Here is a 72,089-nt window from a genome sequence, read left to right as displayed (position 1 = left end):
GATGATTCAATCAACATATATTCTTAAACTTGCTCCTTTTACTTTCAGCAAGTCTAATCCTTTACAGTTTGACTTGCTGTCTTTCGAAAGTGACCCCACAAGAGTATGCATGGGCACTTTCATCTCCTTTTCCAAAGTGATATTCAGAGAGTCATTTTAGCCCAGAGATTTCTTGAAATTACTTCTTCATTTTAGATTTGTACAAATCCCAGGCAAGGGTGGGAAAGGGCATGCCATAAAGACCTAGTACCTCATCATGTAATTTCCACTGATGATATTTCTCCACTGATCTCTGTTCCCTGTGATAGGTCTCAGGGTTTCATCTTGTCACATGAGTCTAATAGCATGATGTTTTATTATGAGATTGTTGGCTTGGGAATTTCCACCCCCATTATTGCATGATTTTGTAAAGTCTGGAATTAGAATCTGTGGGCCTGATTCACCATTATTACACCAGCTTTAGACAGGTGTCAGCCCATTGGTTTCAGGAGTAACACCATTGACACAGGCTCTGCCTCATTATTTACGTCCATACAAAGTGGGCACAGAGTGGTCCTACCAAATCAGACTTCTTCCCCCATTAATAATTGGTGATAGAGCTTTACACTCACTTTACACCAGAACAAAGGACTGGACAAGGTCCAAGAAAGAGGTGAATCAGGCTGTGTTAATCCAGGTCCCTGCAGTCATAGAATCATAGAACCATAGGCTTAGAAGGGACCGCAAGGGTCATCTAATCTAACCTCCTGCCAAGATGCAGGATTTGTTGTGCCTAAACCATCCAAGACAGATGGCTATCCAGCCTCTGCTTGAAACTTCCAGTGAAGGAGCTGCCACAACTTTCCTAGGAAGTTATTGTGGGGACAAAATGTCTCCAAATAGAGAGTTATAAGGAAGATGTGATGTGATGTCACACCAAAATGTTGGCAAAACAGATGTATTGACCCCTTTCTTCAAAATCATATGAGGATTGAGAAGATATTCAACACAGCATGTCTACATCACATTATTCACACAACTCTGATCTCATATATTCAAGGCCCTTATTCTCATCTCTTTTACACTGGTAAATCCACTAACTGCAGTGGATTTATGCCACTGTGTGTGACAAGAGAATCATGCCCTTAGTCCTGTAATCAAGAGAGTAAAGAAAATATCATGTTGATTCTCTCTGATTTACACCAGTACAAGCGAGAGGAGCATCATGCCCAATGTATTTATTTATATACTTATCGAGTCTAGCTATTCAGTCCTGCAGTGGACGTATGTGAATTTCTTAAAAGACTTAGCAGTGCTGTGTTAATGTTATTTGAATACTTTATTAGAGATTATTTTTAATGGATCAGATAATGTATAACTTCAGGATCCCTTGGACAAATTAAATATAGCCCCTTAGAAACTGTCTCCATTAGAGAAATTTGCACTGGCATGGCTGCATCTGTGGAGCTATACCCAGGTGAACTCCTAATGTGGACATGCAACACAGGTGAGATTTACTGTGGTAAATTAATTAAATCAGTGCAAATTTCCCTAATGGAGGTGGGTCCAATATCCCAGGATTATAATTGCTAACTGTGGAGTTGCTATTCTGGGGGTGAGAAAGGTTATTTCTAGACATGCTTTTACTTATTAGCAATCATCTAGATGTCACCATTATCTAGTAGAGACAAGGTGGATGAGGTAATATCTTTTATTGGACGAACATCTTTTGGCGAAAGAAGAGATCTGTGGAGCTCAAAGATTTGTCTCTTTCACCAACAGAAAGTGATCCAATAAAAGATATTGCCTCACTCACCTTGTGTCTTTCACAGCCTGGGACCAACACAGCTACAATACTGCAAACATTATCTGGTAGGCAGAAAACTTTTGCCCAGCCAGTGGCAAAGCAAGTTCAACAAGAGGGAAGAGCCCAACATCAGGGGCTCTTCCTGGTGGGAGGAGAGGGTCTGAGGTAGGCCAGACAGAAAATTGGGGGCAGGGGGGAGGCTGTGCCCCTCCTTGCCATGAGGCTCCACCCTCTCCATGCCCCCGCCCCCTGGCCAGGTCAGAGGCCAGAAGCTGGAACCAGGCACTGCGGGGCTCTGGCTGATCACAGCCAGTAAGAGCTGCCCGGGTCTGGCTGTGATGCCAGCAGAACCATCGGGAAGCAGTATCCATGGGGGACAGGGCCTAGGAGCCTGGGTCAGAGTGGGTCAGTCCAGGCCACTGTGGAGAGCCCTTGACCCTCCACCTGCTCTGGGCGGTGCTTTGGCTTACATTTCTGCTGCTGCTGGAGCCGGGCGTTGGGCCAGCAGCCGCCGCTCTCTCCACTCTGCCTTCAGAGCTGGGTGGCTGGAGAGCGGCAGCTGCTACGGGGTGGCTAAGCAGGGCCGGCTCCAGGCACCAGCTTCTCAAGCAGGTGCTTGGGGCGGCCGCTCCGGAAAGGGGCAGCAGGTCCAGGTATTCGGCGGCAATTCGGCGGACGGTCCCTCACTCCGCCTGGGAATGAAGGACCTCCCGCCGAATTGCCCCTGCAGATCGCGATCGCGGCTTTTTTTAGATTGCGATCGCGGCTTTTTTGTTTGTTTGTTTGTTTTTGTTTTGTTTTGGCTGCTTGGGGCGGCCAAAACCCTGGAGCTGGCCCTATGGCTAAGGCAAATTTTGGGGTGGCTATAGCCCCTGCAAGCCCATCCTAGTGCTGCCCTGCCCAACGTGTGGTTCTAAACTAAGGATATGTCTACATCACAAAAGAATGTATAATTGTAGCATGGGTAGACATTCTTATGCTAGCTTTAATCTAGCTAGCACTGGTAACAACAGTAGTGAAGATGTGGCGGTACAGACCTCAGGCATGAGCCAGCAACCCAAATATATACCCAGAGTCCCTGGTGGATTGGTACTGGGGCAACTAGCCCACACTGAAACCCACACGACAATGTCCTCACTACCGCTGCTACCCGCACCAGCTAGACTAAAGCTAGAGTGGGTATATTTACTCGCACTGCAGTCACACTTCCATTTGTAGTGTAGACATGCTCTGGGTCGACAAGGGGTGGGGAACCGGTACAAATTACTGGGGCCCGGCTTCCCCTCCTCTCATCGGCCCTGTTTAGCTGGTCCACCCTTGCTGGGGGGCCCGAAAAAATTCCGTGCCCGGCTTACCCCCCTCTTGTCGGCCCTGTTTAGCCGGTCTGCCCTTGCTGGGGGGCCCGAAAAATTTTTTTTCACCGGGGCCCGAACCTGTTCTCGGTGGCCCTGGACATGCTCTAAGAGAGGGTATGATGAATAGAAGACAACAAGGCTTCCTGCAATGAGTGAGAAGTGTCACTGGAAGTGTTTCTGCTCTCACTAACACTGGCTTTTCACCAGTAGGACTCCACTGACTTTAGTAGAGCTACTCTTGATTTATACTGACGTGAATCAGAATCAGAGAGTCTTCAGAGAAATGTGAGAGAGGCAGCCCTTCACCTACACAATTGTGTGGGCAAAGGAGAGCCCAGAGTTGGAGTAGGGCAGATGTATACCGGACTATATGTGTGTGTATATATGAGTATAGAATGCATATCCTATACAGATTTTGCTGTCACCTCTTTTAGTAGTGGTAAAATAAAATTCCAGCACTGAGTCTCTGATAAAATGTCCGCAGTTCAGCTGAGCACATTTTGCAGCTGAGCTCTACTAGAAACATATTTAGGGCCTTACCATTAGACCTGGGCTGCTAAATTCATTATTTTGGACATTAACAGAATTCAAAAGGTATCTTAAAATAACATCTTAATTTATACTGTGCATTATATTGTTAACATCTTGGCAGCTATGATTTTTTTTCTGATTAGCTCCATTATTGCTTGCTGTCTGCTGTTGTGTGACATTGCCCTAATACCTTGATGAGAAGCCCTCTAAATCCTGATTCTTTCTTCCAAATGGGCAGGCACTGAATTTAATACCATTTCCTTGGGCAGAAACACCCCTCTGTCACACTGCTACCTCTACTGATGTTACACTGGTATTAGGTTTTTAATAACAGCTCTATCTAACATGCTACACTTAACATTTTTTTTAATCAGCCTCTGTATAAACTGCTAAATGTTTCCAGATAGGGAAAATTCAATTTTTTCCCCTATGACGACAATATTTCATGCTTATGAGGGCATACACATAGCAAAATAATCAGGTGTAAAGTCACAACATTATTTTAGTGCATCTTTAATATATTAAAGTTTTGCTTAAAGAAAATCCTACAATGAGGAAAAATTATTTGTTTTGAGAAAAAAGTAAGAATAATATATTCTGATCCTTCATCCAATATATTACTACACCACTCAAAAATGCGTAGCTCATGATTTATACAAACAAAATTTTGCTATGTTGCAGGTTTTTTGAAAAATGTATGTCTGACTTTAGACCTCAGATATAATCACCATATAGCAAGCTTTCAATCTTTCAAGGCATAATGAAAACATATGGGATAATGCCTAGCCTACTCTATAAGCAACAGGTTAATCTGGGACTTGTTTCTTATTTTCTAATGTAAAATCTATTAAAGTGGTTCAAACCCCCCTTTTTTTTAAATGGAAAGCCTGCAAATACATATTTTTAATGAGTCAAGCTGAGCAGAGTCTAAATATTCCTTTAGAATTTGTGAGTTGTCTCTCTCTTCCTTCATGTTCTTAAATGTAACAGGAGCTGCCAGCCTTGACTATTTCCTGTCTTATTTGTGACCTTCATTAGGATTCACTCCCAAGTCTCCAGAAAGGTAAAAATGAACCATCTTCACACAATTCCATATTTTACATTGTTAAAGCTACAAACACATTCTCCATAACTATCCAATTCTGTACTCAGGCAGCTCATAGTTCTACTGGTAAACTTACATTAAACACTACACTGCCTAAATCTGCAATGGAAAAAGAGAGTTCTCTTTAGCAGCATAGGAGTTTTTATAGCAAAGCAGACCAATGGCCCATATACTCTAATATCCTATTTCTGGTAGCAGCTAATACCCGATACTTTGTGGAAAGGTATACAAATGATGACCGCAAATTAGCAAAACACTTATACATGTGATTAACTTTAAACCGGTGCTTAAGGCTTTACTTCAGCCTTCACGACAAAGAAATTCATGACTTCCATGAAATTTACGCATTTGCTTAAGGTCCCAGTTCAGGATAGCACTTAAGCATGTGCTGCACTTTAGGTACGAGTTTAAGTCTCTCAGTAGGAAATAAGCTCATTAAAGCTAAACATGGACTTACATGTGTTCCCAAATTAGCCCCTAAGTAATTTGCTGAATAGGAACAGACTTGAGTGCACAATTAGGTGCTGTGATGACTTGGGGCCTAAGGACCTGATTCTTATCTCATCAGACCTATTTTACACTTTGTAACTCCCCAGAATTTTTCTCCTGCCTGCATCAGTGGGTGATCAGAAGAAGGTTCCAATAATACACTCATCTGCAGTTCTAAACCACAGGGAGAAATTTCATTTTTGCCCAATCTGTTTTTGCCCTGAAGCATCAAAACTCATATCCCTTGCAATATAGTGCTCCCTTATGTAACTGCAGGTGCTGTACATACCCATACACATCCTTTTTTGACTTGCATTAAGCTATTTGCTTCAATAATACCCACCAGCAGTGAGTTCCACAGTTACTTATGCACTGCACTGTTTCATGTTAGAGAATGTCAATTGTTATTTGATTTGCCATCAGACAGTGAAAACAAAGGTATGTACATACAGTTGCAAAAGGTTTTCTGTGGAATTGGCATGAACCTATAATTGGACCCTCATAAAAATGTGATATTTTAGAAGCTTGCAGTTAGCTCCTGGATTTTACCTACCTAATTTGCTTCAGGAGCAATCACCATCTCAAGTCATAGTCTCAGAGTATATTCTCCCCTATCTCTTCAAGTGGTTCTTCCATTCATAGATTCCAGGGCCAGAAGAGACCATTATGATCATTCAGTCTGACCTCCTCTCTAACACAGGCCACAGAATTTCCAGAAAATAATTCCTAGAGCAGATCTTTTAGTAAAACATCCAATCTTGATTTAAAAATTGTCAGTGATGGAGAATCCACCAAAACCCTTGGTAAATTGTTCCAGTGGTTAATTATCCTATTAAAAATGTACACGTTATTTCCAGTCTGAATTTGTCTAGCTTCAACGTCCAGCCATTGGATCATGTTATATCTTTCTCTTCTATGTTGAAGAGCCCGTTATCAAATATTTATTTCCCACATAGGTACTGATTGACTATGATCAAATAACCCCATAACTTTCTGTTTGTTGAACTAAATAGATTGAGTCTATCACTATAAAGAATGTTTTCTAATCTTTTATCACTCTCCTGGTTCTTCTCTGAACCCTCTTCCCACTTATCAGCATCCTTATTGAATTGTAGACTTCAGAACTGGACACAGTGTTCCAGCTGCAGTCGTAACAATGACAAACACAGAGGTGACATAACCTCTCTACTCCTACTGGAGACACACCTGTTTACGCATCCCAGGATCACATTGGCTTTTTTGGCCACAACATCACATTGGGATCTCATATTCAGGTGATAATCTACTATGATCCCCAAATCTTTTTCAGAATCACTGCTTTAAAATAAATGAATTTACTTACTGTTTGGAGAGAAGAGACTTTTTATAAGTGTGTTCCTGAATTTTGAATTCTCTCTTAAACGACCTTTGAAAAATTCCCCTTTTAGTAACATTTTTTGATTCCATGAGGTCTAGTCTAGAGCTAAATGATGTGTGTGTGAGAGAGAGAGATTCAGAAATATTCATTACATTTGAAACTGAATTTTAGTTTGACTGTGTCTGTGACCATGTCTGTGACCTTTGTGTTCACTTTCCAAGAACCTGTGAGGAGTCAAGCTTTACAAGCATGAAGCGTCAAAAAAAAAGTGAACTAAAAGCGCAAATGAAATGATTCAATGTGCTGATCTGCCATTCCCAGGACCCTGTGGACGCTCCTCTGCAAGGCTGGGGATCGACCACTTGCAAAAGTGCCAGCCAGTGAACGAAGGGAGATTTGGGAAACATGCCTTGTTCTTCTCCCAGTCCTCACACAGAAATCCTGTGGAGAACTGATGCAGTCTGATGCTAGATTCTCTCTTCCACAGCCCCTTCCTCACTGAGTGAGCTGAAGAAGGCATTCGCGGGAATCTTTTACATACCAGGACCCCAGCACCAGCACTTAATTTTACTTCTTCTGTAGAATACAGTGAAGATAAAACAGAGCTAGCAGATAAAGGATGATTTACAACCAATCAGCTAAAATGTATGTGTGTGAAAGAAAGAGAACAGGGAGCATGGCAGAGAGAAGAATTAATTCCATATTACTTGTTTCAGAGGCATTGTGATCCCATACGGCTTAATAGTTCTCCACTACTCTGTAGGGCCATTATTTTTACACCCAAATTTATTTCCATCAGACATAAACCTGCTGTTATTCCTCTGTCTATTTTAAATGACTGCATCAAAAATGCTGATTCTTAAACATGAGATAATAGAAAATATTAAGCTTATTAAAGAAATGATCCCCCACATATTTGGAGATCCATTTTTTTGCTGTTCCACTCCATGGGCTGTACCTGCCCGTATCCTACCCCCAGTCCTTCCTCTGGATCTTTATCATTGTTATACTCTTTTTCAGACACCAAGAACAACCTTCACTTCTTATCTGAGTGACTTGTATTTTAAATTAAGGAAAACAAATAAACTGGAAAGGACAAATATGAAGTTTCCACATCCCACGTAGTAATGGAGGATTCAATTGTCCCCAGTGTAGACACAGCGATGCAGCTAGAAGAGGTCTTTTGTCAGTATAGCTAATGTCATTCGGGGAAGTGGATGTAACTACACTGGCAGAACTCCTTCTGTCGGGGGGCTCTGCCAGCATAGTTATGCTGGCCAAAGCTCTGTCACAGACCAGCCCAGAGACAGGGAGACTCCTTAGAAATGTCAAGCTACATAGAAAACAGAGTCATAACAATTCCATAGCAGTAATAGACTGGAAGGAAGAGAAGCCAGCATTTAGTTTGTGAAGGGTTGAAAACTACTGCTCTGCGGTCATAAGAACATAAGAACGGTCGTACTGGGTCAGACCAAAGGTCCATCTAGACCAGTATCCTGTCTACCAACAGTGGCCAATGCCAGGTGCACCAGAGGGAGTGAACCTAACAGGTAATGATCAAGTAATCTCTCTCCTGCCATCTATCTCCACCCTCTGACAAACAGAGTCTAGGGACACCATTCCTTACCCATCGTGGCTAATAGCCATTAATGGACTTCACCTCCATGAATTTATCCAGTTCTCTTTTAAACACTGTTATAGTCCTAGCCTTCACAACCTCCTCAGATAAGGAGTTCCACAAGTTGACTGTGTGCTGTGTGAAGAAGAACTTCTTTTTATTTGTTTTAAACCTGCTGCCTATTAAGTTCATTTGGTGACCCCTAGTTCTTGTATTATGGGAATAAGTAAATAACTTTTCCTTATCCACTTTCTCCACATCACTCATGATTTTACATACCTCTATCATATCCCCCCCTTAGTCTCCTCTTTTCCAAGCTGAAAAGTCGTAGCCTCTTTAATCTCTCCTCATATGGGACCTTCTCCAAACCCCTAATCATTTTAGTTGCCCTTGGTCCTCACACACGAATTTTACAGTATCAGTTCCACACAGCCCAACCGCCCACTTTTCTACTGAACTCGCACAATTCCCATTTGCCCATTTCTCTCTGGCAATCAGCTATCTCCTACTTTGGAGCAGATTCTCACGAGTGCCTCTCTATCTTTAGACTAGTGCAGTGAACCTTAAGCGGTGAGGCATAGAGACTTGGTGGTCACATTATAGTGGTTTCACCAACTAACTAGGCCTTTTAATTTTACTTTTCCCCTTAAGCAAATGCTGTAGTTGCCACAGGGATGTTACATAGTCAAGAAAGAAAGGGGAGATGGTTCATGTGATTGCAAATGAGAGGGGAATTGGTTCACAAGGAAAACTTTGCATTATCCTCTCTTTACTTCCTCTCACATGGACAGACTATGAAAAAGTTTTAAAGCCCCTGGACGAGTGCCTATTCTCTGGCTGCAAAAGACAATCTCACATTTGGTAGACATTCCCTAGGAACTACACAGTAAATTGTGCAAGCACAGTGGATAATTACTGCCTTAAATCTAGCACTTTGGCTGGAATATAGGTAGAATATTTCGTACTTTTAACAAAATAGGGAGGTATATCGGAAAATGCTACTTTCCATAGTCAGGGCACGGTGTGTTCTGTTTGGCAATCTTAATATACCTTTCCCCAGCAGATCAGATTTCATCCTTTAAAGCTCTTTAGAATAAAACAGGAATACCTATTATAATATTGTAAGTAGTATTATTACTGTGCCCTGTTTTCTGTAGTGGGGGTGGGGAACTAACCTTGTAAAAGTGATTTCTTGATGTTGCATTTCCTTTGTGTCTATCCACTCATTATAGTTACCCTTAAATTCAAAAATGTATTCTACCTTGTAAAATCAATTAGGCTTTTAAGCAATCAAATCCTTTCCTGCTTGCTTTATATGTCCTCTTTTTAGTATTAAAACTTGTTTCTGGGCTACCTGCTTTGGCTGGTCAGCCCAAATGCAACCACCTGCTCCAGACTCCAGCAACTGAGCTGGGAGCTGCAAAGATTCACAGGGGAATAGGAGGATGTGGAGGGATGGGAAATGCTCCCCCTAAGGCTTTGGAGTAGCTGCGGAGCTGGTTCAGTGGCTGCTGTTTCTCCACGGAGGCTGCAGTAGCTCCAGCAGTCCTAATATGACCCTTCACAAGAGACAAGAAGGGGGATGGGTATGCCTGAGTAGCAACAGAACTTCCAGCCCAGACTCTGACTCACTCCCCCCGTGATCTCTGTGCATTGTATGGCAGAGACACACAATAAACTAGAGAACCCCAATGAAGACATCCATCCTTGGTGCAGCCTCCTGAAATATGCCCCACCTCGGCTCTGCCCTCTCAGACAGTGGAACTACACATGCTCTGCTATCAGCAGGTCTTCGGCAGACCCAGAAGCTGCCCTCTGGTTAGGAGAAATGCAAAGTTTTCAAAACAGTTTTATTCTTCTGCTTCTATCCTACTTAATTTGACCTCAACTTTAAATGGGATTTGAGGAGGGGGGGAATTCCTGCACTTTTCAACAATATATTGGCAATTGACTTTCATACCCTATGATTTCCCTGATCATTTTCCTATTTCATGCAACCACTTCCTCCCTGGGGGCAGCTTCACCCAATTTGCTGATTTTAGGTTCATCCACAGGTTCATCAACTGTGTCCCGCTGAATGGAGCCGTACGCCACGGAAATTGGGACAAGAGATGCAGGAAGTACGGCTATGATGACGAGATGCTAACCCACATCTTGTGTAGCTGCAAGCCCCATTCCATAACCTGGAACCTGACCCATGATGCCATCCAAGATAGCCTAGTCAGAGCCATCCCACCACCTGTAAGGAAGGTGGCCGTGAACTCTGCGATTCCTGGAACAGACAGCCAACTCCAACCGGACATCATCATCACCAATGAGGAACAGAAGATTGTCATGGTGAATGTCACATTTCCCTTTGAACACAGGCCCCCGGTCTTCCGTGATGCCCGATCTCGAAAGCTGGAGAAATACGCCCCTCTAGCCAACACTGTGAGAGCTAGGGGTTACCAGGTTCAAACTCACGCGCTGATTGTCGGAGCCCTGGGTGCATTGGACCCCAGTAACAAGCGAGTGTTGTGAGACTGCAGAATCGGTCAGCTCTACACTTGGCTGATGCAGCAACTGATGGTGTCGGACTCCATCAGGTAGTTGAGGGACATCCATCTAGAACACATCACTGGACATTGGCAATGCGAGGAGTGCCGATGAGAAGCAAAGTCAGGAAAGTAATTGAAATAGTTTCCTGATACATTGTATTTTCTAAGGGACAACCTATCCTAAATTCTCAATTACCGAGGGACAATCTACACTCATTGCTATATTTGCTTTCTACAATCAACTCTCCGTATAACTTTTCATGAGTGATGTACCCAAATATTTGGATGCTAATATCTAAACTGTATCATTAAATTTATTAAGATAAATTTGGGTTATTGCTGATTATGTACTGTATGACTTTTAAACCAACTGGTGTACTTTTGGATAATTTAAGCATTATACCCAGATGTACAGACACTCTTTCTTTAACCTGTGTACTATATACTTTTAACATTGGCTTTAATAAAAACAATTAAATCTCTTCTTATCACAGTGTAATATCTGATGTGCCTTTTTTGGGGATTTTTATCCAGTCCAAGCAGCAGGATGGATTTAATGACTTAGTGGATCTTTCCCATGTTTTCTGTCATCCTACTATTCATTATTAAGAAACAAAGAGAAAATTAAGTGGGGGACTTTTTTATGCCAATCTTTCAAAGGCAATAGGTTTAATTAGGTGACCAGTTCTTAGAAATGCAGGTTAAATAGTAGGGTTATGATTGTTGAGATACCACAACTGGATACTTCTCCCAGGTTCTCTGCTCCAGCCTAGGAGACTTCTTTAACTTGCATCAGCTGTGGATCAACCGGAGCTCACTGCAGTCCAGCCACTCTACCTCCCCACCCCATGCAAGCTCTGCTCTCAGCCTAAATAATTTAAATGGTCAGTCATGGAGCTCTGCGGGGGGTGAGGGAAGAATTCTTCCTCAGAATATAGAGAGGTGTAGCAGAGCTATTCTGCAACTGTTATGTCAGGAGTAGCCTCTACAGCCATTGCACCTCCATTCAAACAAGGGAAAAAGACTGGATGATCAGACAGACACAAACCTCCAGTCATACTTGTTAAGAGCTGCTATACCCATCAGCAATAGTAGGCCTGTGGCAAGAGTACATGACCTGTGTAAAGCCCTGGTACGTTGGCACTGCTTCTGCCATTCAAATAGTAGAGCTGCAGTGTTGGGGGCCCTCTGAAATGGCTGAATTTGCCCCAAAGGAACAATAATTATTATTATCACACACACTTAGAATGCAGCTGCTCCGCTGTAAGATCTCCCGTGTAGCCGCTCTATGTGGATGGCGGAGAGCTCTCCCACTGGCCTAGGGTGACCAGACAGCAAGTGTGAAAAATTGGGATGGGGGTGGGGGTAATAGGAGTCTATGAAAAAGCCCCAAATACTGGGACTGACCCTATAAAATCGGAACCACCCCCAACAAGCAGCGGTAGCTATGTCAGCGGGAGAGTGTCTCCTGCCGACAAAGCGCTGTCCCCACCGGTGCCTCTGTTGGTGTAACTTATTGTGCTCGGGGGGGGGTGTTTTTCACACCCCTGAGCAATATAAACTATACCGACGAAAGTGCTAGTGTTGTCATAGCCTCAGTAATTTCCTGTCTTGTTTTCAGTCACTTGGATTTTATTATTTGAAGGGGATGCTGTTGTCTATGAAAAAAACAATCTCGGAGCTGAAGGTGTTTTGTTATGTACAAAATTGCAGCGGCATCGTGACAAGCCACAGTGCATGTTTTCCTTTCCTGGTAATTCAAGATCCTATGGCAGTTTGCCTAAGAGGAGGTTGCTAACCACAGTGTCCTGGGCACATTCCATTTTGAGTAAATACATTTTCCCTCTCAAATTTCATACTGAATGCATTATTCTTATTCACTTTCTGTCACAGAGCTTTGTGCGGTGGTGTTGTGCACTGTTGAATCACTGACTTGATCCACCCCACAGCTGTCTGTATTTCCATTGTAGCTAAAATGCTGTCTCCATGAATATGCAGCCCCATTGTGCATTCCTTGTGCACCCAAAAATCTTGCCAGAGCCAATGACTCTTGTAAGCTGATGTTAGTTATTACATTGACCTGTGGTTTAGCAGTAACAAATTGGTATTTCATGCTTTTGAAACCAAGGCTATACTGTGTTTTTAAAGGGAACTTGGGAGGAATAAAAATCAAACTTTACTAAATAGCAGAAGAAGCTAACATAAAAGCTTTGGGTGGTTGGGATTTGGAAGCTGTAGATAACATTTGATGCTTTGGCATTTGGAGAGATTCGAGCCCCACTTTGATTAGCACATTGATCAGTTGATTAAAACGTCACCTGAAACTGGGTATTATGTATAGTGCTGGACAGGAAGAGATATTGTTTGAGCCAAGAAGCAGGAAAGGTTATTGCATCTCATATCTTAAGTCTGTGCTTAGACTATGGTGATGCCATTTAAAAGATAGCAGGAATGCCATGTTTGAACAAAGCAAATGTTCTGTATGACTATGTGTGTTGACTTATTCCGGGCCATCAGAAATTAAAACTTTGGAAACTACGGCTATGAAGAAGAAAGAGTATATATTATATAGAGCAAGGGGGAAAGCCCGATCTTGCGAGATATCAAGTTGCATTATGCAGACTGGAGAGGTTTTTCTGTGCTTATCTGAACAGAATTTGAACAGGTTTTAGAGATTATTTTGAGGTGTTGTTGTTGTTGGACACAGTGGTGGTGAAGAATTCAGCTTTAACGTTTTGCATTTCCTGACTTTGGGTGGCTTTAACTAAGTAAGTATAGGGCCAGATTCTGAAATCCTTGCTCATAAAGAGTGGGCATTTACTTGTATAACACCCAATTTAATGAAATTACTCTCCAAGGTAAGGAATTCATGCTCTGGCCCCCGTGTGGCATTATCATAGTAGGTAAATTTAATTCTTTAAGTTTTCTTTTTTTTTTAAAGGAACACATTTAAAAAAAACCTCACAAGACTACACCTAATGGGCAATGCCTCTTCTGTTGCCTCCTATCTCCTTCAGGCCAGGAAGTGCACATCTGTGTGAGTTCAGGAGACATGAAACAGCTGATGGGCCTTGCCCAATTGCTGCATCTCCCCAAGTAATGCTTGCCTGGAGTAATGCATCTTCCCAAGTAATGCTCGTAGAGGAGCTTTTCCCATTTGCTGTCTCCTAGCCTCACCTGTTTAAGAATGGTGACAATTGTGGTACAGAGGCACCTGCATGCCAAATGACTTCTAGTCTCATAATTTCTAACATGTAGGCAGTAAGCACTTTAAGAGTGCAAGTGGAGAGGCAACACTAGGGTTTATCCCAATAGCTGCCTCTGCATCTAGACAAAGAGTGCTTATGCATGTAATGTGCATCGCTATTAACTGAATTGGAACTTTCTCTTGCACCTGGTCAGACCAGGTGATCCAAATATTCCTACTTTGTAAATAAATACAAAAAATCTATTTCTAAGACCAAGGGTCAATGAGTACTGTAGACTCAATCCTGAAAACTCTTACTATAGACATTAGTAAGAATTTATGGCATCAGTACCTATAGTATATCCAGGCCTCATCGTAGCTAGTTTCAAACTTCAGCCAATTTTGCTGCAATCCTGATGAACTCAGAAACAACTGCTCACATTTGTTGCTCAGGTTTTCCAAAAGAAAAAGAATCTCTTTGGGGCTGAGACCATGCACAAAAAATTTCATCGCAAAAAGTGACTGTTTCAAAGTTACGAGAACACAAAAACAAGGGGTTATAATGGAAAGTATTTGGCAATCTGAACTACAGCAGACTTATAGGTGACTATTACTATATCACTACCAATATGGCTCCAAAACAGAACAATGGATCCAAATCTCCCCCAAGCTTTGGTGAAGTTCAAATCTTCATCTGAATTTCACAACTGGAGCCCATCTGTAAATATATATATATAAACACACACACACACAGAGTATAATAGTATAACATATATACCATAGTTACTGCCTGTAAATATTAATTTGACTGGCATTCTGGGTAGTATGAAGGTTCTAACAGTTAACTTGTTGTTTATATTTGAAATAGTTACCATATGATCACAACTGGGAGACCCACTGGTATGTTATTTTTTAGGAAAATAAGTATTGACTTAGGAAGGTTCCTGATTATTTTAAAACCTCTTGACAGAAAGATTACATTTGTGGTTTATGAAAGTCCAGGCATTTGGAAATCTTTTTGTCCTTGACATTAGCAAAGGCCTGGGGGAAGGACCATTTTCTTGTTTAGCACCTAAAGATCAGAGCTGATTCTTGCAACATTTGAGATCTCTAAAACCTTCTTCATACTTTCATCACTCTGGTGTGTTAATGCACTGGGTTCTCAATGAGCAAGATCTAATAAACATAAATTCATCCTACAGCTTTACATTATTTACATTAACTATTACTGTACAGATTTCAAGACCATGGCTGTAATTATGCCTGATGTTCTGCAGGTCTCATTTGAATAAGAATTAGGGCCGGTGGAAGGATGTTTCGCGCCCTAGGCGAAACTTCCACCTGCGCCCCCCCATCCCCGAGTCCCCGCCCTGAGGCGCCCCCCCCCACGGCAGGTCCCCCCTCCGCCCTGAGGCGCCCCCCCAGTGGCAGCTCCCCACCCCCCACACTGAGGCACCCCTCCCACCCCAGCTCACCCCTGCCCCGTCTCCTCCCCGAGCCAGCCATTGCTGCTTCACTTCTCCCGCCTCCCAGGCTTGTGGAGCCAATCAGCTTAGGCGCCACAAGCCTGGGAGGCGGGAGAAGTGAAGCAGCCACGGCGTGCTCGGGGAGGAGGCAGGGCAGGGGTGAGCTGGGGCGGGGAGTTCCCCTGCATGCCGCACCCCTTCTGCTACAGGCGGCCCTCCCCTCGCTCCACTGCCCCAGCTCCCTCCGCCTAATTGCTGGCGGCGACCGGGGCAGCCAAAGAGCCGGCCACCGCGGTCATTGCCGAAGAAAATGGCGCCCCCCAAATCCTAGTGCCCTAGGCAACCGCCTAAATGATTGCACCGGCCCTGATAAGAATCACACTTCATTGTCACTATCCTGTAGAATGAAATATTTGACTAAATAAACATGAATATAGTGAAATCTGTTTTAAGCAAAAGGAGCCAGCAAAAGATGGTTTCTTAATGTAAGTGATCTCCCAATAAAGGTGGAGTATAATTGTACTTAGTATGTTTCTGGATACATTGGGGTGGTCATTTATGGGAGGAGAGGCTGCCTAGTAAGGGTTCCTTTTGCACAGGTTTCACAGGACTGTGAAAAGGCACCTCCTGCTGGCATTTCTCATCTCCTGCTATGTGTTCTTTTAGGTAAATATCAGTACGGGTAGGAGTGGAAACCCCCTCCCCAACTTTGACTGTAACATGAAATTTCCACCAGTGTCTCGAGTTGAGAATCACCCATTTGTGACCAAACAGTGAGTCACTGCCAGGATGACTAAGGGAAATGAGATAGATTTTTCTTAAGTTTGCAGTAAGCTCCTTTTTTTTTCTGGACAGTAAGAAGTAAGAAATAGATTTTATTTCACTTAAGTTCATTTCTGATCCACAGTGTAAAAATTCTGACACCGGGCAAGACACAGAAGCTAGAAATTAGAATTTGTCTTGAAGGTTTTAATTGTCTGTTGGAGAAAAAAAAATTGCTCCAATGCTGAGAAAAGAAGAGGGTAGTTGTATGTGTAAATACGGAAGGGAGGGTGCCTCAAGGTACAGGACAGATTCTCAGCTCCCAATCCAGCTGTTCAGGCAGCGTTAAACAGGCAAAAATCTGCTGTCCCACATGGGCAGCTGGAGAAATCCTTGGGTTGCACAAAGCTGCCATAAGGGTATGTTTAGGGCAGGCTGAGAGTGGAAGGGGGTCTGGATGGAGCACATTGTGCTCTGCTGAGCCTGCTCCGGCAGCGCGACCTCTAGGAAGCTGTTCTGACAGCATAAGCCAGAGTAGCCTTGAAGCTGCTTTAAGTTCTCGCCGCAGGATCAGAGGAGCAGAAAAAAACATCTTTCCCCTTCCCACCGTGCCCTCCTCCCCCACCAGCTGGAACTGAGGATCTGGCCCTACATCTCTGGCAGGGAGGGAGGGAATATTTCTGAGTGAGGAACAGAAATTGTGGGCCATATTCTGGCTTCCCTTGCATGGCTGAACAAATGGGAGAAAGGGAGCTCTCGTCATCTGTCTGATCTTCTGCATGGGGCAGCCAGAACTTCTGCCTTGAGCTTCCTGGCTCTCATTTGCCCCCTGCAGCACACATGTATATTTCATTGACCTCAGTGGCAGGTGCTTGTAACCCGCAGAGAGAGAATCTAGTTTCCTGAATGCAAGAGAGGGCGGCCATTGCTCTGAAGCCCCCCCGGGTCCCCAAAGGGCTGTAATTTAATTTTGGCTCTGTCTCCCACTTCTCCCTACATCTGTGGTTTGGGACCAGCACTGAGGGGAAGAGGGGGCCACACTTGTAAAGAGTGCAGCAGTCACCGCTCCTGTGTGTGCCAACAGCTATGGCTGCTGGCACCCCTCCTGCTCCTCCCAACCTAGCAGGGGTTTCTGCAGCTACAGGCTAGCCCTGAGAGGCTAGGGCAGGGAAGAGATAGGGAGAAAGAATGTGTACGATTATGAGACAGAGAATGCATTCCCTTAAATAACCTCCTCTGCACGTTGGAGTTATCAGAGCATGCCTTTCTAATGCTGGGTAATGTCATGTTAAGTTCAGTAGTTCAAAGCTGTGTATTTTGTTTGAGGCTTCTCGTAATTGAACAGCCGGCTCATGAACTGCAGCTTCATTCAAGGGGGGCTGAAACATTCCATCCGTGTAAAAAGACATCCGTTTAAAAGTGGCAAAAAATAATCTTGTTCAACGTATGAACCCTAATGGTCACTTGCTCCCTCCTATGCCAGCAGCAGGTACGTTAGGAAATGGAACAGCTGTTTAGTTCCTTCGGGGATCTATTTTATGTGTGTATGTATGTTTGGGAAAGTCTGGTTCTTTGCTGCTCTCAGATGAATCACTCTGCTAATGGACTAGCAAGTGCACGAATAACGTTATCAATGATGCAGACCCTGATTCCTGTATTGCCTTAATATGCCTCCAAACCAATTTGGTAAATTACTTCCATTATAGGATTTAGACAGTAGCCCATTAAAGATCAAGCTTTTGGTAAAATGTCATTTCTTTGAAAGATATATGTTTACTATTAGGTGTCAAGGCCTGTTCAGTACTTTCATAAGAGAATGTATAGTGTCCCTGCTTTCTTTATCTATTACTTTAAGTGTTCTCTCTAATACTTAAAAGATGGGACCACAAAAGCCAAGAAGTTCAGTGACACAGACTTTCTTTCATTTGTATAAAATGCTACCTAATTTTTCACTGAGGCTTGTCACTGGGAATAAGATAAATGCACTACTCTCCTTGTCACATACTGAAAATTGTTTCCATAGTGCTTGTATTTGATAAGTCTTCAAATTAAAGGGACACACCATCATAAAAAGACATATATTAGAAAAAATTTTACTTAACAATATTGATATTAATATTAAAAAGATTGACTTTTCACCACTTATGCTGGCTGTTTACTTTTGGCACTACATCTTAGACAGTGAAAATACACTGGCTTTCTTCGCTTTCAAGTTGCAGTCAGTATCATGATCTGGTTTCCATGGACTAGCACTCTTCTGTCATGTTTGGGTTTCTTGCACTGAAAGGGAATCTAAATAAAACACTTTTAAAAAAAAATCAATCATGAAAACTTTTCTATTTGTATTAGATAATATAACCTCCATTCCTCTTTTTAAACAAAACCAACATTTTGCTATTTCCACTACTTGACATTGTCTCTTTCAAATGTCTCTATTAAACATTGAGTTTAGATTTAATAAAAGATGCATTTTGTCTTAGTAAAGTCACATTTGATTTTTTAAAAATTATGGCGTATGTCATGTTTTAGGTCTTTACCAATATCAACTATGTTTATGGGATGCTTTATTCCGTATTTAATATTTAGTATTTGCTGCATCTGATGAAAAGAGATTTGAAAGCTTATGGTACTGTGTTATTCAAATGCTAAACTTCCTGATCATTACAAACATATTGAGATGTAACTATCTTGTCAGAGATCAGTGTTTCCTAAAGAAGCTGTTAATCCTTGCAAAATGTTTCATTATAATAAAAAAAAACCCCAATCAATTAGTAACTTTGTTCACATACAAAGTAGTTTAATTATCATTTGTATGAAATAAGTATTTGGAATGCTTCCACTGATTTATCTTCCATCTTAAAAATATTATTAAAGAAAACGTGCTATTGATATTTTCATCGGATACAAAACGGAAGATTGGCAAAATCCATGTGACGGCTAAGCTGGGAGCTGAGATCAATCTTCATTGCACTTGAGAATTGAAAGTAGAAAGCTTCTGGCTCTGCTGCAGCTTTGTCAGCCTGGGCAATTTGCATTATGTTACCCAGGATAGTAGTGTGAGGATTCATTGCCACAATTGTAATTTAAGAAAACACTTTCAGTTCTTTTTTCTCCTTCTCAGTGTTTTCAGGCAGCTGAAGTGCCTTTTGCTGTGGGAAGAGAGATTACTTATTTCCTGTATTTAACTGAGTACAACTCTTGAAAGGCAGTCACTTCTTAGCTCCAGAGAGAACCTTTTTCTGGTGTTTTTAACAAAGGGAAAAAATGAAGAGGGATTTTAGCTCTGATGAAAGGTAGTAGATTTACAGTCCTGGAGAGTGAAGTTGATAGATCAACAGAACGGGTAGCAGCGTCATAAGCTTTCCCCACCTTGCCCTGCCAATTTCCATCAACCTTGCACTTGAGGGACCACCTCTAGGGTCAGGAAACTAGTTCAGCCTTTAAGCTCAATTTATTTAATTCTGGCATTAGTATGGCTTTATAATTCTGCAGTTTAAGGGTGCTATGAGAAAAGGCGGAAGCTTGGGGGCTCTATCTCTGTTTTTCTGACTAGCAGTCAGAGGGTGAACTCCTGTCATTGGAGGACAAAATTCCCATTCACCTCACCCAGGCCAAGATTTCACCCAGTGTCTGAAGTTGTACAGTACAGGAGTGGTTAACCACCTCTTTACAAATATAGTGTTCTGTTAATGAAACAGAGTTTGACCTCACTGCATTTACACTCAGTCTCTGTTCCTGCTACATTACAGCTCAACATTCTCCAACTGTCTTGCATCTGAAGAAGTGAGGTTCTTACCCACGAAAGCTTATGCTCCCAATACTTTTGTTAGTCTTAAAGGTGCCACAGGACCCTCTGTTGCTTTTTACAGATTCAGACTAACACGGCTACCCCTCTGATACTATTCTCCAACTACATGCCAGTAAATCTGGTTCCAGCCATGTCATATGTTTCCACAGCACTTATCTGAGCACATGGATTACACAACTAACAGGAGACTTGCTGCTCTTGTGGGAGGCATGGCATGATGAGTTTCATAACTTTTTAAGTACTTCTGGCATTCAGTGGAGGATGAGAAAGAATGGGCCATCCTTATCTATTGCCTTTGGGCAGAAGGACACTAATAACTCTGACCCCTGGTTTTTGCTCCCAGTTACAAGCCAGACACTGTACTAACTTGTAACCCTGTTCAGTGTTTGCAAAAGTAAGCTCTTGACAATAAGACATTCTTCTGTTTACAGACAGCACCTATGTGAGGTAGAAGGGACACATCACAGGGGAAATGGTAGATTCTCCATCACTTCATGTATTTCTGGAAAATACACTTAGTCAAACATAAGTAACTGGTCTCAATACAGGGGTAATTGGGTGAAATTCTATGGCTCATGGTATACAGGTCAGACTAGATGGCGAAAAGGTCCTTCTGGCCTTGAACATTATTCATCTACAAATGTGATCCCCCATTTTGTGATGATGATGATGACGTCTCTCAGGACAATGAGAATTTGGAGAAGTGTACAACTTTCAACTTGGGACCATACAATCTATACCATCCACGATTAAGACTACGATTTAGTCACGAGTACCTTTAATAAAAGTCATGGACAGGACACAGGCAATAAACAAAAATTCACAGTCCGTGACCTGTCCATGACTTATACTAAAAATACCTGTCATTGAAACTTGGGGGAGGCCACTGGGATGGGCATGGGGGCCGATGCTGGGGGGGGGCGCCTGAGGCCAGCGGCACTAGTTGCCGGGAGCCGCAGCTGCTCCAGCCAGCCAGGGACCCTGCTGATCCGGCTGGCTGGGGACCGCTGCCCAGGGCCAGGGACAGTGGCCCAGGGCCTCAGACCACAGCTGCTCCGGCCACCTGGCTGGGGACTGCTTCCTGAGGCCACGGACTGCAACTGCTCCAGCCACCCCTGGACCGCTGACGGCGGCTGCCGGAGCAGCAGCTGGTGTGGCTGTCCCCGGGGGCCACCTGAGCAGCTGACCCTGGAGCCAGCTCCTTGGGTGGCTTTGGGGTCAGCAACACTGGCCCCTGCAGAAGTCACGGAGGTTGCCGAAAGTTATAGAACCCTATCCATGATCCATGCCTATGTGATTGGCATTGATTGCATGGTCGAAGACAGGAGACTGGGTTAGGAGTCATCATGAGATCTGGCATCTGTTCCTGAATCTGATACTGACCTGCTCTGTGACCTTGGGTCACCTCCCTCACAATTTGTCTATCTTAACCATTTAGTAAATAATGTTTTATATATTATATAAATGGGAAGGTATTTGAGGAAGGGACTCTCTGTTGCTATATGTACAGCACCCAAAACAATAAGCCCCAAATCTCTTTGCTGGGGTCACTACAATATTGCTCTGTGCAGTGTTCCCAGATAGAAAAGCATAGCAAAGCTCGTGACGAAACAGCGTGATATGCCACATCTACCATTAGTTAGTCTTGTTTAATCCACCACATGGTCGTCTGCTTCCATGTCGCTCGTTGTGGATAAGTTTACCAGGTAAGAGATTTATGGTAGAGGACGCCTGGTTAGCTTCATGGTCCACAGAGAAAGTGACAAATAATTATCTTGTCTCTGACCTCACTCAACATCAACATGGATTTGATTTACCATGAAGGCAATGGAGCTTTCTGAACCTGTTTCATACCAGACATGGAACATGTGCTGCAGCAGAATTTTGGTGGCATTTTAGAGACAATACGCTATGTCTCAATGTGGGCAGCCACAAACTGTGACACATATTTTTGAGGGCTGCAAAATGACTCAACTTCCTGGAGGTCTTTGTGCCTGGAACATCATTGATCAGAACGCTGTGGCTTGGCTTGACCAGAATGCATACGCCAAATAATAAATAACTAGGCACAGGAGTGGCGCCAGGATTTTTGCCGCCCTAGGTGGCAGCGCTCCTCCTCTGAGCATTCGGCGGCGGGGGTCCTTCCGCTCCGTGTCTTCAGAGCCCTTCGGCGGCGGGTCCCGGAGCGAGTGAAGGACCCGCCGCTGAATTTCCGCCGAAGACCAGGAGCGGAAGGACCCCCCGCCGCCAAATTTCCACCGAGGACAGCAAAATGCCGCCCCCCAAATCCTGCCGCCCCAGGCAACCACCTAGGGTCACCTAGCGGAAGCGCCAGCCCTGACTAGGAACTACTATAATACAATAAATAAAAATGATTAACTAGAAGTGGTTGGCTGACACGGCAGTAGAGTTGGATGCCATGCTCCAGGGCAAAAGCACTTTACTTCACTGCAGGCAATAGATGAAATTTTCACTGGAGTTCCTACCACACAAATCTAATAATGGAACTGACACTGCCTTCGAGTATCCTGCCACACTCTCCGCACCTATTACAGAAATGACTCCCGGAGAGGAAATAAATAATGAAAGAGATTCACTTAGCCCTTACTGCCACAACTGCAGAAATCATGATGCTGAGCTCCATGGCCTGATCCAAAGACCATCAGAGTTGAATGGAGTCTTTCAGCTCACTTCAATAGGCTTTGGATCAGGCCCCAGAAGACAAAAGTTTCTGTTGGATCACTTAAGCTGATTGGTAACCCTGCTTGAGACACCAGTGGCAAAGATGACCTGTGAAGGCCACAAATCCTTTGTTAATATCATAAATACCACATATCATGCTTTCACTCACTGCCAACTAGCACATATTACCAGCCTACTTTTAGTAGATGCTGGTGCTGAAGTCTCTCTTCTTTGTTACAGTGCCTACATGCAACATTGCCCCTGAACACACCTGTGATGCAACTGCTGGGCTATAGCAGAGCTCTGACTTTAACTGTAGTCTTTTCCCATATAAAGCAGTGAGCCTGCCTGTGCGACTTCACATAGAACTACTATTATGGGGTTTGACGCATTCAAAACTCTCAAATGCCAGTTGGTGGATGGCTTAGATTGTACAGAACGAGGAGTAATGGTCTCAAGTTGCAGTGGGGGAGGTTTCGGTTGGATATTAGGAAAAACGTTTTTTACTAGGAGGGTGGTGAAGCACTGGAATGGGTTACCTAGGGAGGTGGTGGAATCTCCTTCCTTAGAGGTTTTTAAGGTCAGGCTTGACAAAGCCCTGGCTGGGATGATTTAGTTGGGAATTGGTCCTGCTTTGAGCAGGGGGTTGGACTAGATGACCTCCTGAGGTTCCTTCCAACCCTGATATTCTATGATTCTATGACTAAGACCAAGAACTAACTTTACACAGACTACTAGGCAGCCTTCAGATGGTGATGCATATCAGCCACTCATGAAAAGATCCTTGTTTATGATATACAGTGAAGTACACCTTACTGTATGCTGGAATTTTGCTAGGCAGGACTTCCAGAAGGAATGTGAGTTACTGTTGCCTGGGTACAGTGACAGGTATTTCTTAGCCACTACCTCATTTATTATAAAAGGCAAAAGAAAATGAAAAATAACTTTAAAAAATGTTTTCTCAGTTTCCCCAAGTCTAGAGTCTGATCAATTTGTATGTGAGATTATTCCCAGATTCTCCTAGCCCTACCCGAATCCTGTATTTTTGCAAGGAAAAACAAACAAGTAGCAAGCGATACATACTGCATATCTGCGAGGAAGATCAGGACACTGGTTTAACAGGGATAAGGAAACCAATGCAGAAAACATAAGAACCCTCCTGAACATTGCCTATTTCTAGAACCAAACTTGATCCAAAAATTTGTTAAAACTGTTTAGTTACAATTTTTTAATGTAATCCTGCCTTTGTTCTTAATGGTTCCAGCCTAGACTGAAGCATGATTACAGGAAATCTTAAGAGCACCTATTGTTGAGAGATTTTCTATCCTGGCTTTTGCAGCTTGAAGATTCAGATAAGTTTTGGATATAAGCACCCCAGCCTTTGAAATAGAGCTCTGAAACTTTTGAGGTACCAGTGCTATGGTATTTATCATTACAAATGACAGACAAATGTCCAAATGTGCAGGTTCCAAAGCTGAACGGCATATTACTAATACCATTTATTATTTATTTAGCCCGAACAATGAGCTTGACACTGTGTAATGCACAAAAGTAAAGATCTTCAGGTCTTATTGGCAAACACACAGAAGGTGGCTGGAACACAGTGGAAAATTCAGAGATAGGGAGAACTGAGAAGTAGAGCAGGTCAGGGATTTTCTGATGAAGCTCTCCAATGAAAATGCTGATTCAACAAACAAAAAAATGTTTTCATAGAATCATAGAATATCAGGGTTGGAAGGGACCTCAGGCGGTCATCTAGTCCAACCCCCTGCTCAAAGCAGGACCAATCCCCAACTAAATCATCCCAGCCAGAGCTTTGTCAAGTGGGCCTTAAAAACCTCTAAGGAAGGAGATTCCACCACCTCCCTAGGTAACCCATTCCAGTGCTTCACCACCCTCCTAGTGAAAAAGTTTTTCCTAATATCCAACCTAAACCTCCCTCACTGCAACTTGAGACCATTATTCCTTTTTCTAGAAACATCCTGGATTCAATGGACTTTCATTGAATCACAGGCAGGATTCCAAAGGGGCTCTGCCTGGATTCCTGGTGGGCTGCTGGGAAGGCTGGACTTCCAGGATCTTTGGCTGCCCTGGTGCCACAAACCCTGGGAGGCCTGGCAGCAGCTGACTAAAACTGACATGATTCTTCTCAGTTTCAGTTAGCAGATGCTGGGGGCCAGGAGAGCATATTCCCTTTAATAGTCAGTGTTTCCGAAATGAAAATGTTTTGGAATTTTCTGTTTGCTGGAAATGTCAAAATATTGAAACTTCCCACAAACCAGAAATCCAGAATTTCACCGAGGCCTACTCTGAGGTTCTTTCTTTCTACAATTCTCACTGTCATCATAGACCCAGGTACCAACATTTCTAATGATCAAGGCCCCTTTCACTAGAGTCTCTGCATGCCTCACATCTGTAATCTCTTCCCTGGAGTGACCTCAGCACATGCGGAATGACCCACTTCTACCTCCATGGAAATCGGGTCCCATCTACAGGAATTATTCCCCTCCACTCCACTTTAGCCCCTACCATCATGAGACTGGCTTTGTCATCTGCAAGATTGCCATATCTAAGGTAGACTTGTTCTGGAACTGAAATTATCTGCTTTGCCATTCAGTTGCTACCATCATACCTTAAAATGCAGTAAGTTTTAGAAGGACTTTGTGTTGCAGTAGGTAGGCAAATACTACTGAAAGAAGCCTCATTTCATAGCTATTTCCCTGTGACCTTAATGTTGAATTCTGAGGCAATTTCATTTTATACCCTCTTGCAGTGCTGTGGCAAGCATAACTTAATTCTTTGGCCAATTATAATATGAGGAAATATAACAAACATTATGTGAATGGGTGTTGAATCAGCACATTTTCCACTCCATAGTAACCAATAGGATACAGTGGTGAAAATGTATTAACTGAGCAAAATCTAATAAACATAATGCTACTTACAGATGGGTGCTATTTAATCCCATGAAAGGATTTTATGCTTCTGTTCACATGGCGATATCAGATATCATCTTACTGAAATCAACACCAGCACCGAAGTGCAAGTCTGACTTCAGGAAGATAACTCTTTTCTTTTAATATTTGCATAAAAAATGTTGAATTGTTTGGTAATTTACAAATGTGGGGAAAAATAACACATATAGACCAGAGTTGCCAACTTTCAGGCAGTAAATAAGCCCCCCGACTTTCACAATAAGCCAAAAATCAACCTAATCCCATCTCAAAAAAAGGCCAAAACAAGCCAATCCCTAAGAACCCCAACACTCTATGTGACTAGATCCCCCCAGCATGCAGTCTGGGACTGTGGTGGGCCCGCTGTGCACCCCTGACTCTCTCCCCCCTTGCCCCTGTTTGACCCCCCCTGCCCTTGCTTGTCAGGAACTGGGAAAAAAAAGATGCAACAAGCTACAAGAAGCAGCAAGCTACAAGCCAAACAAGATACAAGCCAAAAACTAGCCAACAAGCAACTCACAAGCCAAAAAGAAGCCCAATTTCTGTGGGGTCTTTTTTGCGGGTTTGGCATGTCTGATATAGACATTATGGGCCTGGGCCTGCATTCATGGGAAAAACACTCCCATTGACTTCAGTGGGAACTTTGCCTGCAGGATTCTGAACTCTCTGGGGAAGAGTCTGTCTTCTACTTGTTCATACAGGGTATGTCTACACTGCATTTAAACACCTGCAGCTAGCCCAGGTCAGCTGACTCAAGTTCACAGGGCTCAGGATGCAAGGCTGTAAAACTGCTGTGTAGATATTCAGGCTCGAGCTGGAGCCCAGACTCTGGGACCCCATAATGGGGGAGGGCCCCAAAGCTCAGCTGGAGGCCAAATGTCTACATCACAATTAAACAGTAGACCTACCTACGGTGTCTAGCTCAGGTCATTTAACTTCATCTGTTGCTGCTTGTACATCTGTAAAATAGGGGTAAAAATACTTACTTTACCTGAAAGGGGTGTTGTGAAGATTATGGGTGACAAACTGGCCCACTGAAGTCAATGGCAAAACTCCTAGTGACTTCAATGGGGCTAGGATTTCACCCTAAGCAGTTAATGTTTGTACAGAATTTTGAAGTTGTAAAGTGCTCTATAAGTGTTAGTATTAATTAATTGTTATTAATTATTCTGACTGATTTTGATCATGCTGAAAATAGTGTGAGTACAGTCTCTTTCTCACAACATTTTAGTCCTTGCGCTGTTGACTGCACCCAGGAAGTTCAGTGATGAGCAAAAGTTCAGTAATGAGCAAAAGTTTGGGAGCAAAGTGTTAACTAGGTTTTCTAATTGTCATTAGTACATGGATGCTGGTTGGCTAGCTAGGTACAGAGTTATTGGAGGTGGGAGTTGCCGTATGCAATGTGATCTTTTTCAAGTGAAGAATAATTTAAGAGAACTGTGTATTTGAATATTTTTCTACCTCCCCTTAATATCTATGCTTTAACACTTAATTTTTTTCCTAACATTCCCTTATTTACATACTTAGGAGGAACCTTAGCTATGAGGTAGCAAAATTTGTGTCAATTAATAAAAAGAAAGGGGCCTGAGGCGCACAGTTTACATCCGAATGCAAACTTACCCAAAATGTAAGGATATTTAGTTTCCATCTCTAATTTTAAACATATTTTGGTGTGTTTCATGCTCTGGAACAATGGAAGGAACCATAGTACTTGCCCTAAGAAGCTTACATTAGGTCCTGATCCAAAGTGGAAAGACTCCCTTGATTCTATGACTTAAAGCAAGCCCTAAATTGGACACATTAAACATTTACATTTTAGAGTCAATATTTCTAGCTTCTCATTTTCATTCCAAAGATTGTCAAATTCAAAATGAGAGCAGGCAAGAGCCCCAATCACACCTACTTACTGCAGCTGGAGGTACCTGCATGTACCACCATAATATCGACTATATCGGGTGCATGTCAGTTATGATTTCTGATCTTTTTTAAATTACAAAATGGATTGTAAATTTTGTTTTTCTCATGAAAAAGTGGTTGGTATGAGAGAGAGGTTCAAAAATCTCCAAATCAATAGGTTAATTCTATTAATAAGCACCTTTTCATGTATTAAAAAAAAAAAGACAGAAAAAAAATTGGTATACTCCAAAGACCTGGTGGTGGCTAACTAATTCTTGTATTTTATGTACAGTATCAGATAAGTGAAGTGTAATAAAAACTTGAGATAACAGTCATAAGTAACTACCTTATCAAAAGAACAATTGGCTGATGCAGCAAAAATGTGAACCCTTCTGTTTCTTTGTTATGCACCAACATTAAGGGCCAATGCCTCTGCTGAATATGCTCTCATGCGTTCACAAAAAAAGCACGGTAAGCCAACATTTATAGAATCATAGAAGTGTAAGCCTGGAAGGGACCTCCAGTAGTCATCAAATCCAGTGCCCTGCACTGAGACAGGACCAAGTAAACCTAGATCATCCCTGACAGGTGTTTGTCCCACCTCTTCTTAAAAACCTCCAATTATGGCGTTTTCACAGCCTTCTTTGGAAGTCTAGAGCTTAACTATCCTTATAGATAGTTTGTTCCAGTGTCTCAGACTGTCCCTCCAGAAACTTGTCTCCTGCACAGACACGCTTTACCTTTGTTATTGAGAGTTCCATTGTGCCAGAGGAGTGAATTTGTTGACCACGGTTTTCATCCCAGAGCTTTAGGCAATCTTTTAGATAGCCTGGGCCCAGGACATGGAGGACCTTGGAGATAAGGACCAAGATCTTGAACTGGATTCAACATTCTCCCTTGCTGCCCTACTAAACTTGGGAATTTCCAAAGTGTGCAGTGTTGGCCTAAGCTCTGCTCCAATTGAAATTATTGGTAGAACTCTAACTTGATTTCAGTGGGAGCAGAGTTAGGCCAAGATCTCCCCCTCCTCACAGTTTTATTTCATAAATGCACAGATGTAATACTGATATCTCTGAAACCACGTGGAATCTTACTTCATGCTAGCAGTCCTTGGATATCTCAGAATCAGAACTTCCTAGTGAAATACAGCACAAAACAAGAGTCTCTTCAAAAAGCTACAGAAGTCACCAGAAAGACTCCTACAGATTGGAGTGAGCTTTGGATGGGAACCTATATGCAGATACTGAGATAAAGGCATTAAAACACACTAATATTTTTGGAAATCCAAAAATACCAGAAAAATTAGATACCCCAAAAATTAAACAATAAAACCGCTTACACATTCAGTATTCATTCTGACAGATACAGTAGTTGTCGGCATTCCTGCAGAGACCAATTCAGAAGCTCAGTGGATGTTTTCTTTTCAAACATTCTGTGAGGCAGTACCACTGGAATTAAGTACAAGAGAAGAAATAATTTCAGACATGACTAAATAAATTCAGCAAATAAACAAAAGAAAAATCTAATGGACTAAACGTAGTTGGGCATAGCAGCCACTGGTTGCTGAGAAACCACAGATGTTGTTATTATATATATATATCCTTCCACAACCTTAACAAGCCCATACAAAAGACAACTATTCCCTTACAATGTACAATTAGATTAGTCAAAATAAACTGTGGGTGCCTGGGAGATAGTAGTACACTTGACCCTAATTACATACAACAAAAACAAATACGTCTATATAAAACAAGACAAACTTCTATGTCAGACTAAAAGGAGACAGTAAGGCAGGTTTCTTGGATTCTTGGAGTCTTGGAGTCTTCTCAACATGGTCAAAAAGGAGGTTACCACAGTATAGGGTAATTCTGTAAATTTCCTCTTTTAAATTAAACCAGTCTCCACCTCTCCAATAAAAATGTTCCAGTTTTTATGGCACCAACTGCTTAAAGAGCCAGTGCCAACTTAAAAAAAAAACCAAAACACACACACATCTGTCTGAATTTTTTTTAACCTACTATTGTTATAAGTAACATCTAAGATTACCGTAACTGAAAAGGATTGGAGCAAAAAAAACCCCTACTTTTGGGGGAAGGGATAGGGGAGTTTCCAGTTTATTTACTTTATGCCATTGACACCATGTTGTATAATTAGTTGCTAGAATTTTTCCCCGAGACATTTTTTACAACCATTTATATCTAAAGAAATAACAGTACTCGATTTCACCGCTTCCAAAATATAAAATAATTTAGTTAGTCACCTTCTCTTGTTGTTTGTGTGTGGGTCTTTTATATAACAATAGGGGAAAGGAAACTTTCTTTAAACAGGAAAATGTGATTGTAAAACATTATTTGAGGCGCTCGGGGGCAGGTGAAGTACCTGAAAGTATGTTTAACACAATTTTTAACTGACTATATTTCCAGTTGCTAGTGCCCATTTAATTTTGATTGGTCTGCATACACTTCCAGATGGCTGCTAATACTAATCTAGCTGTCAGTAATAAGAACTGAATGAGTGTCAGGGCATTCTGAATAGTATCTTGATCTATAAACTGAATACTTAGTAGAACCATTTGAGCATCTCAAATAGCCTGCTATCTGTTCAGTATGTTGAAAACTAGCTGGCCAATAAGAAATAATTCTAGGGCACATTGCCATATACGAAGAAAATCTCCAGCAGCGTTGCAGTTACGCCTGCAGGTATCAGATAAGAGTCAACCCATATGAAACAACAGTCTTGGCACGAGATGTGAATGATAGCTAAATGTATATTGGATTTCCAAATGTACTGAGGAAACAGATAAAATCTTAGCTGATTTTGAAATAGACAGCCAGGATTTTGGGTGGATGTAGCTGTAACATCTTTATTTCAGTGCTTCAAAGCAAAGGCTGTGACTTGGACTCTACTCCCATGCAGGGGCAATAAGGCCCTTCCACCTCTGACACAGCTGCTTGGACTATCCAGAGCCTTGTACCCCTTTCTGCCTAGAGCATGTATGTAGGAAGAGGCAGGGAATGGACTGAGCCTTGATTCTCCTCAATATGCTGGACAGTGCAGCTAAGCAGGTGTGGGTATTATAATTACTATCAACCTTGGCACAAAAAGGAGGCAGGAAGAGAATTGTGCCTCATAGGGGTGTCCCTGATGCACAAATGCCTACTGCTCTTGTAGTGGGGAAGCTTAAACTGCACCTCTCACATGGGGCACAGTCTAGCCATATGCCTACAGAGAACGGGGTGATTTTTTCCTTAGTATTGAATCTATTTTAGGGTTTTTAATAGCACCTTGTATCTAAGCACTAATAATATGGCATTTTGTTGTCGGGAAGTACGGCATCAGCAGGGGCAGAGAGAATCATTTTAACTTTGTAAACCACGTCTCCTCAATCACGGTGCAGTGCACTAGCCGCTAGGCCACACTGCCTAAAGTAAGTAAGAAACGTAGTTAGTCTACAATAGGGGAAAGAAGTAGAGAGTGGGTTTTGTTTAAGGTATCTAGACTTCTTTCCATAAAGCCTGAATTGTGTTAGTGTTGGCGAAACTGCTTGCTGGAGATTGTCTCTGCTTGACTGAAATATTGGGGGAGCTAGGATGAAGCCCTCCCAATCATGCTCTTTTAGCATTTCAAAGGCACTAGAAATTTAGAGCTGATGCAAATCTCAGTGGTTTTTAAACCAGTAGAACTCCATTGAATTAAAATGAGTTACTCCTTGATTGTTTGCAGTGTTTTTGTGGACATGTTGGTCCTGGGATATGAGAGACAGGGTGGGTGAGGTGATATCTTCTATTGGACCAACTTCTGTTGTTGGAAGGGACAGGCCTTCAAGCCTCACAGATCTGTTGCACAGGTCTGAGGAAGGTAAGCAGAGTGTCCAAGACAGGACAGACTGTTAAGCATAAAGGGTTTATACATGTTAGAGGAGACCACTTAAAATGAAGTGGGCAATTAATACCTCTGCCCTCATAGGACAAAGGAGGATAAGTAGGCAACAGGGTGTGTTACAAATTGTTGTAAAGAGCCATAAAACCCTTGTCTCTGTTAAGTCCATGTTTTGTTTTTTTTACTGACTATTTACATTGGTGCAAATGAGACGAATTAGCCCATTAGGGTATTTTTAGCAGCTAACATGCAATTGCAAGTTTGTAGTTTTGGAATTGCAATTAGAGTTGTTCAAAAAAATGAATAAATTAAAAAACAAACAATTTAAATTTTTTTATGTTGGACAAAAAAAATCGCTTTTACATTAAATGGAAATTTTAATGAAAAAATTATAATTTTCATCTACATTTCTGGGGTTTTCATAAAAAAAACTGCACACTGAACAGTGTTTTGGTTTCCAATAATTTCAGTCATCAAAAATGAAAAACTGTGTAGTTTTCCAGTTTCCAGTTTTTCCACAAAAATCTGGAAAAAAAATTACTGAAAATTAAAAATGTTTGTTTTCTTGACATTGTTTCATGGTGAATAAAATATATGTTTGACCAGCAAGTATTGCTGTTAATAGTTTGCATCTGCAGCTCTGCAATGAAAACAATATATTTAGATCCTTGCTATTAATGAATAATCTGTATGTTGTGTTGTCTAGTGGATTAAGCACTTCTGGGACTCCGAGACCTGGGTCTGTTCCCAGTTTAACCAATGGATTGCTACCCTGTGCCTCAGTTTATTCATCTGTAAAATAAAGGAAATGATGCTTACTTCCTTTGATCTCTGTATTAAAAGTGCTATATAAGAGTTAGGTATTATTATACATGAGGTACACTGTGTTGCTAGGAGCATTCTTGGGTATACATGTAATAATGTCTCTATTCTATTGTTCTCATTCTCCCTCTTTCCCAAACACAGCAGTATCCACGTGATTAGCTGTAATGTTTTGGCCTATACTTGTGATATATTTTTAAAATAAAGAGTGGTGCATGCAGCACTGTGGTGTAACTTTATTATTAGAACAACTCTTGTCAGAAAATATTTCTCTGCCTGACACCAAAAAGTAGAGTACTAGACCAGGACTCAGCAGATGCAGATTCTATTCCTGGCTCTGCTGTTGTTGGGCAAGTCACGTCACCGCTCTGTACCTCAGTTTCCCATGTACCCTTTATCTATTTAGATTGTAACCTCTTCAGGGCACAGCCTGTCTCTTACTATGTGTTCATAGAGTACAATGTGGCCCTGATGCTGGTTGGGGTCTCTAGGTGCTACTTTAATAGAAATAATGATGACACAGGAGTCAAATCTCAGTTTGGAAGGGCTGCATGTTTCCAAATCTTTCCCTTACCCTCTGCTTATTCCATTGATTCTGTTTATAATATGTTCCTATATTTTGTGCCACCTAGTAATCAACTGAGCCCTTATGTTTTTCTCCCCCCCAACCTTTCCCTAGGTGCTGTATTAATTGAACATTCCACTGTCACACACTAAGTTTTCTGGCATTCCTAATTTCTGTCGATCTTTTGTAATAACATTAATTCAAATCAAATTTACTCGGTTTGTATGAATGCTTCACATTGTCTGCAGCAGAATTTTCATAAGTGTAATTCAACATTAAACAGTGTAGTATAAAGAAAAAAAAAGACCCTTTTATTAATCATAGGGGCTGGCTAGTGCAGCAGAACAGACATTGAACAGGACAACTGAGCTCCATTAGCTGGGCAAAGGTTGCAATGCAGCAGTGGTATTTGCCTGGGCAAGGGGATTGAATGTGAAAAATGGCAGTGCAGGACAAAAGGGCAGGTGGAAGTGAGAGCCCTTTGATGAGAGCTGCCACTTTCTGCTTTGTCAGGTTCCAGTTGCAAAAGCTTGAATTATTTGCAAATATCCATGATTTCTGAGCTAGAGAAATATATGATTTCCTGGGTGCATTTCCTTGACATTCCTGGCATTTTCACAAAATGCTCATTAACAGCTCGATCCTTCATCCACTGATGTCAATGGTAAAATTCAAGATCAATCACCTTGGCTGCTGTTCTCTGCTGGGTCTTCTGGGCTGTGGCGGAACATGGCCATGTATTTTAAGTGTCATTTTCCACAGAGGTGTAGTGTGTGCAGTGCATGGAGCTGCACCACAGGGATCTAAGTGAATAATGGGCAATGGGCAGTGACAAGGAATGGAAGGGGAGGTGGGAAGCTTTTGTCCTTATAGAAAATGTTAAACACTCTAACTCTTCCATGTCCCCTGCTATGTCTCCTCAGATGCCCTGCACACACATTATGTATTTCTCCCCCAGTTCCCTGCTCTTGCTTTCCATGTCCTCTCTCTCCTTTGCCTCAATTCTAGTCTCCCTTCTATGCTACTAGGGTCTCCCGCTCCTTCCTATCCCCTCTCCTTCCTGCTTCTCCCCATGTGTCTATTCCTCAATCCTCCCTCCATACTCTATTCTGAAGCTAGGAAAAATGGCTCCATGACACAATACTCTGTGCCCCAATCCTGTACCTCGAGGTCACATCACCTCTGGTCACATGCTCCCCCTACCAATTCTCCTACTAGTCCATGCCCCTTTTAAGATTCCAGCCCCCTACATTTCTCACATTGTACATGTTGTTCATTATATCCTTGGAATAGCTAGTATCTTTGTACCCTTTCCCTTAAAATTTTAAAAGTTTAAAAGTAGAGTTTTGAGGCCAAGCTTATGTTAGAGACATCATGCACCAAAACAGCATTAGCCAAAGCATGACCTACACCTACATTTTCAATAAGCCATAACAACTTTTAAATTCTCCCCCCTGATTTTTACCAAACTTCCCAGAAGAATTCCACCCTGAGGCATGTAAAAAATCTCCAGAAGAGGGAGATGTTGGGGGTAGAGGTTTGAAATCTGGCTTATAACGAAGAGCAAACCTTCAGGGATGAAGTATGTTAGGTAGGCAGCATGAGGAAGCTCACATTAGCATTGCATATGCTGTACCTGTTCAGTGGGTAAATAAAAGTGCTAAATTCACTATAGAAATACATTCTTTTAAGCAAGACTTCCATTTGATAAGGCCTACATCTTACTCAAAATTACAGACATACCTCTACACAACCAGATAACATTAGGAGATTCTTTCTGACAGATGGCTCAGGAAGTTTATGCCTGCTCCCTTCCCCCAGACCTAGCCACACCTAACTAATTCCAAGTATCTCAAAAAACCAGTCTCTGAGAAAACAGAAACATTTTGCAATCATGGGTGGGATGTACATGCCATATGAGGAAGCATGGTCTATTGGTTAAAGCACGTGACTGGCTATCAAAAGGACTTGTCAAGCAAACTGTTCATCTGTGCTGTGCTACGTGACAGCTGCAGATTGTATACGTCAATATTTTGTGATTTTTTTGGAGTACTATTTTATTAACTCTTTCCTAATTGGAAAAAACCAGTGAGTTCCTTTAACTTGAATTGTACTACCCTGGGTATGCTAAAATAACTAGAAACAAATAATCACCTAGAATATATGCTATAAACCTTCCCAGGCTTTCAGAAAATCAGAAACAGAACCTCACAGAGGGAGCTAGAGAACTGTTATTCTATATTACGCATGAGTAAAAGCTGGTATTAACAGGTGCTCTTGTAGTGCACTCCATCCAGTTTGTTCAAATAGCCATGGTAAGTTAGTGCTGCATTTGAGTTTGGGAGCTGGGGAGATATATTCATGGGATGTAAATAGAACGATGCTTTCAAAAAGTACTTTTGACTTATGCAAACCCGGGGGCTTGAGTCCGCAGAGAATGGGTAGATTAATTAGCGCAGATATCAGCCTGTGACTCAGAGAAGGGTTAGCCAGGATCTTAGATAGGATGGAGAAATATGAGCTGCTACGACAGCCTTTCCTTGGATTCCATCAAAAGACATATTTTTGTGGATGTGTGTTTATTTAACGATGGTGAAAGGTGCTGGATTGGCAGCCCTGGAGTCTGAAGCTCTTTGTTTATCCTCAGATTAGATACAGCATGGGTACAGAACAAGTCTCCTCATTCTGCTCCATTATTGTCCCTCAAACCAGACCCAGAGGGGCCGCTATTAGGAATGAGGGTCTGACAGTCTCTGGTTCATTCAGTCATCTGCTGCTCAGCTGAGACAACTATCAAAGGTGTTCAGAATAATCAGCTGTAAAAATGTATCTTAGGGTATGTCTACACTACGGGATTAATCCGAATTTACAGAATTTGAATTTTGAAAATAGATTGTATAAAGTCGAATGTATACGGCCACACTAAGCACATTAATTCGGTGGTGTGCATCCATGTACCGGGGCTAGCGTTGATTTCTGGAGCGTTGCACTGCGGGTAGTTATCCCATAGCTATCCCATAGTTCCCGCAGTCTCCCCCGCCCACTGGAATTCTGGGTTGAGATCCCAGTGCCTGATGCAGCAAAAAACATTGTCACAGGTTGTTCTGGGTACAGCCTCACCCCTCCCTCCATGAAAGCAACGGCAGACAACCGTTTCACGCCTTTTTTCCTGGGTGAACACAGCAGAAGCCATACCACGGCAAGCATGGAACCCGCTCAGTTCAAGACAGCAGTCATGAACATTGTAAACACCTTGCGCATTATCGTGCAGTTTATGCTGTACCAGGACCAGAAAAACGAGGCAAGGAGGAGGCAGCGACGGCAGCGCGGCGACGAGAGTGATGAGGACATGGACTTGGACACAGACTTCTCTCAAACTGCAGGTCCCGGCGCTTTGGAGATCATGTTGTTGGTGGGGCAGGTTCTATCCGTGGAACGCCGATTCTGGGCCCGGAAAACAAGCACAGACTGGTGGGACCACATAGTGTTGCAGGTGTGGGACGATTCCCAGTGGCTGCGAAACTTTCACATGCGTGAGGGCACTTTCATGGAACTTTGTGACTTGCTGTCCCCTGCCCTGAAGCGCCAGAATACCAGGATGAGAGCAGCCCTCACAGTTGAGAAGCGAGTGGCAATAGCCCTGTGGAAGCTTGCAACGCCAGACAGCTACTGGTCAGTCAGGAATCAATTTGGAGTGGGCAAATCTACTGTGGGGGCTGCTGTCATGCAAGTAGCCAAAGCAATCATTGAGCTGCTGCTACGAAAGGTAGTGACTCTGGGAAATGTGCAGGCCATAGTGGATGGCTTTGCTGCAATGGGATTCCCTAACTGTGGTGGGGCGAAAGCTGGAACCCATATACCTATCTTGGCACAGGAGCACCAGGGTACCCACTACATAAACCGCAAGGGTTACTTTTCAATGGTGCTGCAAGCACTGGTGGATCACAGGGGACGTTTCACCAACATCAACGTGGGCTGGCCGGGAAGGGTTCATGACGCTCGCGTCTTCAGGAACACTACTATGTTTAAACGGCTGCAGCAAGGGACTTACTTCCTGGACCAGAAAATAACGATTGGGGATGTTGAAATGCCTATAGTTATCCTTGGGGACCCAGCCTACCCCTTAATGCCATGGCTCATGAAGCCATACACAGGCAGCCTGGACAGGAGTCAGGAGCTGTCCAACTACAGGCTGAGCAAGTGCAGAATGGTGGTGGAATGTGCATTTGGCCGTTTAAAAGGTCGCTGGTGCACTTTACTGATTCGCTCAGACCTCAACCAAACCAATATCCCCATTGTTATTGCTGCTTGCTGTGTGCGCCACAATCTCTGTGAGAGTAAGGGGGAGACGTTTATGGTGTGGTGGGAGGCTGAGGCAAATCACCTGGCTGCTGATTACGCACAGCCAGACACCAGGGCGATTAGAAGAGCACACCAGGGAGCGCGGCGCATCAGAGAAGCTTTGAAAACCAGCTTCATGACTGGCCAGGCTACCGTGTGAAAGTTCTGTTTGTTTCTCCTTGATGAAAAACCGCTCCCTTTATTGACTCATTCTCTGTAGGCAACCCACCCTCCCCCTTCGATCACAGCTTGCTTTCAAAGGAAATAAAGTCACTATTGTGTATGCTTTGTTAATTGATTATAAAAAGAGGGAGAGAACTGAGAAGGTAACCCGGGTGGGGTTTGGGAGGAGGATCAGAGGGAAGGAAAAGGCCACTAAAAAAAGGTTAAAATAATGACAGCCTTTTGCTTGCGCTGTCCACTGGGGTGGAATGGGAGGGTGCACGGAGCCTCCCCCCCCACCCCCCGCGTTCTTACACGTCTGGGTGAGGAGGCTCTGGAACATGGTGAGGGGGGGAGGGTGGTTATACAGGGGCTGCAGCGGCAGTCTGTGATCCTGCTGCCATTCCTGAAGCTCCACCAGACGCCGGAACGTCTGTTTGCTCACGCAGCAGCAACAGCATTGCATCCTGCCTCCTCTGATCTTCCTGCCGCCACCTCTCATCTCGAGCGTCTCTCCTCTCCTCATATTGGTCCCGTCTGTCCTCACTTTGGTCCCTCATGTCCTCACGTTGGTCCCTCCTGTCCTCACATTCACTGGCATCTTTCCTATACTTTGAAACCGTGTCCTTCCACTCAATCAGATGAGCTCTTTCATTGCGGGTGGATTCCATTCTTTCCACGAACATCTCGTCTCACGTCCTCTTTTTCCGACGTCTTATCTGAGATAGTCTTCGGGACGGAGGAGGGAGGCTTGAAAAATTTGCAGCTGCTGGAGGGAGGGAAAAAAGGAGAGAATTTTTTAAAAAGATATATTTTACAGAACAACGTTTATACTCTTTTACGGTGAACAACACTATTCGCATTACATAGCACATGTGATTTCTGTACAAGGTCGCATTTTGCCTCTTGATATTGAGTGCCTGTGGCTTTGCTGCTACAGATCACAGATGCAGGTCCGGGCAACAGAATTCAGCTTGCATGCGACCATGGTAGGCCATTGTCTTTCAGCTTCTGTGCCCTCCTTTCCCACATACCAAGCAAAGTTCGTTGAGTGCTGCAGTTTTCCTGTTAACCTTCAGCAGCAGAAAACAAACTAACCCCCCACCATCCAATTCTCTGGGATGATTTTATCCCTCCGCCCACCGCATGGCTGGTATCAGGGAAGATCCCTGCTAGCCACACGTGAAAAGCTCAGCGCCAATCCCCCTCCCTGCCCCGCCCCCCCGCCCGGCTTACTACAGGGAAGGATTTCTTTTCAGCCACAGACAAACAGCCCAGTAGGAAGGGCCACCTCTGTCCCCTTAATGAAATTCCCATATTTCAAACAGGTTACCATGAGCGATATCACTCTCCTGAGGATTACACAGCGAGATAAAGAACAGATGTTGCTTGAATGCCAGCAAACACTGGGACCATACGCTGCCAGCCTTTGTCATGCAATGATACCAGATTACTTCATGGCATGGTCAAGTATCCTACCATGGAGGACGGAATAAGGCTGCACTGCCCAGTAACCTTCTGCAAAGGCTTTTGGAGTACCTCCAGGAGAGCTTCATGGAGATGTCCCTGGAGGATTTCTGCTCCATCCCCAGACAAGTTAACAGACTTTTCCAGTAGCTGTACTGGCTGCGAATGCATCCCAAGTCCTCAGGGCAAATTAATCATTAAAAAATGCTTGCTTTTAAACCATGTCTTATATTTTAAAAGGTAAACTCACCTGAGGTCCCTTCCATGGGGTCATGATCTTGGGTACTTGCTTGGGAGGCTTGGGAGGGTACTTCAGTCAGGCTGAGAAAAAGATCCTGGCTGTTGGGGAGAACAGAGTGCTGTGTGCTCTCTGCAAGCTCCTCCTCCTCCTCCTCTTCCCCGTCCACAGAATCCTCAGGTGTGGCTGATGAGATTACCCCCGCTTCAGAATCCACGGTCAAAAGTGGAGTAGTGGTGGCGGCCCCCCCTAAAATTGCATGCAGCTCAGCGTAGAAGCAGCATGTCTGCGGCTCTGACCCGGAGCAACTGTTTGCCTCCTTTGTTTTCTGATAGGCTTGCCTGAGCTCCTTGACTTTCACGCGGCACTGCTCTGAGTCCCTATTGTGGCCTCTCTCCATCATGCCCTTGGAGATTTTTTCAAAAGTTTTGGCATTTCGTCTTTTCGAACGAAGTTCTGCTAGCACTGAATCCTCTCCCCATATAGTGATCAGATCCAGTACCTCCCGTATGGTCCATGCTGGTGCTCTTTTTCGATTATCGGCCTGCATGGTTACCTGTGCTGATGAGCTCTTTGTGGTCACCTGTGCTCTCCTGTTCTGAGCAAACAGGAAATGAAATTCAAATGTTCGCGGGGCTTTTCGTGTTTACCTGCCCAGGGCATCTGAGTTCAGATTGCTGTCCAGAAAGGTCACAGTGGTGCACTGTGGGATAGCTCCTGGAGGCCAATACCATCGAATTGCGGCCACACTAACTCTAATTCAAAATGACAATATCGATTTTGGCGCTACTCCGCTCGTCAGGGAGGAGTACAGAAATCGATTTTAAGAGCCCTTTATTTAGAAAGAAATGGCTTTGTTGTGTGGACGGGTGCCGGGTTAATTCGATTTAACACTGCTAAATTTGAATTAAACTCATAGTGTAGACCAGGCCTTAGTGATGCAAAATGTGGGAAATAGGCTGAGACCACCAAACTCATTTCATGTAGGACACCAAATTTTATATTTGACTAGTGACATCTTATTTTTGTTTTTGCGGGGCAGGGAAGCTTGGTATTTTAGCTGCATCTTAAACTTAAGCGGCTGCAGGAACTGCATTTAGATCTAGTTGCAATTGACCCTGCTAATGTATGTATATGAACATCTCAATGAGAATTGTTAATCAGAAACTCAAACAAAACAAAGAAAGCCCTCCAAAGAAAAGAAGCAAGGATCTCACCTATTTTCCTTGCAAAAGGATTGAAGATGAAGGTGACAATCAGGTTTCAGAATTCAAGTACCTCACTGCAGATACATTCACAGCTAAAGAATCGCTTGTTCCAGCAAAGAATAAGAGCAAGCCTTAATCCAGTTTTTGGACCAAACTAAACTGAATCTGGACAGACGTTTCTATTTGGATCAATTCCATTGAATATCCCATTTTCCTCGCTCCAAACTCTAAAATGCTCCCTCAATCTTTGTTTTAAGCCATCTGGCACAGAAAACCTGCCAGGATGATTCTTATCTTCAAATTATGCAAGCTGAAGAGGTTCCCTAGGTTCAGTGGGAACAATCTATCCTTGGGCACCTCCAATATAGGCACACACAGGGTTTGTGAGATTTGAAAACAGCAGCTGGTTCCATTTGCTGAATCCTCAAGATGTGCCTAGTAAGTACAAGGTGTTGCTGTGGGAAGGAGGACTGCAAGGAAACATTTACAGATCCCTGATCCTGTGGACAGTTTTCTCCCTTCTCCACTCTCAGCATCGTTTGGAGCAGCATTGGGGCTGCTCCAAATTACATCAGCTACTCAGAAGGCATAACTGAAGCATTACCATGTTCTGACCATACCCATTCCACCCCTAACATGCCTCTTATGCCAAGCAGGGTAGGAGGGAGTGGAATAGAGCTACACAAGTTCTCTGTCAGACATGGATTCTCCCTGCTTGGAGCAGCTTTCTGGCTGGCAGCACAAGGGGGCCAGGATCAGGCCTGCTAAAGCCACAGACTGATGAATTACATGAAAAATGGTATCAGTGAGAGGGAATCAGAGAGAATCTGTCAGGGAAAGGGAAGGTTTAGGAAAGGGACCTTATCTCTGCAGGCCAGATAAGGATGAGGGATATGAAAGAACAGGGTGACAAAGGGGAACTCAACATTTTCCGTAGGCACCTAGACTTTATGAAACATCACCAAACCTATGAAGCATCTGCAATTTATCCATTAGTAACTAGAGCACAGTGAGTTACTCTACACAAAAGTGGAATAGGAAGAAATGTAAGGGAAGGAAGAAGATCCTTAATGCGTATTTTCTTTTATTGTTCTCTTCTTTCCTACATTCTTATGAGGAGATTAATAAACTCATTTGGCAGATGGAACACAATCCAGGCACTAGAAACCTTCCTGAGTAAATCTTTATTAACTGTAATTATGCCTACAGGTGAGGCACTAGCCAAGCGACTCAAGTTTCCCTGCTGTTTAATTTAATCAAAGGAGTCGTGAATCCTTTAACAAGTCCTTTTAGAAAAGGACAAAGATAATTTCTCCTTATTATTGAGTTACATAGGACACAATGAATCCATTCCACAGCATTTAATATACACCAAGAGTATATGAGGAGAGAAAGCAAAAAAGAGTAGGGAATGAATAAAGCTAGATAAAGGCTTTATGGTTCTCAGTCTGGAATTTTGCACTGTATTCTCATATGACTTTGCTGGTGCAATGTAAAGTCTTTTTAGATTTTTCAAAGTTGCCAAAACCACCATGGTTGAATTTAACAAGAACAAAGACTGACTTGACTGCTTACTACTTGCAATCTATAGTAGCTAATACTAATAATATTTAAAGATGGGCCAAAACCCAAACCCTGGATCCTAAATCCCACAAACTTTGGTGGGAAAGCGACTGGAATCTGGATCCAAATTTCACCATTTCTCTAATGGGCCAAAATCCCAGATCCAAAACAGCTCTAGACTTGAGAGGCCTTGAGATCTGGATCCAAATATGAATATGGATTCTGTAGCTAGGGCTCACCCCTACTTGATACTTAATATAGGCCTGTTCAACTTCAAATCACTTTGCCTCCCAATGGTGCTGGGATACAGGGGAGATATATTATCATCGTTTTACAGACGAGGCAGCCTGATTTTATTACAAGGTTCTGTCGGATTTGCCTAAGAAAACAAAGAGCCAGCACCAGAGCCATTACTAGAATTTACACATTCTTAACCCCAGACCTGTGATCATGCCACCCCTGTCTATTCCCCATGTGATGTCATTCATAGGTTCCAAGGCCAGAAGAGACCACTGTGATCATCTAGACCACCCTCTGTATAACACAGGCCATAGAACTCCCCAAAAACAATTCCTAGAGCATAGCTTTTAGAAAAACATCCAATCTTGATTTAAAAATGATCAGTAATGGAGAATCCACCACAACCCCTGGTAAATTCTTCCAATGGTTAATTATCCTCACTGTTAAAAATGTACACCTTATTTCTAGTCTGAATTTGTCTAGCTTCAGCTTCCAGCCATTGGATTATGTTACACCTTTCTCTTCTAGACTGAAGAGCCCATTATTAAATATTTATTCCCTTTATAGGTACTTTTAGCCTGTAATAAATTCACCCTTTCACCTTCTCTTTGTTAAACTAAACAGATTGAGCTCCTTGAGTCTCTGACTATAAGGCATGTTTTCTAATCCTTCAATCATTCTCCTGGCTTTTCTCTGAACCTTCTCCAATGTATCAACACCCTTCTTAAATTGTGAATACCAGACTGAACACAGTATTCCAGTAGCAGATGTACCAGAGCCAGACAGAGAGGAAAAATAACCTCTCTACTCTTCCTTGAGATTCGTGTTTACACATCCAAGGATCACATTGGCCCTTTTGGCTATAGCATGGCACTGGGAGTTCACTGGAGTTAATGAATGCCACTAGATGGAAGGATAAAGAAGCCAATAAAGGGAAAGAGGCATGGACAAACCTCTAAAAATGGCCTTCAATCCTGCTACTTGCAGTGATCTGCATTGTATCCCTCGGCAACCTTCCTATGCCATCTGTGTGTTGTCAAATGGTCCATTCCTATTACTATTTTTACTACAGACCCTAAGGGTCCTCAATCTCAAATGGAACCTCATTGTATTAGGCAGTATCTGTACACACAGAAAGATAGTCCCTGTCCCAAAGAACTTACAATTTATACAGACAAGACAAAGGGTCTGAGTTCACAATTTAAACAGGCAACGAGAGGTGAAATAACTTGCCCAAGGTCACAGCAGGTCGGTGGCAGAGCCAGGAATAGTGCCTCTACATTGTTCCAGGGTTTGTTATAAAATCTAGCAATCTGATATCCCAAACAGAAATATTACTGTGTTCAAGGGCCTTTTACTTCAACAAGCTTTGGAGCAAGAGCTTAGCTATAAAAAGCCTATTATGTTAAATTCCAACTTGGTCAATCATATCATAAGCTATGGATAATAAGACTTATTAGATCATCCAATCCCTCCCTCTGGAGGCCAGTGCAGAATTGGCGCCTACAGAACACTTTCCAAAATTTTGTTCTAAACTGCTTTTAAAACTCCTAAGCAATGGCACATCTACAAGTTCCCCTGGGAGACTATTTCACAGCTCATCTTCAGAAAGCTTTTACCTAATATTTGGGTAAATGTTCCTCTTTTAAAACTTCATCTCCATCATACTTGGGTGTATCACACTAAATAATTCTGTTCATTCCTTCATGTTTACAAATGCTCAGAGAGTGTAGACTCTTCTTAGTCACCGTTTAGCCAAGCTGTACATATTTAGCCCTTTTAATCTTTCCTCGTAAGCCAGGCCCTTCAGCTGACTGATTATATTTGTTGCTTTTCACCAAATTCCCACTAATTTGCTTATCTTTCTGGTAATGTAGTGCCCAGAACTGAACTCAGCATTCCATTCAAAATTCAGCATCCAAAAACACAACCTGCTGCTTATTTCCCTCCACTCACCTTTCCCAGGATGCCCACATTTTCACTGTTGATCTCATCTGCTTTTCAGGGCACCCTCCCTGTTCCTGCACTCCCTTCAGTGCCAGGAGACCACCATGCACCAACCCCCACTGGAACACATTGGGTGAATTTTCAAAAGGGCTCCTCATCACCACCCCCAATCCGGGCCACATTTTCCTCTGAGCTAAGTGGCCAGATTTTCAGGAGTGTCCAGGACCAACCACTGCGACATTTGTGGCCAGATTTTCAAAATAGCTCAGCAACCAATGTGCTCGTAGAAGAAAAAATCTGGCCACTTATTTAGATGTCTACATATAAGCAGGAATCTTTGGAAAATCTGACCCCAATTGTGAGTGTTCAGATCTTGGCAACCTGAGTCCAATAGGAACAGTCTGACCACATTGTCAGTGGGCCTCGTACACCTTCATTCACCCTATCTACTGACAGCAACTAGAGAAGTTCTATTGTGAAGGATATTTTCAGTGGACTCATTCAAGACCAGGGGTTAAAATAAGGGAGCAGAGGGGAGAAGAAACACAGCTCATCTCGTGAAAGCTCTGTGGGTGGTGCTGCTGTGGTGGCAGCTCCCCCTCCTGGTTCAATTCATTTTAATCACTGCTCCTATAGCAGCTGGCTTCCCTATCTCCTCTGCTGTAGAGGGGCCTGAACCCCTGACCCCAGCAGAATTCTCGGTTAAGGCTGCACATTTCAGACGTTTGGTGTGAATAACCCCTCTTTCATTTTAAAATGCCAGAATTTTAAATCTAGGAATTTTAGTGTTTGTTACTCAGGTATTGGGATAGGTCTGTTTGTTTACGCTGGGGATGCTACATTTCAGTAGTGACTGAAATTAACTCTATCATAGCTGTCTGCTATAGCAAAGCTTACATCAGAACATTCATTATCACCCTGCATTTTCAAATGCTGATCATTTTCTGAAGAAAAAAAAAATCTTTGCTGTCTGGAATTTTCCATGGTTGCACTTTGACCGGGGGTGATTTTGTGTGTGTGGAAACTTTTAGAGTTATGGAATAGTTTTTAATTCTGGGTCTGAGAGCAAGTGAGTGTGTGTATGTGTATCTGTGTAGGTAGAAAGATCTACATAGATACTGAAATATAGAGATCTCTATCTAAACATAGGAATCAGATGACTTAATGTTCTAAGCATCAGCTTTAGAAATACCTAGATTCTTTGGAATTCAGGTGTCAAATCCCACCATTATGAGATTCAGCCTTTCATCCTTGTTATATAGGCACAACTAATTTTCATAAAGTTTACTGGTGCGTGTATGTATAGGCGTGAATAATCTTTTTTAAATTTGAGATCCTGTACGATGTGTGTGTATGTTAAGAGTCAACTATCAAATGCCTCACTTCCTTTGTGGTGAGCACAGTTTTTGTCAGCATTTGTTTAAATTAATTGCAGGCACAATTGTTTACAGTCAAACACCTGGCAGCCTGATTTGCCACCCAACTACTAATATTTCACCTTGGCTGAACATTGGAACATAAATATCCCATTCCGTTTTTGGTTTTTTTCCCCCCAAAGTGTAGGGATTTGTCCCAGTAGCCTGGTCAGACTCCTCTTTTATACAATGTGCTGGGCACCAGCCAGTTGTCTTATGAGTGTATAGTTTACAAAGTGCTTCAGGATCATTCAAGATGCTGGCACTATATAAATTAATATATATACGGACACATACTGAACCTACGGTACATGCCTGGTCTGCAAAGCATTTTGGGGTCTGGTTCTTGAATGTTTTTGTAATTATTTTGCTTGTGTCTGGGCAATTTAATTATTGGCTTTTGTCATAAAGCCACCATGATTGCAAGCACCATCTGACCTACATATTTCTCATTCAAATCACCTGCTGAAACTCAAGGCACCTGTTCCAAACTAACAGGATTTGAAAGAAAGAGTATCAGAGGACTTGACACTTTGCCACCATATTGGCATCATATTTCACTTAAGACAAAACCAAAAAATGTGTCTCAGTCCATGTGACAGATGCATTTGCCTGAAGCTGTTATCAGGAAGAATGCAGAACACCTTGTCAAACACCAGACAATTTTTTAAAATCTATAATCTCAGGAAAAAATGTAGCCAAAATGTACTGATCATCTATTTCCAGAGGTGGATAAATCCTGCTGCTATTGAACTGCTTAGGTTTGGAATTCACAAGATACATGCAACTTCGGACATCTGCTCTGTGGCTGTTTAGACATTTTCTTCTGGGACATGGAGGAGAAGCTAAGTTTAAGAGTCCTGTTCTCAAGTTATTTTTAATTTTAATACTTCAGATTCACACATGAGTTCCCACAGCCGCATGTTATACCTTGTTATACGTTTCTGTTGACAGAAAATTATTCAAAACTAGAAGGGAGGGTTTCTTCTTTTTTTTTTAAATCAGTGATATTATAATCCCAGTGTTCTGGGGTTTAAGTATCAATCCATCTGCTCTGGTGATTCAGTCTTCTTATCTACTGAGATCAAATTCTTAGCTAGGGGAATTTCAAATAGAATTAACCTTCTGCTTCTTTGGGGGATCATTTTTTCTCATTGATGGAGTGCGAAAGGATTGTATATTTATTAGCCTGCTTTGTTCAAACTTCTGTAGTGGATGCATGGTGGGTCCCTTGCAATGGGTCTATTCCCAGCAATAAGTTTGCTGTAAGTGAAGAGAAGCTTTGGAGTTACGTTGGGACTAAAAGTAACAATTACATTAAAACATTAAAAGAAAGGATAAAAAGCAAACATCTTTGTTTATCTTCTTACTAAGTGAGGAAACTTTGAGCCTGGTAGTAGCATATATAGATTATGAGTAATCGTTAGGCATGTTAGGGATTCAAATTAAATTAAAACATCACAAGACAACCACACCTGTGACTGAAAATTCTGCCCTTCACTCCCACTCAAGCAAATATCTTAACACTGCATTCTGAGTTCTACTCTTGGCATGTAGAATTTGTGTCTGACTTGCTTCAAAGCGAATTTAGTTATCCTGACAAATGGACCATTGACAGCTCCCAAGACCTTTGTTTAATCACACAGAGACACAACATAGATAGTGCCACGCACAGACATGCTGTGTCACCAATGTACCTCATCCCTGATCTGAAGGGAAAACCAAGAGGGGTGAGAAGGTAGTTCAGTCTTCATCATTTGAGCCCTTGATCTTTCTGCAAACGTTGGGTGAAATACCAGCCTGAGCTGAAGACAATGGCAAACTGCCACTGACTGAGGGTGCCAGGATTTCAGCTACTGTCAACCAGGGAGTCAGTCAGTGCCAGTTGTGAGACTTATTTTTCTAGTGTAAACAAATCCCTCTGGAAACTGGACTCAGACCTAGTTTAGCAAATGGCCAGATTGTCACATTAGCAAACCCTCCTATTTTAGATGCAGCTTATATTAGCAAAAGTTTTTGCTGGTATAGCTTACACTGGTTCCCCAAATGAAATAAGCTATACCAACAAAACCACTTTTTTGCCAGTCTAACTGTCTGTACACTAGGTCTTTTGCCAGTATAGAAATGACAGAGAATCACCCCAGTATCGGACAGGACTATCCCAGCAAATGTTTCTAGTGTAGACGTGGTGTTCAACCACAAACTCTCTTCAAACAGGCCAATATGCCAACAGGATCAATTTCTGGTGACTGTGAAACTGAGACAAATTCAGCCCAGTGATCTAGAAACAAAATGCTCCATAGCCCATCGCCGGTGCTCTGAGCAACCTGGTCCCTTGTTGTAAACTATATGCATAAAGATGAGTAATTGTAGGCATAGGTGCTGGAACTAGGGATGATGGAAGTGCTGCTGCACCTCCTGGCTTGAAGTGGTTCCCATCATATACAGGGTTTACAGTTTGGTTCAATGGCTCTCAGCACCCCCACTATATACATTGTTCCAGCACTCCTGACTGTAGGTCTTCTCATCTTCGAAGGAAATAAAATTACCCACTCACTTCTTTATATCTCTCCCATATTCCCCTAAAATACTCAGTGTTATCACTAAGTATTTTGTCTAGTCACTGCAGGTCAGCATAATCAATTGTGCAGAATCACAAACCACATCATACTGACAGAGAGAACAGAACCCATTTCCTTCTGCTTGCATCATTTGCAATTCTGTTCCATGGGCAGTTACTGACTGAGGTGATCTCACTAATAAAAGGGGGGAAATATATTAGAGACTATTATACGGAATGACATAGGACGGAGCTCCTAAGACTGACTGAGAAATTATTACTTTAAATGAATGAAACCAGCCCCATGTATGTGGTGACAGGAGGATATTGCCTTCAAAAATATATTGGTAGTGAAAACTAAGCTGTTATTATGTGTAAAGCAGCTGCACAGAAAGTGATAGTGTTAAAGGCTTTAGAACAAAGATTCTCTGTTCTCTGTAATTAAATCTTTCCCCTTGCTTTACACCTGATGACTCTTCAGGTCACAAGAGCCCACTTTAAGCATCATTGTTAAAACTAGCCTGAAGAGGTTGGAGCCAATCACTGGAAACCCTTAAACCCATGGGGACTAAGGCCTGGTCCACACTGACCCCCCACTTCGAACTAAGATACGCAACTTCGTAGCTGAAGTCAAAGTACCTTAGTTAAAACTTATCGCGGATCCAGACGTGGCAGGCAGGCTCCCCCGTCGACTCCGTGTACTCCTCTTGCAGAGCAGGAGTACCGGCGTCGACGTCGAGCACTTCCGGGATTGATCCCAGAAGATCGATTGCTTACCACCGGACCTGGAGGTAAGTATAGACCTACCCTTAGTGGCTCAGTGGTTTCCATATCGCTCTCTCCTCTGAAGCGAGAACAGCTGAAACCTGCCCTGATCAGATAGCTCTTAAAAGATCCTGAGTGAGGCTGGCACTGGGGTGGTCTCTACACAGCTCCCACTTAGCTTTCACCTCTTGTCATTGACCCATCGCACATTCAGTACAAAAACATACAGACGTCTCTTTGTGTTTGAATCAGATAGAAATACCCTCATTATTATTATCGCTCTCAGAATTGACGCCTTCCCTAAAGGGAAAATGCTGCTCTGAGAGGGGGAATGTCATGCCAAAGTAGGCTGTGCTTGGATGGTGGTATACTGGCATCTTCATCAGAGGAATTTTGCTAACAGAACTGCAGCAAACACATCCCTCCCTAGATTCCAGTTTACCATTCTTTTAAAATGTCTACCACTTTAACCAGCCTATAAGATTAACTTGGCTTTCTTTGTGCCCACATTCACCTTTAACTGGTGCTGCTGTAATAAGAGAAAACCTTGCCTATTAATTACCAAAGAATTTCAGCCTGAAGCAGATGTATAGGTTTAAAATGGGCATAGGACTTGGATGTCATAGAGAAATGGTCATGGGATCATTTCCAAGTGACCAGTTTAAATATGACAAAAAGTTGATGCTGTTTCGTGGATTATGTGAAGTGAATCATTGGTTTCAGTCCTGTTCTGAGGGAACAGATACCCATGTCAGCATTAGTAGTCTGAGCACGAGACTAAAGATTGAATGGCATGAAGACTGAATTTTCTTTTCTCCTTGGTAGGTGAGGCCTTTGGGTCAGGGTTGGTGGGGCTGTATAAAGAACTTAATGTCTGAGGTTGGTCTGCATTGAAAGGGAAACAGAGTGGCTGTTAAAGCAGGCGCCCTAGGAGACTCAGCACTGTTTTTCCATACTAGCCATAGCCTGGCTTAAGCTAGTGCTCTTTCTTTTGGTACAGACGTCTAGAGAAAAGCAGATGTGTTTTCCATTTGTTTTTCTTTTGAATTCTCTTAGTGACCGCTCGCAAAGCTAGGGGATCACAAGTTAAAGCTTGCAGTGCTCTTAAAAACATAATTTTGAAACTCACATAATTTGAAGAAGTAAAATATGAAATAACTCTCCTCTCTCAGGCTCTTTTATGGAAACAAAAAGGCATTTAATGAGAAAAGCTCTGCTGGAGCCACGATTGGAGTGACGCCACAACGGAGACTCAGCAGTTCACAAAAGAGCCCTAGTAGTTCTAATGGTGAGGGGTCAGAGCAAATAAAAGAGCCCCAGTAGCTCAAGAAGGAGCTCTGAGACCTCTCATGATGGGAAGTCAGACTGAATGAAAGTGGGCAGCCCTAGCAGGAACTGGCAGTTCCAATGAAGTTCAGTCTTTTGCTCCTTCCTCTCATTATCGCAGACATGGCCTCCAGCTTTGATCCTAGCCTCCACACAGCTCTCTGTCTCTAAACATTCAGCAGCTCAGTGGGCTTCTAGGTTACAACACCTTTTAATTTCTTGACAGCTAGTGCAACTTAGAATTCTTTTCTGCCAGGACAACTCCACAATTCCAGACAAATGGACACAAGGGGAGCTGTCAGTGAAGCTTGAGTTTACCAGGTAAATAGAAAATAAAATAGATAAAGAGTCAAAGATATTTAGGCATCTAATTTCAATGGAAGTTAGGAGACTAAATACCTTTGTGGGTCTCACCCAAACTTACTCTGAAGGCGACAGTAGGAGGGATGAATAATAAAATGCTTCAAACTAATACTTTTCAAAGAATTTCAGAGGGCTTTACAAATACGGAGACAACAGTTCACAGGAGTCCCCTTCTTCAGTAAACGGACAATATTATTTGTTTCTTCTTTTCATCGCAGAACATCTCTGCAGACACAGGGAGCCCTACAGCATTGCCGTTCATTCCTGTCCATGGCTTGGTCCTCCATTACACCCAGCTTGGTCATATGATGTCCCATGAGCTGGTCAGTGGTCAGCCTCCAGGTCAGACTGACCTTGGTTGTATTTGCATTATATTCTTTGGCATCCTATTGTCTGTTTGTCTTCTGCTGTGTCTCCACATAATATTTTCAATTCTAGCCAAGCCTGATTCCATTACTCTAATTTCTTTAACTTTAAGAATGTTTTTCTCCTCATGCTTAACTTTTTAAAAGAAAATGAATATATCTACTAGATTTGTAAATATTCACTTTTGATGAGGCTTATTTTTGAAAACCAGCTAAAGACTATTCTGAGGGACCATGCAACTGAGTGAATTAAGAAAGAAAGCTGATAAAGGTAAACAAAGAAAATGAAATTTTGTGCTTACACTTGTAGGAAGGAGTGGGAGTTTGTAACAATAGCTTTATCATACTGCTGCAACTCACCCCGAGGAATAACTGCTCAGATCATTCTGGTAAAAAAAAAATGTCAGAAACTTTGCAAAATATAGATGTACTAGATGATCTCTGAATATATTTTCCAATTGTAATATAGGTGACTATTTTTCCATGAACGCAAGTCAATTCCTTGTGTTCTCCATAATTGTCTAATTACAAAGTTTTCAGTAGGGAACTGTCATTCTTGCCTACTGAGTCCAGAGGCTTTAAATTTATATCTACACCCCCATTGTGTGTGTATCTATTTGTGGCAATGGTTAATGCCTGTTAATGTCACTCAGGCTGATAACATACGGCATGTTTTGGATGTCCAGGTAAACAGTGGCAGCCAAGAGTGCTGCTTATCGTGTGTACTTCTTGAAGAGTCATATAGGTATTGACAGACTAGATTAGACAAGTGGCTCATGTAATTCAGTATACCTGCCTCTGACAGTGGCCAGTGCCAGTTGTTTCAGAGGAAGGTGAACTAGTAGACAGTTATGGAATAACCTGCCATTAAGGGAGAGTTTGTTTATTAACCCAGGCAGTCTTATCTATGGGAGAATGAGGGTATACCCTACCCTAGCTAATGTAGCTGGTTGTTTTTATTATCCATATACAGGCCTACTTTTTTGGATCCTACTTTCTTCATCTCTCTGATATCATGTGGCAATGAGTTCCAGGGGTTAATGATGTGTTTTGTAAAAAAACCTATCTTAGCAGTTTTAAATTTCTTGATGGAAATTTGCATCTCTTAGATTGCTGTCCTCACCACAGCCCTTCACATTTTTGTCACCTCCAGATTGGATTGTTATAAAGTGCTTTAGCTGGGGCTACACCTTTATGTGATTCAGAAACTGAAGACAGAACAAAATGTTTCCTCAGAGGTATTTCTCAGAGGAAGCACATTACTCTGATGTGTACTGGCTACTATCTAATTTCCAGGTGAAGTTTAATGACAAGCAAAATATATTTTAAATAACAAAAACAATAACAAATTCAGGGCTTCTTTATATATATCATAAAAAATACATACAAAGGGTATAAACTTATTTTCCCCCTTTCACCTTTAAGGTGTTGAGTTTGACCTACTGAGCCCAATTTAAATAGATTTCATCTAGACTACCTTAAAACCACCTCTCCCATGTGATAACACCATTCTTGGGATCCACTGAGGTGCTTCAGCTAACAGCTCTTTGGTTTGATCAGAAGGAAGCTAGTGGCAATCTTTTATCCTTCAGTACACTCAGCAAGGATTACATGTGTAAGCAGGGTATGAATGAACTCTCCCCTAACAGCTAGTTTGGGAAGGGGAGAGACTTCAGGAGCAAACTGTATTTACATGAACACATCTACTCTCCATAGGCATCTAGCAGACAGGAGTTGTGTAGCTCCAAGTGATCAGCTTTGGCTGGTGTTGGGTTACAAATCACTTTAGTATTGAATGCAGGTGTAGTGAAATGTTATCAATGTTGTTATCTTCATTGTATGACTAAAAGGGAGCAGAACTGTGCTGGGCTTTTCCCAATTGAGGGGGTCACCCTCACTTCAGGGAACTTGCTAAGCCAGGGGCTCGAATGCCAGACCCTTGTGAGAATCAGAGGGGTGGGGACAGGTGTCCAAACCAGGAGGTGTGGACTCTCCCTAAGGGTCCCTGATCTGGTTTAACCTCTTCCTCCCCACTGTTCAAAGATAGAGCTAAATTGGTTTAATTATGAACCTTTTAGTTATGTTAAAGTGCTCAAATGAGAGCTGAAATCACTTGGGGTGGGGTAGTGTTTCTGCCCCGCCTGCAAAGAGCTGAAAATCACTAAGAGACTGATGTGTAAAGTCACAGCAGAGAGGCAGGTGGCAGTAGAAGGTGACTGACAGTCGACCAGCAAACAAGAGGCTGGCGAGGTGGCAAGCGGAACGAGCAGCTGGCAGGGCAGCCAGCCAGAGCAAGTGCTCAGATGGAGGAGAAAGCAAGCCAAGGACAACCACTATGAGTGGGATATGGTGAGGGAGCAGAGAGGGGCACAGAAAAGGAACTTTTGGTTGTAGAACTCAAGAAGATGAGGCAGAAGACACAGTCCCACTCACTGTCCTGCTCACAGTTTTATGATTATGAATCCTGCTTGTGGCATTTCCCCTAATTAATGTCAGGTGACTTCCCTCCTTTCATTAAAAATGTCTTTTCTACACTCAGACTCTACGCTTGCGAGTAGGAAAGTATGGCCTCTCAGAGGTGCCCAGGAGTGGTGTGTAATTTTCCTAGGTTACTGGGTGAGGGCTTAAGCCGATTCTGTGTTGTATTGTTGAAAGAGAACCTCTAGATATTGAACCCGGCCCTGGTTGCTGCTGGCTCTACCTGGCAGAAGGGTTACAAATGTTTACCCAGTCTCTCTTGTGGAGCCAGCATGGGAATGATAGAAGTAGGTGAGTGGGAGTGATTTGTTTCTGAGGTTGGAAGGTCTTCTAAATTATTTTCTTCCTGGGGAGGTCTGTTAAATCGTTGAGGTTTCTAAATGCATGGACAATGCATCAGATGAGCATTTTTATTGATTTAAATACATTATATTGTTATTACCATACCATTTAAATCACATCTGAAAAGGATGTGTAAATCCAAACAGATATATCTGTCAGATGTACAGTAGAGATTGTTTAAATTTTCTTCAGAAAACCATCTCACACAGTTTTTAAATATGTTGTTTTCATCACTCTTAAGTTTCTGGTGATGTATTCTTTTCCTCCCCATCCTCCTTTCCCCTTTGTTTTGCATTGTGTCCTTTCCTTTTCTTTGTTCTGGTGTTTTTCCAGAGAGTATGCTACACTTCTGCAGTTTGCTCATTAGCATTCTCTTTGTTGTGTTATGTCTTCATTAAATGTTCCACTCTCTCTGTTTCTGGTATCTTTTCCCCTCCTTCATTTGCCATTGATGTTGCCCTTTTTCTTTCTCTGTTCGATGTTCCTTTTCCTTCTTGTGTGCCTTTCATTCTTCTTCTATTGTGATTAAGATTTTATTTTTATGCAAATTTCAAAGCAAAATATTGTTACTTCCAAGTGCCACACACAGAGACATATCTGAATGAAACCCCAGCGTACTTCAGCCTTTACCTTTTGTTGTAGATTTCCCCCACCTTGCTACTAGGGTGTCATTCTGTCTCTGTGTTAATCTCTCATTTCTTTCTTTGATGGTATTTTCTTTAATGGAAGAATTGTTCTTCTTTGATGGTATATTAAACTCTTTTTTCTTTAATCAGTCTTTTATGTTCGATTGATGTTGGCCTTCTTTTGTAACGGTTTTCTTGGAATGTCTTTTTATTATTAATTTAATTCTTGGTCCAGTGCTTGATTTGTTGCACCACCATTTTCCTTTCATTCTGGACGGTCCTAGAGTAGGCTACTCCATGGGTGAAATCAATTTCTGGTACTCAAACTTGTTCTTTCCCCCCAAATCCAGAAACACTAAAACCAGTATATTGACCTCTCTAACTTACATTTTGTGAGCCTTTGTTTGAATCAAGAAACCTCCCAGACTTTTACACCTATGCAAAGTAAGTGGAAAGTGGGTGCATTGGGAATTGAACACCGAACTCCTGACTTAACCAGAACATCATTTTGGATACCAAATAGAACATACGTCATCCCTCTGACAAAGCCATTAGATCTCTATTCAGTGCATGGAACACTCTTTTTGAATTTTTATTCCAGAGAAGAATGCCACAACCTTCAATTTTCCATCATGCATTGACAAATGCAATTTTCCATCACACATTGAAAATGCAAGTTTGTTTTAAGAGGTTCAGCTCTGAGAAATCAGAAATCAGCAGGACAGGAATTAGGCACTACTCCGATATTGGAGTTACCAGCAGAAGTTCAGTTTTGCTCACACACTTACATGCACTGGGCATGAAATCATGTATGTTGGTGTAATTCAGGAGTCAATGGAGTTACACTCATGTAGGACAGTCTTTTAAGAAGGGAATGGCTAAGGAAGAATTAAAGCAAAAGTTTTGCTTCTAGAAGTAACTGCTCCAGATATAACAATTCCTCACAAATAATTCAATTAATTGGCTAACAAACCCAAATAGAACTCAGCCCAGTCTTCCATCTCTTGCAATGTTACAGGGATATTATCTTTTCTGGAAGTTATAGCACAAAGCTATTGTTACTGAGTTGATCACCACTAAATCTAATGAAAGTGTCTTAAGAAATTAAAACAAAAAAAATCAATCCTAACTTGGCCCTAGAATCCTAAGATTCCTGATCTACAGAACTAAATTCACTCATCTTCATAATTAAACTTCGGTATTTATCATCACACAGTTAGATGATCTATGGCCTTGAAGTCCACATTTTTGCTAAATTCTTCATCTCTCTTTCCTTTGCATATATAGCTTTGCATCGCTGGAACCTCCCTTAGTCAAGTAGAATATGGTTGTTGAAATTTTATGGCAATTTTTGAGATATTACCTGTAATCAGTTTCTTAATGTATTAGACTTAGATTTGCGTGTTTTTGCTATAGGTTGCTTGGTGACTTACTTTGTTCTGTCTATTATTACTTGAAATCACTTACATCCTACTTTTTATAGTTAATAAAATCACTGTTGTTTATTAATAAACCCAGAGTAAGTGATTAATACCTGGGGGAGCAAACAGCTGTGCATATCTCTCTATCAGTGTTATAGAGGGTGGACAATTTATGAATTTACCCTGTATTACCTGTTCTGGCAGGAGAGTTGTTCTCAGTGGTATCCCAGCTCATAAAGTGACAGTCTCTGTGACCGAACCCATCACACCTAGTTCGCATAAATGTAATCCTGTGAGGCAGTGTAGACAAACCCTTAGATATCTTACTGGTTGTCTTCAGTGCTGCAGTGACTGGTATTTTATAAATACGTACAGAGACAGGCAGATCCCTCTGCATTCCACTAAATTAGTTTCTGTTTACTTCTGTTTGCAGCAGTCATTTTTACATGGATACTCCAGGTTGAAGCTTTGCACACCCCTGGTTTTGAGTAAAAATGTTTCCCCTCAAAATTGCTGCAGTCTCACAAAAAATGTTTAATGAACCCAACCCCAGCAAATGTTGAGAAGAAAAACAATTCATTTTCAGTTTTTGCCACATACATTCACTATCTTACAGTAAGATGGGTAGAACAAACAGCATTATCATGGTTTTATTTGGAAGTGTGTGCTTCCTTGAGATTCTTCTGTGCACTTTGAAATTCAACCACTGTGCTGCATCTTGGGTTCTGAGTCCCATCTCCAGTTTAGTCCTTTCTTCTTTCTGACTCCCAACCCCAAATCCTTCCTTAGAAAACTAAACTCTACTTATTTCTCCCAATGTTTCCTTGGTCAACAAAAATACCAGCAAACCGAGCTTGTTTTATTTGTGTATCTCTCAGCAACTTCTAATAAAGTAAATTGAGCAATATTCTTGGTTTATTGTATTGATAAACAGACTGTAAAGTGTTTTACGATATGCTACTTCGTATATGAAAGACAGTAGACAAACATAAATTGCAGTTGTAACTGTAAAGTACTAAAATATATTTTCCCTTTAGGGCTCTCTAGTATATTTGGCTGAACAAAAAATAAAATAAAATAAAATAAAATAGACTCGTTTATTGTGTATATTTTTACTGTAATTAAATGTTTATACAGTTTCCACTCACGCAGAGACTAATCCTTACGTTCCCTCACTCAAAACAGTCTAAAAGCTTACAAATACCCTGTTAGAGCTATCTAATCTGTTATGAACTGTAGGTGGAAAAAGTAGTCTTTCTCTGAAAATTGTCTTCAGACCTTTGTACCTCTCAGCAACCGCAGCCCCATCTTCCCTAGCCCACAATAATTTTAATCATAAAATGTATCGAGTTAAAAATATTGGTTTGGTTGTTTTTATCTTTTAAGAATGAGTGGGTCTTCCTTAAAGTCACACTGGTACTATATACAGGTCCAGTACTGCACCCAAGTGCAAAACAAATTCCTGACCCAAAGCCCTTTGAAGTCCATGGGATTCTTTCCACTGACTTCATTGGGCTTTGAATAAGGCCATTAATGAGCACTGAGCAGGGATCATAGGGATGGATTCCTTCTTTCAGTGTGAGGAACATCATTGTGGCAACACATAGCTTTCATAGTAGCTGCAATCCTCACCCAGAGATGGAGGTCAGGCCAAGACTTTTGTATTGCTGCACATACACTGGCCCTGCACCATCCTCCTGCAGTGTACTAGTGTCCTGTAGCACATGGGTAGCTGGGAATCCCTGCACAGTGGGATTACCACAATTCTGGTACATTAATGGTACTTCTAAGGGCATGCTTTGGTCCCTTGGTGATAGTGTTTAGTTCTGTTACCAGCATCTCTGGAGAAAAGGTGAGAAAAATGTAGGTATGGATGCAAGCCAGACTTCACTGGTCGTTAGCACATAGCCTCATAGGCCTAAAAACCCCAGTTGATTCATCAATGAATGTGAGCCCAATTCTGATCTCTCTTGCAACAGTTCAAATTTGAGAAGAATCTATTGAAGTCAACAGAATTACAATAGTGCAAAAACTAATATAAATGATACTGGACTCTGGCCTAGGGTGTTTGGTTAGTGGGCTTTGTTTAGTAGGTATGTTCCCTTCAGTTACTGCAGTTCCTTGCTATTTCAGTATTGCTCTCCCAGACCTCCTATTCAGACAAAAATGCCCAATGGTGCTATTGTCGTGGTTCTTTGGAGAAAGGATGGAGGTGAAGTAATGGATATTTGGATCAAGAATCCCCACAATAACATGAAGGGAGGTAGTGGATCTTAGGAATCAGGGTAGAGGTGAGGTACTCAAAGCTAACTTCTCGCTCTCTTTGAGTCTCCCTTTCTCCATTACCTTCTGTGCGGTTTAGGGGAGCTATTTAAGGCATCTTTGATAATATGCAGGAAAGTGCAGCTTCCCCATTACACGTCGACAGTTTGTGTTCCACTCTGAATGGAAGGGAGGGTTATTCAGGCACAAAAACACTTCCTGGAGAAGCTGAACAGAGCTCTAGTGCACTCAGACTGAACCTGTCACAATAACTTTTGGTTCTTCAGTCACAGTTATCTCCACTGAGCAAGGCTCTTCTTTCCACACAGACTCTTCCACGTCTGGATTTGCCCTGAGACAAGACTTTGGATTGGGCTTCTCCAACAGTCGAGCCACTCACCCAATGAAGAAAAAAGGTCCTGCAGTCACTCTGAATGGCCCATTTGTCACCCCATATTCTCATTTGTTCCTCCCTCTCATCTTTCCTAGAATGGTGCTATTATTCTTTAAGATGGGCTCAGCGAACAGCCTCCCTACACACCCCACAACGGTCTAGTCCGGATCTGTACCTGCCATTTTAACTTTTAACAAAACATGCAATTTCATATAGTTTTAAACATGCTTCTAGGATCCACATACCACTGCTCTTTAGACCAGTAAACACCAATACCAAAAGTAGGGACTCATTCTTCCACATTCCTATATTTGCATAATATGTTCAGAAAATTTCCCTCTGTGTTATATTCCCCATCCATTTTCCTATCATGTAGGTTTTGCACAATAGAACCTAGCATCCGAACTCAAAGGGCTCGGCTCTCCCAGCACAGTATATGAGTACCTTCCATTGACTTCAGTGGGAGTAACTCATCCTGCAACCAGAGAATACGACCCAATATTAGCACACCTTTGAGATGGGGATTATTGCTCTCCATTCTATCAGCACCCATCCTCCTGCAACACTGACACAATACAGCGAAGCATGGGAGGAGATGACTCTTACAGTCTTATCTTTTTAAAGGTCATTGACTCTACAGTAAACAAGGTCCAAAAAGAAGACAGGGTTGTGGCTTACAAAAATCAATCCCATGTGCCCATGACAAAGTTGGGCTAGATCTGCTGCAGTAATGTAGACAGCTGAACATGTTTATTTTGCTCCCCAAAATCTGAAGGCATTGTAAAAAATCCAAGAAAGAGGAAGCCAAAATAAATTAATGAAACAAATAATGTCCTGTTTACCAAGGTCTCAGGGAAGATGCATAAGAGTTTGTAATGACCTTACCTTAGGGCCCCTGTCAGAGCTCCCAAAGTTTTAATCAACAAAACAAAAGTCTCTTGGCCCAGTCAGGCTAATCTCCTGGAGTCTGAGAGAGATTCCATCCTGCCTGGCTTCTAAACTTCTCTCTCTCCCTACCTATATTTCTTTTCCTGTTTAAATAGACCAGCCCTAGGGCAGGGCGAGAACCTCCTTGATTACAAACTGTTTTGGTTGTAGGCTTCAGTCTGTCCCTTAAAGGAATAGTGCACTCTGTAGATTTACCACCTGGCCAGTATTTGACCAGCCTGGTGGTTTTATTATGGATTTGCCAGACAAAATAATTTAATCTGCTGGTGGTTATATTATGTGAGACTAAAGATTTGCATTATTATCACAATACAATGGGGTATCTAATGTTAGAAGTTTCTGTGTCCAGCTAAAGATGTTGCAGTGTTCCACTTCCGCAGTTTAAGTGATAACAGATCAGAACTGTTGAAAATACAGCAGCTGTCTGCTCACCAACATGCAAGCGCACCACATGTGTGTCTGAGAGAGGGTTTGGGTTACATGAGAGTGAAGAGATGTGCGATGCTGTCAATCTTATCTATATGTGTTATCTCCCTAGATACTATAAAGTGGTTGTTGAAGGGTGTGTGTGGAGTTGCCTGGTGGTTGGGGGTTGAGGTTGCGGTGGGCTTGCCTTGTGTGTGTAGGGGTGCCATTTTTTTGCATTTCAAAGGTGTTTACCCTAGCACTTTGTTTGAGAGAATAGCATATTTACAACATTTCAGCTTACAAGGGTGCTCATCCCTGAGTAAGTCTATTTACAAATGGTTTTGAGCATAGGTATGATAACCAGAGTTCATCTGGATTCTTAAGAGATTCTGACATTTTGTCCTGCACTATCTACTACAGCTTTCCTTCAGAAGAGTGTTAGATTTTCTTGGCAGATCTGTTGTCTATACACAGCCAAACCTTCAGCTCTTTTAAGGTATTCTTTAAACTGCGGAATACTGCCTTTAATAACGCACATGTCTTTTGTTTTGTCGTTTCTTCTTCTTTCTGCAATATGCTTTCACACTTCTTGTGCGCAACCTCTGAAATAGTAATGAGGGACACATCAGCCTGCAATATTAGCAACTAGCAAGGTGAAAAAAATAAGCACCTTCTGAGGAATACCTGTGTCCACCTGTTGAGATCTAACAACCTCATAGCCTTACCATACTCAGCCATATGGATACAACCATTAAGGTAGTCTACAACAATCTGGGAAAAAAACCTTATTTAGTAAGGAGGATAGACACAAACAACCTGGGAGACTTCAGTGAGTGGCAAAAAAAAACATCAAAACATCATCATCATCAGAAACATAAAGAAAGAAGATCTGCAAAGAAAATAAAGCATGAATCACATCATAATTGTCTTGAATACTATTCCATTCTCCACCTCCAGAACATATTAACAGCATGTGTATGTAAGCACGTGCATGCACACACATATGCACGTGAACAGATACACATGCACATTTTTCTATTTCTGCTGGCACAAAAACTCAGTCAATGTCCTTTTCCCCCCCACTTGAATGTAGGCAAGCCACTCATAGTAAATGAAGCTGAAAAGTCATTTCCTATAGTAAATAATAGATTACATGGTTGCATTTAGTTGTCATTGACATTGTGCTAAAAAAGAAGTATGCTAAATTATTTCTAGACCCCCAGGCTGTCCTATGGGTGGTTGCAACAGCTACATCTGTGGAATCTGGACCCCAGTTCAGCAAGGTAGTCAACCACATGGGTAACTGTATTGACTTCAACAGAATTACTCATGTGCTTAAAGTTAGGCACATGCTTCAGTGTCTTGCTGATTCTAGGGATTGATCTATTGGCCCACACATTTGATGTAATAGAACTGGTGAAGACATGTTAAGACAATGAGCTCTAGCTGGTAAATCCTAACTCTGATCTTAAATCTGGAGGCATCTATTACGGTTATCACAGTGGAAATGCAAACACCACAGATTTAAGGGGCTATTAACTTGCGCATTCTCAGATGCAATACCAACTTGGTGCAGCAGAGAGGTGGCTCTCTGATGCTGTCATAAAGCACTTTGCTATAATTCTGCCAAGACGGAGTTAGGATTCAAATTGTTGTATAAATATAATGATCTTGATGGTGTTTTAGAGCAGACACCATCTGAAGTAAATATTCAGCTTCTACTTGACGTATAAATACATTTAATGGAAATCTTCAATTATAATGATCTATGAAACATCCCTCATGTCACAAAATATCCTATTAACATAAATTAATGGGTATAAAGGTTCCCTCCTTCCACCCAAAAATATTTACTTTAAGTAAGCTATGTAAAAGTTATAAAACTACAATTTAGCAAATCAATACTTGTATATGAAGACTGTATCGGGGGTGACATTTTCCTGTTCTCTTCTCCAGTGTTATTGGGAACTGAACAAATGCTGGTAATACAGCACACGGTACCATATACTGAATGAAAATATTTGGCGGGCTTGTTCGATATTTAAAGGTGAATTGCAAAGCTTAGCTAAAAATGACACCAGAAATATGTGATGAATGCCTTCAATAACCAGGCTGGGCACTTTTCTGCACAGCATTGGTTTTAACTTATCTTTATTAACAAAATATATGTTACAAAAGAAAATCCACTAAGTCATCCCCAGTCTATAGATTGCCCATTCTTCTGCATATGGCTTCTAGACTATAAACTTCTGTGGGCAAAGAACCATGTTATTTTTGTATTGTTGAGCATTCCTAGAGCTAAACCATCCTTGCAAAATTAAAAGGAAAACTTACTTTTTGGGTGGACAAATATCAACTAGCCGTCCTTATCATAAAGATCAACTTATAAAACTTCCTCCCCCTGCTATACAGGCATATGCATACACCTAAGTCTCTCTAATAAACACATAGAGACAAAACTACTCTCTCTCTCTCTCTCTCTCTCACACACACACACACACACGCGCGCGTCTGAGCATGTACACACATGTACAAAAGCACCTGAAAACATCTCTCAAAGCCACACACACACAACTTGAACAAGTTCTCTCTCACACACTTGCGTACACCTCCAGAGGATTAATGCATCAGTGATGTTAGAGAATGGTGCATACCATGAAGTGAGCGAGGGTTTCACCCAGGAGAAAATGAATTACTTTTGTTTAGCAAAGCCTGGCAAAATCTGATAGAGAATAGGAAGCATTTCCTGAGAGAGCAGGACTATATATGGACCACAATTAAAACCCTGGATCCAAATATCACCAGACTTTGTAAAGGGTTCAAAATCAAAACTTGATTGCTATAACTGAGCCTTGTTTCCTATAATGAGTTGAACAACTCCCTAAGTCTGAATAACTCTGTACTTTGGGGATTCAAAATCCAGATTCAAATTTTGCACTTTGCTCTCCAAGCCCCCAATGAAAACAATTCATATTAAGCCACTTTTCTATTTTGCGTAAATATTTCAGCAGTTTAAGATTTATTAAGGCCCAGTCTACAATCTGAAGTGGAGTAATAAAATCTGGAAAGGCTTATTGGGTTGTCTAATCCACCCTGTGCCCATTGCAAGCACTCTGAAGTCCTCAGAGGGAAGATGCTGTTGAGGAAGTGCAACCTATTACTACTGTTGTAATAAAAACCTGCTTGGGTAAAGCCCACATTCAAGTCGCCAGAGAAGAGATGATGATAAAGTACAATTAAAGAAATCTGATCTGTTTTCAAGAATTAATGCTCTCAAATACTCACATCCATGCCTAGGGGGTAAATATGTCTAGCAAGCCTCAGTTTACCTGATTTTTGAAAATAAAATAAAATACAATAAAATGCCTTCAGAATTTGTAAAGCAATTCAGACTTGACTGTGCCTTAAACTGCACCAGTGGCAGAATGTAGGGATCCTGACAGACCTGGTTGCTCTCGGTGCTCTTCTTCTTCTCTCCTACCTGGACACTGGCACCATGACTGGATGACAAACAGTATTACTTCTGGTGACTCTCCCACTCCCCCTTTCTTGCCCAATCTGTTTTTTTTCCTCCTGTCTTTCCCCTCTTTTTATTGGGAAGTTGTTGACCGATAGTTAATGCAGATGCCCTCTCAATTAAGTTACATGGCAATTTGCTATATAAATTTGCCCTCTTCCCCTTGGGAGAATATTATATAGAGCAGATGCTCCCTGACACTACTCTCCTCTGGATGTTTACCCCCGTCCCAGTTCATGAGTTCACATTGTTCTTGCGGCACATTGGAGACAGCTATACAGTGCAAGCTGCTGGAGCAGAGGCGAAGGGATAGTGAGGGATAGATACTACCGTTCACCTTTCCTTTCCTCCCTTGCTGTCTTTGTCAAGGCTTTCTATGGGTTAACTCCCTGCTTTGGAGTGGAAGGGAGCATTTTGGCCAAGCTATCAAAATGTTCTGTAGGGGAAGTCTGGTAGTTCCCTCCATTTAGAACAAATACGATCCTCATTCCCAGAGCTATTACGCCATTCCTGTTGTTAAGTTCATATTTGACTCCTAATATCTCCCAGCAGTTCTGTTAACCAAAGTCTCCTGTATTTTCTCAGCAGACCACTATATAAAAGAGAAATCAGATGTTCTCTCCAGCAGTTCTGAGCCATTAGGCTCTCCACAATATTTAACTGTCTAACCATACAATCCTTTGTCTCTGGGAAATTTAAAATAATGTTCTAGTTGCAAATGATGAAAATGAGTTTAGTTCCTAACCCCACACCTAGCCTACAATCCTTCAAAACAGTTGATGCTGCCTTTATTACGCTGCTGAAAAATAAAAACAGATCTCCCCTCAACATCTTTCAACTCTTGGTAATTCCCACACCAAACTGAAAAGGATAAATAAAGGATTATGGGCCAGTAGAATTAATTAATTCATCCAGACAACCTAAGCCTTTTCTCATCACTCTCCACATCTTGAACAAGGGGGTATCATGCAACGTAAGTAAATACTATACACTTAAGTGTACTGACTGAAGTCCTAGCCACACTTACAAAAAACAAAAAAAACAAAAAAAAAAAAACAACTAGTATGCCATGTAAACAATGCAATAACCACCCCCCCATGTATTAAAACAAGCTTAATAGATTTATAAGATTGGAAAGATGTAAAAAACCTTCCAGATTATAAACTCAGGGGACCTGAGGCATACAATTAATCAGACATCAGTTTCCTCCACTCTTCCAAAGGAACCACCTCCACTCTTTCTCTTCAGGGACCTCCCACCAGCAGTGCTCTGAGACTGTCACTGGGGTAGTCCCTAAAAGGAGCAAAATGCTCTACCTGGTCCAGCTTACTCTTCTCTCTCCATTATTTATACCAGGCCAGTCATTTCAGTATCTAGGGCTTGCCCTTTTAAATAAACTAGGAATTGATTTTCAGACCTAACTCTAGATTAGATTGGATGTAAATTCAAATCAGGGCTGAGGCTCTGGTTATGATTCGGATTCAGTGATGATGTTCTTGTGCTATTTTGATGTCAATATCATCTTTCCTTACAAGATACCTGCATTTTAGGTTAAAATATCATGAAGACTGTTTTCTTGAGATTTTAGCCACCCTCCTGCTGCAACCAGAAATATGACCCCTTCTAGTTTTGACTCTAACATAAGACAAAGAATAGATTTCCGCTCAGGGATTTAAATCAAAATCTTGCATGTGGAGATTAAAGTAGGGGGGGGGGGAGCCTTTTGATAATGGGAAGGACCTATTGGTTAACCAGTCCATCCCTCAGAATGTTGCTGTTTCCACAACAGAATGGGAATTGTGTGTCTGCAAAATCTGTCATGCATTTTCAAAGTTGAGGGCTAAAGAACAGAATTTTGCCTGGTGTTAAACTGACAGAAAATATATGCCATTTGGACATAGATAAGAATTTATTCCTATGTCACATAGCGCTAACATCCTCATAAATTGCCCCATATCAGGGGGTAGCCGTGTTAGTCTGTATCTACAAAAACAACAAAGAGTCTGGTGGCACCTTAAAGACTAACAGATTTATTTGGGCATAAGCTTTCGTGAGTAAAAACCTCACTTCTTCGGATGCATCCAGTGTATCATAATGTCCCCTTTTCAATAGTAAGCATGTTTGTCAGGTAATGAAGATTGTTAAAAGACAATACATAGATAATCTTTACTGCTTTAATGCAGAGAACATAATGGAGCTTTGAGGATTCATTTACTGGTCTAAAAATGGCTGGGATGCTCACTTTGAAACTTTTGTCAAAATGTATACACTTCAGAATTTTATCTCACGTGAGGGACCCGTAGAAATCAGTTACCTCTATGTCCATTTCACTTTCAGATGTGTGCTGTTAATTTTTGTTTTGCAGATTCTGTTCACGCAAAACTTTATGCATGAAAGGACAGGAGGAATCAAGATAAGGGAAAATGTCAGAAGAATATTATCTCTTTCTACATATACTTGTACTTTCTGACTGCCAATAAGAATCCCTATTATACCTTGCTTTTGTCTACCTTGTTATGCCTAACATTCCAATGCAACAAGAATGGGGATGAAGGATAGCTTTGCTTGATGCCTTTTCAAAATTACAAAGTCTTCAAAGTCAATCCGTTCAGACCGATATAGGTAGACAATACCCAGCATTCAGTGAACGTGATGAATATTACACTGAATGCAAAAATGTATACAGGGCAACAAAGGAAAATGTGATGTTTCACACTGAAGCTTTCACATGTCTTCAGTGCTTTGTGTGACTTTCTGCCTTCATTGCTGAATATACATACTTTTTCAAAATCTATTGAAAGAGCTGCCAAAAAGGTAATTCACATTTTTATGGGAGGAGGGAACAAAACATTTAATTATAGTGTTAAATATAGCAAGAGTTCCCCTCCACTCTTCCCAGAAATGCCCTTTTCTTTCAACAAATGATATTTGGAGATTGTGTGTTTTGATTGAAACTGCCAGATTTCGCTTTGTTAAAGTCAGAATTGATAATTGGGGTTGCTAGCCACACAAAAGCAGAAAGAGAGAGAAATATGTTGCCAGATCCTCAGCTGGTGTAAATTGATATAGCTCCATTGACGTGAAAGGAGCTGTGCCAGTTCATACCAGGCAAGGACCTATTGAATTTTACAAGAATGCTGTCCTTAATTATTTTTTAAAATGCAGGGCCAGAGGTTTAATCGCATCTATAATTTCGCTCATCAACCTATCTATATCCAATCATGCTAACGTTTTGCTCACCTTCAACTTTTTTAAAAAACATTTCTTCCTGGTTCTAAACAACATAAATTTGGTTTCCTCATCAAGAAGCTCATTTAGCTGCAGCTTGATTGCAAGTAATTTGCCCTAACTGTCTCCGTGTTTTAATTGTTTGTGCCTTTTTCTAATCTATAAACTGTAACTTCAGGCAGGCCATTTTTTGTCTTACCATTTCCTCTTTGGAAAGGCATATCTAATAACCCACCTCATATCCTGTGGCTTTAGGCATCTGAAATCATATGAACAGAAGGAATAGACTCTCCATTCAACTCCTCATTCATTTAAAAAAACAAAACCCTCCATAAAATCTCTTTCCTTTGAAAAAGGAAAATTAAAACTTCATCCAGGAAATTTAGTTTCATTTTTGTTGGGAATAATTATGCATCACCACCAATACAGAACTGACTTGCCACTCAGGTTCCACAATGTTTTCCTGTGATTTCTGAAATGTGAAAATCAAAATACCAATTTGGGCACAGCTAAAATATTTAAATTAGCCAGAGTCCAGTGAATTTTATTCCCACAACTCCGAATTGGCACCATTTACTCTACTGGAGACAGAATTCACGAGCTCATTAGAATCTCTGGACTTACTCAAGTAAAGCTATGCATTGAGGTAGCCTTTTTAAAGTAATCTCATTAGGAGCTCTACCAACTATGGTATCCATGCCAAATCTCTTTAATTCCTTCAGCCTAATTCCTTTTACCCCCAAAGTATATCACAACATATTACCCAGATTAGCAATACATTCAGGAGTAATGCTCCCCCAAACATGAGAGTTCTATTTTTTTTTCTGATCTCCAAACTTTTGTTTGTGTTAATTATTCTAAAGCTAGCTGACAGAGTGAACAATACTCTTTCCCCCTCTTTTGTGAATAGCAATGTAGGTATTTGCGTAACTATTTTTTCTGTCACAAAATAAGGCGTTTCCTTTGCATTTTTCTGATCAAACCCCTACTCCTGCTCTCAGAGAAGTCAATGGCAAAGCTCCCAAATGAATGTTCTCAGCTTGGTCTTCTTTTAGGGCATCTGAACAGAGTGTACAACACACACAGGAATTAGGCAGCCTTGGGATAGTGAAAGAAGGCCAATAAAAATAATATTTCTAAGTTTTGAAAGATAAAACTCCCAGGACAGGCATTTTATCATGTGATCTCAAGCCTCTGGTTAAGTATTGTATTTTGTCTGATGGGTGCTGGGGATTCTATCTAGCAGAGAGCTTTCATAAAAAGGAATGAGAAGTATTTTGTGAGTTGATAATAAACATTTGGAAAGCTTTATCACTGCTGAGAGATATTTTCCTTTCCAGTGTTTAAACCGCTACAAATAACAAGAATAAATTATGAAATGAAGATTGTTTTAATGCAGTTCAGCTTCAGAAAAACACTGTTGTGCTGTTTTAATTACGTCTTCATATCAGATTTCTGTGAAAGAACCTATATTCATGTACATATATAGGTAAACACACACACACACACGTACACAGTATATATGCATATCCCTCATAACAATCCATTTTCTTAATCAATAAAAGAAAGCAATAGATTGGAGAGCCAAAAGACTTTGCCAGCATCACCACTACTAAGCCTTTTGGGAAGAGGCTATATTGGCCTTGAAATGGAGTTTCAATTTTCAAAGCGAGGTGGCTCACTCCAAGTCAGATAAGTATAAAAACAGCCACACATGTAACTGAAGCTCATCCACAATTTATCTCAACTACATAGATCTTGAAATCAAGGTAGAAATTTCACGTGTTGGCTATGTTGCCACAGCATGGTATACAGCATGTTGGGACTTACAGTACGCAAGACCTGGCTGGAATGAAGGAGTAGAGAGGCATGCACGCACACACACACACACCCTCAAACATTTTTAACTGCGAAAAAGGAACAGTTTAGTTTTGAGCAGAGATTCCTAGCCAGTGCTTATTTTAGCGGAACCAAGTCACTGATCCCTTATGGATACCCTTTAAGATCAGAGACTCCACCCCTCTTTCAGACAAAGGGCTGCATTTTTAAAAGTGCCCAAGTGGCTTAGCAGCCCATTAATATAGGAAACAGTGATTTAGGCACTAAGGAGCCTAACATCAATGTAATTTAGGCTCCCAATACCTAGGCTTATGTCTACACTGCAATTAAAAAACCTCGGGCTCATGGCTGTTTCATTGCAGTGTAGACTTCTGGACTTGGGCTCCAACTTGAGCTCTGGGACCCTCTCATCTCACAAGGTCCTAGAGCCCAAGCTGCAGACTGAACCCAAAAGTCTATACTGCAATGAAACAGCCCCGCAGCCTGAGCTCCACAACCCCGAGTCAGCTGCCACGGGCGTCTGTCTGCAGTGTAGACATACCATAAATCTCCTTTCAAAATGGGACTTGTTCTTCTAAGTCACTTAGGTGCTTTTAGCCCAAATCTCCCCTGTAGCCAAGGGAAGATTTGTTTGTGCTGGGATGGCAGGAGCAGGCATGTAGTTAGCTAGTGCTAAGCCTTTGGCTTAAAGTGCTGAGTCTTTGACATTAAAAAGGAGGTATAGTAAATAGGAGAGTCAAGACATAAAATACAGAAAATGGCACTATTATGCTGCCTGGGAATAGTATAATCTGTTTTGGCCATATGCATCAAGGACATTATTACCTATTACTAACCCTTCTGATTTTCCACATTGCCAAGCTTTGATCGCAGATAGTAATTTTTCTCTACTGTAACCGAATTCTGTCCTAATGAATCTCATGGGCATCCTCCCCTTTGATCGTGTCTATATATCCAAGTAATCACCCTACGTGGATCCATGAGAGAGTGAATTTCTCATTGCAGATACATGCTGATTTGAACTCCCATCCTACAAGGCCAGAAGAAGCTTTATTAGGCTCATTTGGTGCTGGTGTAGCTCATTCAGGCGTAGCTGGTTCTAGCTGACACTCCCACAAACTCTAAAATCATTAACATGAAGCTGAGGGAAACTCAGAAAAAAATGCAACCTTTTTTGAACCTTTGGAAAAATTAGTTGTTTTTTTTTAAAGAATCTCTTCCAATCTGATTCTTACATCAACAAACCTCACGGATCAGTCTAAGTGAAGGGGAAACACATCAGCAGTAACGAAACCTGCCTTTTGGAAAGTGAGATTTGATCCACAAGAGCCGAGCAATCACTCCAAAAAAGGTGTGAATTTCTTTCCTGCCTTTGAAAATGTCAGTGAGAACCAAATAAGATCATTTTCAGGGTGAGCCTTATGACCAGTCAATAAAGAGATCCACACATGTAGGGAGATCAAAATATCCAAGTGAGGAGATATTATGCAGATCTGAGAAAACAATTTTGATTTGTTTTTCTCCTATTGGAAATGACTGAATTCCACCCTCACAACAAATACCTGTATATAAATACTTGCAAATATTGTCCATTTGCAGACAGTTCTACTGTGCACATGATTTTACTAGCTGGCAACGGGGAAGCGTTGAGTCAAGAGAGGGGAGAATAATTAAAGAAATGAAAATATTGGGTTTGACTCTGATCCCAGATAGGTACAAATCAGGAATGGTCCAGTAAGATCAATAGAAATTAGAATCAAGCATCATCATTATTATTATTATTTTCTTTTTTTAATACCCAAAGTAACTAATCAGGCCTAGGGTGCCTTTGTATGGGATGCAATACAAACACAGCCCCTTGTATTTGTACAACATGAAACACAAACAGTCCCTGTCCCTAAAAATTTACAATCTAAGAACATTCCTATGACAAAATTAGGTCTTGTATGATACAGAATGGTATTAGATAGGCATGGTAAATATGAGCAGGGAATTTGCTTATATTGATTACTGGCTTCAGGTGAAGAATATAATAGCTTATGGGAACATCAGTCAGAGACATTTATAAACTGCTTCACCTATTCTAGTGCCAAGATGTTTAACAGAACTCCTGTCTGATTTTGGACCTACTCCTGGGACCACATGCCATGATCCCTTGAATGTAACAAATTTGATCAAAAGAAAAATTTCCTAAAATACTGACTAGGGAGTTCCAGCCTGCGGAGAGAACAGAAGATCAGAAACAAGATCCTCCACGAGATTCTGAGAAGAGGCATTTGCTCGCAGCTTCTCTCAGAGAAAACTGGCCAAATTATATCCTCTGGCCAAAATCATAAATGTTCATGAATTTGTATGAAAGGGAAGGGGGATAATATCACTAGTTGCTTCAAAAATGAGCTTTTTTCACCAAATGTACTTTTATTCCTACCTCAGAAAATTTACATTCTCGTATGCAAGAAAAAAATGGAGACAAAAATGAAAAGGTTTCACTTTTTTCAAGACTCTGTGACTACTTCAGTGTGGGTGTGTATGGGGAGGGTTTCCACGCAGATCGACTCTGCTAATAAGCAAAATTCTCAGGACCAAACTCTGTTCTCAGTTAGCAGTGAAAATTCACAATCAGTAACTGCCTTAAAATCTATGCATCTGCTCAGGATTTAAGTGGAGTGTCTGAGAACAGAATGTGGTCCCTAGGGGGCTGCACTCAATGATTAGTGCCACTTACCCTGTGCAGCGGCAAAGCTTCTGTTTTCTTGGAAATATTTGAGACAGTCTCAGGGTGAGCTATAAAGTTATTAATGTTGCTTGATATTTGCTTTGACAGCTGCTCTGTACTCTCTTTAATCATCTTCATCATGGTTCACAGCGCTTTCTTCCCTTCATTTCATTTTTGCCTAGGCTTCTTAGGGAGAATGTTGCAACACACAAGCCGATAAATCTACCAGCCCTTCATATTTTTTCTTCACTTTTCAAGTCTCACGATTTGGCATTTTCTTAGGGTTCAATAAGAGAACTGACAAATTCTTCTAGTCTCATATACCTTTGGTGTACTGCATTTTTAAAAGATTCTGATACTCATGGGAGAAAATTAGTCTGCAACCTACATCTGTTCAACAGGTAATTTGGTTATGCATTAAAAGGGCTCCATCAATACTTGAGACAACTTTATAAAAAATCATATTATGAACATTAGCTGCATGCTTTTATTGTATTTGTTTGCATTTCCTCTCCTATTATGGATAATATTTGGAGGAACAATCTTGGCTTAGCAAGAATTTTCTCCTTTGCAAGCCACTTTTCTGAATGATCTCATACTTAGTTACCTTGATTCCATTTCCTGGGGCAAATTGTTCCATATTAATACAGAACTATATTCTTGTTTGTATGATCTCAGCAAAGCTTCCACTCAGATTGGACAGTATAAATAATATAAGTACAGTACAAACTCTTAATCATCTCACAGTCATTCAAATCCCCATTATCAGGGTTCAGGTCCCCACCTATTCTGGATAAATGAGGTTCTGATAAAGTTTGGTTTGGATTCCCATTCTCCGTGCTTAAGCTGAAGAGAGTGTCCTCTTTAAGACAAAAGGTTCAGTTCCCCCACAGCAACTTGAGAAGACTTTGGGTTTCTAACTGATTCCCCACAAAATCAATTAGAGAATCTTTGCAACACCTCCATGTCAAAGGTAGGTAACATTTTATAATGGATAAACTGAGGCACAGAGGGACAGGTTCTGCTTTCAGTTACCGCAGTGTAAATCTGGAGTCATTCCACTGAAGCCAACAGAATTACACTAGATTGAGACACACAGGGGCCAGATCCTCTGCCAGTGCAAATAGGTGTAGCTCTATTGACTTCACCTG

General features: G+C 41.7%; 1 long non-coding RNA gene across 1 annotated transcript; it reads left to right on the top strand.

The window, feature by feature from the left end:
- Positions 1 to 17,473: 17,473 nt before the first annotated feature.
- LOC117871060 lies at positions 17,474 to 67,684 on the top strand. The gene is made up of 3 exons (XR_004644139.1): positions 17,474 to 17,682; positions 50,613 to 50,736; positions 65,521 to 67,684. It is a non-coding gene; the product is annotated as an uncharacterized LOC117871060 (long non-coding RNA).
- The last annotated feature ends 4,405 nt before the right edge of the window (positions 67,685 to 72,089 follow it).

This window comes from Trachemys scripta, chromosome 1 (assembly GCF_013100865.1).
Source record: "Trachemys scripta elegans isolate TJP31775 chromosome 1, CAS_Tse_1.0, whole genome shotgun sequence".
In the NCBI taxonomy this organism is placed as follows: Eukaryota; Metazoa; Chordata; order Testudines; family Emydidae; genus Trachemys; species Trachemys scripta.
This window is presented reverse-complemented; position numbering and strand designations above follow the sequence as displayed.